Source organism: Thalassophryne amazonica, chromosome 16 (genome assembly GCF_902500255.1).
Source record: "Thalassophryne amazonica chromosome 16, fThaAma1.1, whole genome shotgun sequence".
In the NCBI taxonomy this organism is placed as follows: Eukaryota; Metazoa; Chordata; class Actinopteri; order Batrachoidiformes; family Batrachoididae; genus Thalassophryne; species Thalassophryne amazonica.
This window is the reverse complement of record NC_047118.1, coordinates 83,819,999-83,881,569: the sequence shown is the minus strand read 5'-3', so window position 1 is coordinate 83,881,569 and position 61,571 is coordinate 83,819,999. Positions and strand designations below refer to the sequence as shown.

The 61,571-nt window shown below is 42.0% G+C and overlaps 1 protein-coding gene across 1 annotated transcript; it reads right to left on the bottom strand.

Moving 5' to 3' along the window:
* Positions 1 to 1,806: 1,806 nt before the first annotated feature.
* arl6ip1 (ADP-ribosylation factor-like 6 interacting protein 1) lies at positions 1,807 to 36,231 on the bottom strand. The gene is made up of 6 exons (XM_034191290.1): positions 36,023 to 36,231; positions 25,169 to 25,302; positions 24,479 to 24,598; positions 21,639 to 21,756; positions 19,180 to 19,264; positions 1,807 to 2,014 (listed from the first exon to the last, which is right to left on the bottom strand). Exons 1-6 carry the CDS (start codon positions 36,056 to 36,058, stop codon positions 1,896 to 1,898), a joined length of 612 nt encoding a protein of 203 aa, XP_034047181.1. The 5' UTR covers positions 36,059 to 36,231; the 3' UTR covers positions 1,807 to 1,895.
* Between the last annotated feature and the right edge of the window lie 25,340 nt (positions 36,232 to 61,571).

The following is a 61,571-nucleotide window of genomic DNA, read 5'->3' as shown; positions in this document are numbered from 1 at the left end:
GTGAAGGACAACAGGAAGAAAATTGTAGCTGTGCACCAGGCTGGGTAGAGTGAGTCTACAATAGTCAAGCAGGTTGGTGTGAATAAATCAACTGTGGGAGCAATTGTAAGAAAATGGAAGACATACAAGACCATTGATAATCTCCCTCAATCTGGGGCTCTACGCAAGATCTCATCCCATGGGGTCAAAATGATCATGAGAACAGTGAACAGAAATCCCAGAACTACACAGAGGGACCTGCTGAATGACCTGCAGAGAGCTGGGACCAAAGTAACAAAGGCTACACACTACGCAGAGAGGGACTCAAATCCTGCAGTGCCAGGCGTGTCCCCCTGCTTAAGCCAGTACGTGTCCAGGCCCGTCTGAAGTTTGCCAGAGAGCACATGGATGATCCAGAAGAGGAATGGAAGTATATCATGTGGTGATGAAACCAGAATAGAACTTTTTTAGTAGAAACTCAACTTATCATGTTTGGAGGAAGAAGAATGCCGAGTTGCATTTCAAGAACACCATACCTACTGTGAAGCCAGTCTCCAGACCTCAACCCCATAAAAAATTTGTTGAGGGAGTTGAAAGTCTGTGTTGCTCAGCGACAGCCCCAAAACATCACTGCTCCAGAGGAGATCTGCATGGAGGAATGGGCCAAAATACCAGTTACAGTGTGTGCAAACCTGGTGAAGACTTACAGGAAATGTTTGACCTCTGTCATTGCCAACAAAGATTATGTTACAAAGTATTGAGTTGAACTTTTGTTATTGACCAAATACTTATTTTCCACCATAATTTACAAATAAATTCTTTAAAAATCCTACAATGTGATTTCCTGGATTTTTTTCTCATTTCATCTCTCACATTTGAAGTGTACATATGATGAAAATTACAGACCTCTCTCATCTAAGTAGAACTTGCACAATCAGGGACTGACTAAGTACTTTTTTGCCCCACTGTACATACACACACACATATACACATATATACATACACACACATATATAGCGCAGATGGTGGACATGTTGGAAAAAGGCTGCCATTTAGAATTTTCATGTGGCTAAAATTTTTCCCTTAAGGAGGTTTCAGTTATCTGCTCCACTATCCTGCGAAACGTCCCGATAAGCAACACAAGTCATGCAAACCCTGCCATGAAATAACTTAAAGGACATTGGGGAATAAAAGAGTTTAAAAATCACTTTATTCATTTCTGTAAATGTCCTCAGCAAAAAATGTCAAACATGCTATGTAAGAGGGGAAGTAATTATAAAAAAAAAAAAAAAAAAAAAAAAAAAAAAATAGAAAAATGGCTCAAAACATGAAAAAGCCCATAAAACAGAGGAAGCTGTGAAGCTGACTGACAGGGTACACAGACACAGCTTACACTTCAGGATTACATGGAAAGAACAGCTAGCAGCAGTACAGCAGTCACACGTTTAATCCAGTTCCATTTTTTGCATCGTTTAAATATCACCAAAATAGAAAAACCAAAGGCGGCCAAATTTAAACAGCGACACAGGCATTGTGCAGTAATGCTACAAAACTCTGCTCAGTAGTAACTTTAAGATTAAAGGAGGAGGAGCTTGAAAAGCATTACTGTCATCTTACAGCACACTTCGGCTAAAAGAAGTGAGGCGTCTGAGTCCGGACAGAGGTCAGTGACACAATTACCTGAATGTGCAAATGCAGGGGCTAAAAGTAGAAAAAAAAAAGAGAAAAAAATAAATCATTAAGTGGTTGAAACCTTGAGGCGTGGGAGTTAGAAATTAAACTCAGTGTGGTGGTGGCATTTCACTCTGCAGTAGAAAGCTTTTTGTTCCTCATTTTTGCTCTCCTCACTTCTAACAACTTCCTTCCACCTTCTCACTACACGGTTGACATTTCAGATGTGCCCTTCACTCACAGGTCTATTCATTCTTCTTCTCCTTTTGTTTGAGCAGCTTGTTGATCTCCCTCTTGGCCATCGTGGCATATTTGGTGATGACACCATGTTGGTTGAGTCCGGGCAGAAGCAACAAGAAGTTCACTGCAGAGACACAAACCAAAAACAGAGGAAGAGTCAACATGCAGCAACGTAGCAACTCACAGCAGCTGTGCATGGCAACACCTTCCACTAGGGGGCCCTGTTCCACCCCCCAGCACAGGATGAAGCAGCACAAACAATGAAACTGGAATATAAGTATTCACCATCGTCAGTACTCAGACTGACCAGATCATATTTTGGGGCATATCCACAAAAAAAGAAAGAAAGCCAGAATATATAAAAGCAGGGGTTTTCAAAGTGCGGGAGAGTGAGCCCCCCCTCACCCCCACATTCACAATTTCATCATCATGTGTTTCTTTTGATTCTTTTACACACCTTAAACACATTTTAAAAGTATTTGTGCATTTTTAAGGAACTGTCTATGCATTTACACATTTTAAACATTTTAAAGAACTTTCTATTCTATTTTTATCTTTTGTCATATTTTAAACAGTTTTTTTTATTTAAACATCGCTGAGTGTTTTTAAATGTCCGGCATAACTAACATTTTAACATAAATAATTCAAACAGGGTTGGGTATTGATAAGATTTTATCAATATCTATTCTTTATCGATTCCCTTATCAATGCCTCCTGTGAATTTTCTGTGTACTAAAAGTAGGATTTACAGGTTTTCTATGTCAACAACATTTTATCAAGTCTCAAAGTAAATAAATATGAAATTGGTCACTGGATCCTTGATCTCTGGACATAAATAAAAAACAAAATCTGTAGTTTTTGTCAAAAGCACTTCCTTTCAGACATTAATGGCATGAATGTCACTTCATACCTCTGAGCTGAGCTCTTGCAGCCGGCTGTGCTGCACAACATCAATGTCATTCATAAAGAGCAGAGGACGTCTCATTTCGGGAGGAAAAAAAAGTTTTAGTCTGTTGTAGTTTGTTATCTGTGTTACAACGTTAGGGTTTGAAGTTATTAACTCTGGCCGGACTCTAACTTGACTCTGCAGAGAACATTTGGAGCAACAAGACAAGAGTCCCAGTTAGTGACTTTAATCTGCACAAGTGACTCATGATTGACATTTTTAAATGACTTTGAGAGGGGATAAGAAGTGGACTTGTCACTTCTGAAAAGCAGCGAAGCAATGAACCAACGAAGCAGCGGGTCAGAGCACTGCTTCACTGCTTCAAGCCCAGCCGCTGCAGGGTCTGCAATCAACGTAGAGAAATGATCATCCCTGATCATCTCGGACCAGGTCACCTCAGGAAGGTGTTTTTAGTTAATCAACTGATGGCTTAACAATGGAACCGACATTCGGTTCATTATGTGCAGTTAAGAAGAGAAGCAAATGGAAAATATGGAGTACTTTGGGTCCTGAGGACCAGGATTTGGAAGCACTGCATAATGTCACCCCAGGATTTATGAACCAGTGGAGGAGAAGGTCTGCACTTTATTTCAATAAAATTTGCAACCACTGCCTAATTATGGAATCTTTCAATGACACTAAGGCAGACACTGTTCAAATAAACTGGAACAGAAATTTAAAATCAAACTGGTGTGGGAGACTTCCGGTGTCATGGCGTAGGGACAGGACATGCTTGGTGTTCGCTCTCCTGCTTTTATAGTATTTTACCACCCTAAACTTGAAATCAGAGCATTAAATCTGATTGTCAAACTCGCAGAAGGTGGGTTAAAAAGAGAAGTGAGGCAAAGAAGACCTGAAAATGTCTAAATCACGGGACAGACACGCCTCGTCATCGAAGACCAGCAGCGCCGCAGAACAAGCTAATAGCGCTAGCTCATCGATAATTAATGCAACTGGGAACGACTTAGTGCCATTGAGTCGCTCAAAACTGACCTGAAACAGGACAACGACAGAGTGAGAAAAGATATCAACATCTTATAGCAAGAACTGAGTGGCAAAGGTCTGTCAGAAAGAGTGGAGGAAGCGACACTGGATCTGACCCAAGCTTTGACCGAGAGTTTGAAGTGACAAAGGCGGCTTCAAGACAAACTGACCGAATTGGAGTCGAGATCTTGCAGAAACATCAGGATCTTTGGAGTAGACGAGCGGGAATGTCTGAAATCAATGGTGCAATTTATCTCAGATTTTATAAAGCGAGAGTTACAGTTATCAACAGACCTGGATCTAAAAATACAGCATGCGCACCGCATCCCTGCAAAGCATCCCAGCGCCTTCCCAAGACCCATTATAGTTAACTCCCAGGAATTCACCACTAAAGAAATGATCCTCAAAGAAGCATGGAAAAAGAGAATCCAGTCAAACGGCACAAGTGTCTTTTATGATCACGATTACGCATTGGAGACGGTTCAAAAGCGCAAGCAGTACCAGCATGTAAAGAAAGTGCTGAAGGAGCGGGGAATATGCTTTCAAACTCCGTACACAAGCATACGCATCCACTGGGACGACGGTGTGCGAACATACAGCACGGCGCGAGAAGCCGGGTTTGAGGTGGAGGTTACCGCCGCAAGTAAAGACGACGACGCGCAATTCTGACTTCAAAAGCTCCAGGGGTGGCAGCGTGTGGGGCAGAGCTCAAAAGAAGATGCGTCAGCAGCAGCGCGAAGAGCAAAGGACAAGCTGAAGGAGTTCCAAAGAAACGACGAGGAACGAGATTTATAAGAGGCTATTTTCCCCAAATAGATAAACATATAAACTTGGCAGCCCCCTCAAACTACGGAATTGGAGAGAAGACACCAGGAGATGGCGCTATAACGTTGGACATTCAGGTTGGAGATGTTTATGTCAGTCAAACCTTGTATAGGGCCCTCCCCCTTTGGGGATATCAGCTCTGGACCTTCCAACGGGGTCGTGGTGGAACAGACACATAATCCACCGGATGGAAGTCAGAAGTATTTTTTCTGTTTAAATAATTATGTTCTTGTTGTTCTTGTTCTAAGGTTTAGTTTTAATGTGGGGCTTGTTACTTAGATATACAGCATATATGACTGGTGGGAGTGAACTAAAAATAGTTTCAATTAACATAAATGGCCTTGGTAATCCAATTAAGAGGAGCAGGTTATTAACAAACATAAGAAGGTAAAAAGCTCAGGTGATTTTCCTCCAAGAAACCCACCTGTCAAAAGCAGAACATGAGAAATTCAAAAAGATGGGCTACAAAAATTCATTTTTTTGCTCCTATAAAAATAACAGAAGGAGTAATTACTCTTGTAACTAATTCTGTAAATTTTGAATTGCTGGAGGAAGACTGTGATAAAGATGGGAGATATGTGATGGTCAAAGGAAAGATTGATAATGTCATTGTCTCTTTAGTTAATGTATCTGCACCTCCAGAGGGAGATCAGAATTTTTTTCAATTATTATATGACAAGATCACTACAAAGACTGAGGGTATACTAATAGGTGGAGGGGATTGGAATACTGTCCTAAATCATGCCAAGGACTCAACCAGCACTAAAATATATAAAAACAACAGAACAAAAGATCTTAAAAAGTTAATAGAGGAGGCGGCTCTTATAGACGTGTGGAGAGATCTTCACCCCCAAGACAAAGACTATACTCATTACTCAGCAGCCCACAAGGTGCACTCCCAGATTGACTTTTTTTTAATGAACACCATTGATAGACACAGAGTTAAAGACTGTAGAATAGGAGTAGCAGATATATCAGATCACAATTCTATACATTTAACTATCCATTTAAAGAAACAAAATAGGACATTATGGAAGATGAACACATCCTCAGTAATGAAAAGGTTGTACTAGAAATTAAAAAAAGAAATTCAAGACTGCATTGCAGATAAAGATGACCAAATAGAGCCCATAATAATAATATGGGACACTGTCAAAGCAGTTATGCGAGGCAATTTGATTTCAAGAACAGCTCATATCAACAAAATGAAAATGCTTAATCAGACCAAATTAGAAGAAAAATTGAGGGAATACAAAAAAAAAAACACTTCGACAAAAGTGAAGCCTTGAGCTAATGCTTAAAAGATATAAGATACCAACTGTCAAATCTGGCGAAAGAAGAAATAGGGAAAAAATTAAAATTCATTAATCAAACCTTTTACAAATCAGGCCCAAAAGCGACAAGATTATTGGCAAAATGTTTAAGATCTCAACAAATGAGAAATGCGATCTACAAGATCCACATACTAGAGAAATTAATAGTGAACCAGAAAAAATTAAAAACATCTTTCAAATCTATTATAAATCTCTGTATGAATCTCTGTAGGGAGTGATGGTTATCCCAACGAATGGTACAAAGTTTTTAAAGACGATTTAACCCCCTTAATGTTAGACTCATTTAATTGGACACTTAAACATGCAAAAATGTCCTCCATCATGGAGAGAGACAGTCATATCAGTTATACTAAAAGAAGGGAAAAATAAGGAATTCTGTTTGTCATATCGCCCAATTTCCATATTGAATGTAGACTATAAATTATTCACCTCCATAATAGCAAGAAGAATAGTGACTTTCCTTCCTGACTTAATAGACGAAGACCAGACAGGATTTATAAAAGGAAGGCAAACACAAGACAACATTCGACGTACCCTGCACATAATTCAGGAGGCCAAAAAAAATATACCATTAGCCTTAGTAAGCCTTGATGCTGAAAAGGCGTTTGATAGAGTATGTTGGAGATTCTTATTTGCAGTCTTGAAAAGATTTGGATTCTGTAACAATATCATTAAGTGCATACAAGCCCTATATTATAAACCAATGGAAAGAATTAAAATAAATGGTGACTTGACAGAGATTTGAGCTTTTTAGAGGCACTAGACAGGGTTGTTGTTTAACCCCTGCTCTCTTTGCCTTGTTTATTGAGCCCTTAGCCAAACGCATATGACAAACAACCCAACTGAAAGGAGTAACGGTATCCAAAGAAGAGCAAAGACTAAGTCTCTTTGCAGACGACATAATAGTATACCTCCGAAGCACTGATCAAACATTTCTCAACCTGATAAAAACCTTAAAAGATTATGGAAGAAAATCAGGTTATAAATTAAATATTACTAAGACTCAGGTTCTCTGTATCAATTACAGACCAGTTGAACATATCAGACAAAAATATAAACTTAATTGGGATTCAGAACAAATCAAATACTTAGGGATTTATCTGACCAGAGAAATTATTTGAGGCTAACTATGATAAAATAAATGAGGTAATATACAGAGACCTGACAAAATGGACAAACTTAAATTTGGACTTTAGTTCCAGAATTGAGGTAATTAAAATGAATGTTTTGCCCCGTCTATTATATCTTCATCTCTTTACCAATCCAAATACCAGATACACAATTTGTAAAATGGGACAAACAAGTGAGCAGTTTTATTTAGAAGGGAGCAAAACCTAGGGTGAGGTATAAAACACTCCAACTGGGTAAAAACAAAGGAGGACTCGCCCTTCCAAATTTTAAAGAATATTTTTTAGCAGCCCAATTAAGATATATTGTTTTTTGGTGTTCTCCAGAATACTATTCTAAATGGAAAAGCATTGAAACTAATTATGACACATGCAAACCTCAATCAAGACTGGGTGACAAAGTCAGCCCACAGAAAAGAATCAAATAATTGAATTCTCTATTAAGATTTGGTGGGACACAAACAAACTCAAATTAGGAGGAGACTGTAAATTATTGACATGGCCTTCTCTTTCTCCCAACTTCAGAAGTGGCCAACTGGATTGTACATTTAAAAGGTGGATTGACAGGGGAATCACAGCCGTGACCACACTAACCAAAGGAAGAGTTTTTAAACCTTTTGCCCCATTAAAAAGGGAATTTGCCCTAGATGACACTGACCTGTTTAGATACTTTCAATTAAGACATTTTTATAACTCCGAAATTAGGCCTCATCTTTCACAAGAAAGCAGTGAACTAATTGAGATGATAACTGGTGCATATAGAACATTGCCTTCAAAAATTGTTTCCAAATTGCACAAATGTTTGCAAAACTCCAATGGGACTGACTCAATATATATTAAAAAAAGTGGGAATCTGAATTACAACTCAATTTGTCAGGATGATTGGCATTCTATCTGCCTTTTCCAGCATACTACAACCACCTCTAGACAATGGAGAGAATTCGGCTGGAAAAACATAAGATATTTTATCTCACCACACATCAAAAGTAAGCAGCTCAAATCTCAACAGTGCTGGAGACTTTGTGGTAGTATGAGTGCCAGTCATTCTCATATTTTGGACATGTCCTATTGTCAGACCTTTTTGGGAATCCATAGATAAAGAAATGGAGGATATACTTGGCTACAAGATTCCTAATGACTTTCAAAGTATGTACTTGGGTTTAACCCCTGAGAAGGTTTTACGGGCAGAAGATATTTACCTTTACAAAGCGATGCTGACTGCAAGCAAGAAAACCATCACAAAGAACTGGCTGAGAAACATCACTTTAACATTGACGCAATGGAAAGAGATTATGGAGGAAATTTATGAGATGGAAAGAATTACTCACCATTCAAGGCTGCAAGTACCAATGTTTAATCAAAGGTGGAAGAAATGGTTAACCTATAAGACTCATGTATAAAACCGCATGCTTCCGCATGACTCTCTACAAGAGTCAAGACAGAAGTCAGACTACCAGAGCAAGAATTGTAGCTGAGGAAGCTTCTGTGATTTGAAGCGAAACGTCCTCACGTCAAGCAACCCAGTACAGTCGAAGATTCAAGCTTCTCTACTTCCGACCATAATGTAATCCCACTGTTGCCCCCCCCTTCCTTTTTTTTCCCCCCCTTTCTTCTAATGGGTGTGTGAATGTTTTCTATCTGTTCTTATTGTTCTTGAAAACTGTATAAATAAAAATTAATCAAACTGGTGTGAGACACACAGTAACCAGCAGAGCGAGACATAAAAGACCATACAGGTGGCAGATTGGAAGATTTGCAGTAAATTGTGTAGTGCAGCCATTTCCAAACTTAAGACTGCTAAAACTCATTTTGAAATCTAAAATACAGTCAGATTGGCTCCAAATGAGGGCAACAGGCAGTTGCATGCCGTGTGCCACTTGATGGGTGTTCCCGGCCATCTTGTGGTTAATAGGCGCTACTGATTATAAAAGATGGGGAAACCAGATAACTAACACTGAACTTTTACTTCATATTCGACTGCTTAAAGAAACCAAAGTTCAATTGATTTGTTACAGTCCAAAGTACTTCACAGTGATGTTCCTGTATCGCTAGTTAGCACGATAACATCTCTGCAAGTGTTTTTAGATTTAGGAGTGTTTATTTACCACCAGCTTTCACAAAACAGAGAAGATGGCAAACAGATTTATACAGAAATAGAGCTGTTTCTGGGTGTATTCTGCCATCTTGGATTAATTTTGTCTGAGCGAGCAAGAAAGGAACATCATGATGCCTTCACTTGGACTGGCAGTCACGGTGTTGCATCACTCAGGTTTTTCATAAAACAGATTTCTATTTTGGACCTGCCTAGCCGGCAGGTCACACTTGTCCCTCGTCACAACCAATGATTGAAAATGAGCAGCAGGTCGTCCCTTCACATCTGTTGCTTGCAACTAATGTGACCAAGTAGTAAAAATCTTTTCGACCCATCCAAACCTTGAATCTCCATGCTGCATTAAGCCACTTGAACATAGTCTTTAAATCACTCCACAAATGCCCTAAACTGCATGAACCCAAGTTCTCCTGCCTGCTTCAAATCAAACTATAGCATTCCTATTTTTAAGTAATTCAAACAGAGTAGCTGAGATGTTCTGCATTCTCACACCATCTGAAGAACACGTGGAGGTCAACTACAAGTCTGACCTATTAAACATGAAGGCACACTGTGCTGTGACTATCAAGCAGCTATTTTTAAATAAATTATTTGAAGCATCGTGACAGATTTATTAAGTGCTGGGAACCTGAGAGGAGTTGGTAGAGAACGTTCCCTTCAAGAGGACACAGATTCCAGATTAAGACGACAATGTTTTCACTAACTGTTTCTATGCCCTGAATTTCTGCTCAGAACAGTTCTGGACATGCACTGGTTCCACCACTCCTACTGATATAAAGTCACTTTTGGTCATGATTTCAGTTTTTTCTGCATCACATAGGAATTTGGAGAAACATTCAAATTTATTGTGTCAAACTGCATGATACTATTATTGACACTACATTAGTTCAACTCACTCAGCTAAATCCTTACATTAAAGGACATATCTTTGGTAACACCCCTATTCCACCGGACGCTGTTGTATTACTTTTACTCACGATCTAAAAAAGTGCAAAAAGGCAAGGGCGCAGTGCGAGGCCCACAGGGCTGGGGGTGTGGGGGGCAGCTTTAGGCCCCCAGAAGCCAACGGTTTCTAGATAAGCTCAGATGCATTCTGAGCATCCAGAACAGTAATTTTAATGTTTTGAGAAGACCATAAAGTGGACACCATTTGACTTATGCAATTTGAAACTGTGGATATAAGTACTTTATTCTGAGAATAGCCAGCATTGATTTTATTAACATCCTGGGGTAAATAAGGTATCACCACATGTGTAGAATTCAAAAAGAATGATAGGTTGAGTTTTCATAAAAAAAAAACAACTGCAATGTGGACAAATGTATTCATAAATATGAAAGAACAGGCTCTTAATAATTATTAACTATTGCATACTGTATTTTTTTCCTCAAGATTTGTTTTTGCATAAGTTTGAAAAAACAACAGATCATAAGTTTAGGATAAATTACTTATGAATTTAATTTTCGAAGTGGCACTAATGACAACACATACTGAACATAATTTTGCTTGCATAGACTGATTTTGGAGATCAAGCAATAATTGCAGATGGGCTTTCTGAGGTCCCAGGTAGCTTTTCTGATTTCCTTTTCTAACTTTAAGAATTTAGTAAATTAGCATATGGTCCATTGATACTTATGTGTAGACACTAGTCCCTAGAGGCAACTATTTTTGGTTTCAAATCTGGGCAAATGCAGTCCCAGAAAATTCCGATTGTGACAAACAAGAAACAGGTGTTGTAAACAAGTCAATGCTGCTAAAAATACAAACTTGCAGAAAAAAAGATACTATTCTGACATGGTTTGCACATAAGACTGGCATAGCATACACAGATATATGTCAGAAGGTGGGGGGGGACATATCATATTCTGTCCCACCTGGTTGAAAAGGTGGGGGGGAATATGTCCCCCCTATCCCCCACCTAATTGTGCCCATGCAAAAAGGGGATGAAACTGCTTACTGCAGCTTGCCTCCTACAGGATGGCTTAAAAAGTGCAGACCTGGCAACCTGCCTGAAACAGAGAGGAAGGAGCTGTTCCCTTGACATGCCATAGGTATTAAAGGCACTGCGCTGTGGTGGTTTGAATCATATTTATCTAATAGATTACAATTTGTTCATGTAAATGGGGAATCTTCTTCACAGACTAAGGTTAATTATGGAGTTCCAGAAGGTTCTGTGCTAGGACCAATTTTATTCACTTTATACATGTTTCCCTTAGGCAGTATTATTAGACAGCATTGCTTAAATTTTCATTGTTACGCAGATGACACCCAGCTTCATCTATCCATGAAGCCAGAGGACACACACCAATTAGCTAAACTGCAGGATTGTCTTACAGACAAAGACATGGACGACCTCTAATTTCCTGCTTTTAAACTCAGATAAAACTGAAGTTATTGTACTTGGCCCCACAAATCTTAGAAACATGGTGTCTAACCAGATCCTTACTCTGGATGGCATTACTCTGACCTCTAGTAATACTGTGAGAAATCTTGGAGTCATTTTGATCAGGATATGTAATTCAATGCGCATATTAAACAAATATGTAGGACTGCTTTTTTTGCATTTGCGCAATATCTCTAAACTTAGAAAGGTCTTGTCTCAAAGTGATGCTGAAAAACTAATTCATGCATTTATTTCCTCTAGGCTGGACTATTGTAATTCATTATTATCAGGTTGTCCTAAAAGTTCCCTGAAAAGCCTTCAGTTAATTCAAAATGCTACAGCTAGAGTGCTAACGGGGACTAGAAGGAGAGAGCATATCTCACCCATATTGGCCTCTCTTCATTGGCTTCCTGTTAATTCTAGAATTTAAAATTCTTCTTCTTATAAGGTTTTGAATAGTCAGGTCCCATCTTATCTTAGGGACCTCATAGTACCATATCACCCCAATAGAGCGCTTCGCTCTCAGACTGCAGGCTTACTTGTAGTTCCTAGGGTTTGTAAGAGTAGAATGGGAGGCAGAGCCTTCAGCTTTCAGGCTCCTCTCCTGTGGAACCAGCTCCCAATTCAGATCAGGGAGACAGACACCCTCTCTACTTTTAAGATTAGGCTTAAAACTTTCCTTTTTGCTAAAGCTTATAGTTAGGGCTGGATCAGGTGACCCTGAACCATCCCTTAGTTATGCTGCTATAGACGTAGACTGCTGGGGGGTTCCCATGATGCACTGTTTCTTTCTCTTTTTGCTCTGTATGCACCACTCTGCACTTAATCATTAGTGATTGATCTCTGCTCCCCTCCACAGCATGTCTTTTTCCTGGTTCTCTCCCTCAGCCCCAACCAGTCCCAGCAGAAGACTGCCCCTCCCTGAGCCTGGTTCTGCTGGAGGTTTCTTCCTGTTAAAAGGGAGTTTTTCCTTCCCACTGTTGCCAAGTGCTTGCTCACAGGGGGTCGTTTTGACCGTTAGGGTTTTTCCGTAATTATTGTATGGCCTTGCCTTACAATATAAAGCACCTTGGGGCAACTGTTTGTTGTGATTTGGCACTATATAAATAAAATTGATTTGATCACAACAACAAACGCTGCTCCTGCTTCAAATTTTGTTTCAAGCTGTACTCACTAAAACTACCCCTTTTAAAGGCATTGGAACAAGACTGAAGTTGTTAAGACTATGAACACCTGTAAGTTTCCACACTCGCAACAATTTGATGAATCAGGATGAAATTTTTGAACAGCTTAAAAATTTCACTCTAATTTCAAATCTTGTGCCAATGATGACTGTAACTACTATGTATACCAAGTCTGTTCAAGACTGACAAAGATGGATCAAGAAGTTACTGTGCTGCTTCAAAACGTGCCCGGATTTGCCATTTAGGATGAAACGGGAAGGATTGGCGCTCTGCAGAATAGGCCCATTAATGACATCAAATGAGCGGATTTAATCAAAATAAATAATGAATTATGAAAGGATTTTTTTTTTTGTTTTGGTGCCGTGTGCCCTGAGATATTAATCAATAAACATGGGGAATTTGGTCTGATTTCATCTGCTGCATGAAAAGCTCAGAATGTGTCATCCTCTGAGAATATTTACTTCTGCAGGGTTCCTCCATTCACAGCTAGTTAGGCTTGTGTTTTGAAGTGGACAGGAAGAAAGGATTTGTTTACATTTGGAATTAGGTGTTTCTATGCAGTTTTATGTGGAAGATGTTGAAATGGTGAACAGGCGTTTTGTGGGTGGGTGCATCCCGCAAATCACAATGAGAGGATGAACATCCGAGTATGAAAAATCCAGTTTACAGCCAGCAGAACTAACCTGTTTACACGGGTGCTGGTGAGAATTTATTTATTTTTGACTGAAGCATTTTTGGTGTTGGATGATTGTGCTTCCTGTAAGGGGGGGGGGGGGTCTAGAAAAAAAAAATAGTGTATTTTGGTGCATTGTGGTAGATTCTTGACACACAATTCTTACTTCGAGAAATCAGTGTTCTCAGTTATCAATTTTCTGGAGAATATCTTAATCACTTGACTGTAAAATCAGGTTTTAATAAATAATAGTAAACTGAATCAAATATGAATGTCAATTTTTCCACACTCTTCTATTCTCTTAAAACTTCACCATATGCAGTGACTATTATTGCACCACAGTAGAAGGATTTTAATGTCAAAATTCACTTCAAATGTATTTAGGGCTCATTATTTTTGTCCTTTTTCCCCTCAAACAACCAACAAGCTGCTTGGGTGGGCAACTGTTATTTTCACATGGGGTTGTGCTGATTTTTTTCCTCTCGGTTTGGACTTGAGAAACATTGCTTTGATAGTAATTAAGCATATTTTTTGAGCTACGTGATCTTTTTCAATACATTTAAAAACATTTGACTAAAATGTTAATAGTCGTTACCATTTTAATGTGTTTCAATGACTTTCCTCAACCATCCTGATAACAGAGTTCTGTGGAAATTGTGATGGATGGAAAAACACGTGACAATTTCCCACGTAGACAACGCAACGGTGTATCATTTATTTCACAGATTTAAAACTCACTGTCTTCAAAACCAGCTCAGCACTGCAGAGCTGAAATTGTTTATGTGAAATTTCACCCGCAAGAATGGGTTTGTGCGTGGCCAGATTCCCACCGTCTCACACTAAAACATTGCGAGATGATGGCACTCGTATAGCAGCTCTGTGAGAGCAGTGTAGGAATAATTTATTACACGGAAATAACGGAATCTGAATTTTTATTTGGACTGGAATCAGTTGTATGACTGCAGACTAGCACCCATGTCTTTACCTCCTTGTCAGAGTGAAAAGTTAAGTGACCGGACACAAGACTGAAAAAGAATTTTCAGCCGAAGAAATGTAGTCAGATAGGTAAATACAGTTGTTAACGGCATTATCAGTTAGACGGATTAAAAGCAATGAATTAAAATATTTCATTTCTGTTGTTTGAAGCAATTAACACAAAAAGGGTTGCATGTGCAAGTTATGGACAACGGAACAAGAAGAGAAAATCTATGATGCAGGCGCCAAAATGAACTGCAAGTGTGCGTAGGAATATTCACAAAAGTGAATAAACCAAGAAAAAAAAAAAAAAAAGAAAAAAAAAAGAAAACAGGTCTTTCACTTATGAAAAGGCAAAAAAATGTTCATGTTTAAGACAATTCAATTTATCGGCGATGGTTGGTCAAGTGGTAGATGGCAGCTGCACCGACTGTGGAATTCTCAGCCAATAAAGACAGATACTAATAAATAAATAAATCGCAGTGATTCGTACATTTGTTTGATTTTTTTATTTAACTGCAGACAGCATGAACCGTCGCCACTGATACATCATGTTCTGTACGGTGAACGTAATGCCACTTGTTAATATACATCCATTCCTGCATTTAAGGCCTACAACACATTCTAAAAAATTAAAAAGTTAGGACAGAGGTTTTTTAGGAATGATGAGGTTTAAATAAATCAAATAAATTCAAAAGATGGATGGCTATAATCATTCATTTTCAATATGGGGGGGCATCCCTGCAGTAAACAGGCAAGAGGTGTTTGTTAAACTTACTCTAATAAATGAAAACAAAACAAATGAGACGGGAAGGTTTTCATTTTTCCATTCAGTTGCATAATAATGGTGGACATATGTACACAGGAAATTTTGCTGAGTAAAATTTATTCTGCTGGGAGAGCATTTGACCCCAGTCTAAACAGAGTAAAATACACTATCACAGGTGAATCAGCTCGACAGTTGTCACAGACTGAACGGTCCACCCTGCCTCCACTGTGCATGTGTCATGCTGGAGCCCAGCCACCTGTGTGACAGAGTCTCTCCACCCAAAGCGATCAAATGGATTAATGGGATTATTAACCATCAGATGACAAGTTAAAACCTCTTGAATCATTCTAAAGGCAGATTTAAGCAGAAACGAGGCCGTTTTAAGCAGAAACAAGGCTTTAAACGGTGAAGCATTGAAATGTCCGATGCATAGTGAACAAATCAGCTAACAGCTTGTGCAGCCGCACCACTCTGATCGCTTCCTCCGTCTGTTATTAAGGAATAATGCTGAATTTATGCGGACAGGATTGTTGTACAAAAGCTTCAGATATCTGTCGCTAAGATAGATGATGACTGGAGTGAAGTCTGAAGCAGAAACGAGGTGATTATCAGTGAACCGCAGCTGATGACGTAAGCACAGTGAAGGCAGGACTGACAAAGGACCGTTCAGTCTGTGACACCATCTGTTCAATTCAAGTGGTTTTACTCTAAGAGTTGATTTTACACTTCCTGTGTACAGGGTGAGCACAAAAACACTCGTGTCAAGTAGTTACAATATCAAAAATTAGTGGAATATGGCCTGTGCCAATTCAACATGCAGATCCACCTTGGATTTGCTGTGGCGACCCCAAGTGCAAACAAGGGAGCAGCCGAAGGGACTTACATTTAGTGGAATAAGTTTACAAATACAGTGACTGCATATACATCAATCAATCAATCAATCAATTTTTTTATATAGCGCCAAATCACAACAAACAGTTGCCCCAAGGCGCTTTATATTGTAAGGCAAGGCCATACAATAATTATGTAAAACCCCAACGGTCAAAATGACCCCCTGTGAGCAAGCACTTGGCTACAGTGGGAAGGAAAAACTCCCTTTTAACAGGAAGAAACCTCCAGCAGAACCAGGCTCAGGGAGGGGCAGTCTTCTGCTGGGACTGGTTGGGGCTGAGGGAGAGAACAAAGAAAAAGACATGCTGTGGAGGGGAGCAGAGATCAATCACTAATGATTAAATGCAGAGTGGTGCATACAGAGCAAAAAGAGAAAGAAACAGTGCATCATGGGAACCCCCCAGCAGTCTACGTCTATAGCAGCATAACTAAGGGATGGTTCAGGGTCACCTGATCCAGCCCTAACTATAAGCTTTAGCAAAAAGGAAAGTTTTAAGCCTAATCTTAAAAGTAGAGAGGGTGTCTGTCTCCCTGATCTGAATTGGGAGCTGGTTCCACAGGAGAGGAGCCTGAAAGCTGAAGGCTCTGCCTCCCATTCTACTCTTACAAACCCTAGGAACTACAAGTAAGCCTGCAGTCTGAGAGCGAAGCGCTCTATTGGTGTGATATGGTACTACGAGGTCCCTAAGATAAGATGGGACCTGATTATTCAAAACCTTATAAGTAAGAAGAAGAATTTTAAATTCTATTCTAGAATTAACAGGAAGCCAATGAAGAGAGGCCAATATGGGTGAGATATGCTCTCTCCTTCTAGTCCTCGTCAGTACTCTAGCTGCAGCATTTTGAATTAACTGAAGGCTTTTTAGGGAACTTTTAGGACAACCTGATAATAATGAATTACAATAGTCCAGCCTAGAGGAAATAAATGCATGAATTAGTTTTTCAGCATCACTCTGAGACAAGACCTTTCTGATTTTAGAGATATTGCGTAAATGCAAAAAAGCAGTCCTACATATTTGTTTAATATGCGCTTTGAATGACATATCCTGATCAAAAATGACTCCAAGATTTCTCACAGTATTACTAGAGGTCAGGGTAATGCCATCCAGAGTAAGGATCTGGTTAGACACCATGTTTCTAAGATTTGTGGGGCCAAGTACAATAACTTCAGTTTTATCTGAGTTTAAAAGCAGGAAATTAGAGGTCATCCATGTCTTTATGTCTGTAAGACAATCCTGCAGTTTAGCTAATTGGTGTGTGTCCTCTGGCTTCATGGATAGATAAAGCTGGGTATCATCTGCGTAACAATGAAAATTTAAGCAATACCGTCTAATAATACTGCCTAAGGGAAGCATGTATAAAGTGAATAAAATTGGTCCTAGCACAGAACCTTGTGGAACTCCATAATTAACTTTAGTCTGTGAAGAAGATTCCCCATTTACATGAACAAATTGTAATCTATTAGACAAATATGATTCAAACCACCGCAGCGCAGTGCCTTTAATACCTATGGCATGCTCTAATCTCTGTAATAAAATTTTATGGTCAACAGTATCAAAAGCAGCACTGAGGTCTAACAGAACAAGCACAGAGATGAGTCCACTGTCCGAGGCCATAAGAAGATCATTTGTAACCTTCACTAATGCTGTTTCTGTACTATGATGAATTCTAAAACCTGACTGAAACTCTTCAAATAGACCATTCCTCTGCAGATGATCAGTTAGCTGTTTACAACTACCCTTTCAAGAATTTTTGAGAGAAAAGGAAGGTTGGAGATTGGCCTATAATTAGCTAAGATAGCTGGGTCAAGTGATGGCTTTTTAAGTAATGGTTTAATTACTGCCACCTTAAAAGCCTGTGGTACATAGCCAACTAACAAAGATAGATTGATCATATTTAAGATCGAAGCATTAAATAATGGTAGGGCTTCCTTGAGCAGCCTGGTAGGAATGGGGTCTAATAAACATGTTGATGGTTTGGATGAAGTAACTAATGAAAATAACTCAGACAGAACAATCGGAGAGAAAGAGTCTAACCAAATACCGGCATCACTGAAAGCAGCCAAAGATAACGATACGTCTTTGGGATGGTTATGAGTAATTTTTTCTCTAATAGTTAAAATTTTGTTAGCAAAGAAAGTCATGAAGTCATTACTAGTTAAAGTTAATGGAATACTCAGCTCAATAGAACTCTGACTCTTTGTCAGCCTGGCTACAGTGCTGAAAAGAAACCTGGGGTTGTTCTTATTTTCTTCAATTAGTGATGAGTAGAAAGATGTCCTAGCTTTACGGAGGGCTTTTTTATAGAGCAACAGACTCTATAAAGCAATATACATTAACTCAAAACTTTCTTTTCTTGCTCCCAGAATTTCTGTGGAGCCCTCGATCACACAGGATATGCTGCCGAGACCATTACTCGGCAAATATCCATGCACGCTGGCTCACTGTCAGAGTGCACCAACATTGTTCAAGTCTTGTATTTATTTTTTTGTTGTACCTAACAAGGAAACTATCCACTATGAAAAAGCTGATATTAATTTGATAAATGCTTTAGGGCAGCACAGTCTCATTTGAACCCTGCATGTTATCGCAGGATTAGACCACTTATGGGGACAGCCACTCCCGTTGCGCAATATATACACAACATCACATGGATAAATGGTGTACTGTGGAGAATGGAAGATGAGGCAAATGCAAGAGGTCGTGTCGGTAAGTATTAGCCTACACAACTAACCAGACTAGCTGTGGTCTCTCGCCTGCACAACTGCCTCAACATGCTTGAGCTCCGGGTCATAAACAAACCGCAACACGTCCACTTTCCACCGCATCGTCACTTTTTCTTTGCATTTTGACTTTGTTTGCATGTAATTTGCCCAACATCTCAGAGAAAGTGCCGTGTTTCTGTCCCTGGAAGTAGAGAAATTACGTCATATGCTTAATATTTTACCTCTTTAGCGCACGCCCTCAAATGAGACTGCACTGCCCAATTAGCCCAAAAAAATGCCATAGTGGGAAATGACTTGCACCATCACAAGCAGGTTTAAAATAAATGAAGTGCAGTACAAATCCTGTGTCAATGCAGCAAACTTACCAATCAGGTAGGTGAGCAACAGATTGTGCACCTGCTGTCCAATCCAGGCCACTGCTAGCAGACTGCTGATCACTGAGGCAAAGTACTGTGGATTCAGATCACAATGTTCAGGTACTGGATGTCCTCGCTGCATGCAGGGAGTCATTAAATGGTATGAAAGAATCTACTGCAACAGAACTCATTGCTTTTTTAAAGAAATAAAAAAAGCTTCTGAATTCCCTTTGAATCATCCAGCAATGTTAATGAGTTAATGAACGTGACTTTACAAACACGCAGATCCTCAGGCATTAGTGTTGTGGTTAAAAAAAAAAAAAGCTTCTGAATGTCCGTTTACGGTCACAGACCTTCCCTTTAAGGCTGCAAGGACTGCCACCAATATGGAGACAGAGACAAAAATTTGTCAGATTAGAAATAGATATTTTGATCAATGAACTGGAAGCAAAATACTAATTTTTTTTTAACTGACAAGAGGAAAAAACTGAACTGATGAAAGCTACAGTAAATACTGCATTACCTTTGAGCTGAACAGTTCATTAATCTAAAATTAAAACACGGCATAAAATCTATAAAATAAAAAGTATAATCCACAATGAGGAGTGCAACAAGGGGAAGGCAGAGCAACTCTTCACTCTGTGGACAAGCATGTTGGCAGTGGAATAAGAGAGATCTCAGTGTTCCCTTTTATGTTAACTGGTTTAAGGAAAACATGCGTTGCATCAGGAAAAACTGGTGTGAAGGTTTTTGCTAAGCAGGGGTCTCCCTACGCAATGGTACATCATGTTATACATCAGCACCATCATGCAGATTTTCAAATTCAGGGAGTTGACCGTTTTCCTGGGTAATATTTTTTTTCACGTTGATACGAGTTTCAGAGCTTTCCAGGACCATAAGCATCGGTGATTGTGAAATCTCAGTCAGTGGAAGAGCTGCACGTGCATGTGAATGCAGCCTGTTAAAAACTTAGCTGTGGAGTTTAGCTTTTCCACAAAACGGCACTGATAAACTTACTGTACAGCCTGTTGACCATCAAATTCAACAAGAATCAGTCTGATAAAGGTGTTTTTTTTTTTTTGACTAGTCAGACTTGATTCACAGAAAGTGGAAATGAGATCTCAGATGCATTCTGATTACTGCACATTTTGAAGTTAAACTTATCTTACATTAGAAAACTTTATTTAGACAAAAAAAAAACAATGAAAAGTAATGTGTACATGTAGTAATGGTAGACTCATTCATTCCTTCAGCAAATGTATGTTTCTGATGTGAATAAGAAATATATTTCTTAAACTATAAAGAAATATGAAACAGCACTGTTCTATTTTCTTTGATTACTTGGTTAAAAAACTATTTAAAAATCTTATTTAAAGTTGAGACTTTTCTTGTAGTTATGGCAATAATAAAAAACTGAAAATAAATAAACTGTGTAGCTTTATTTGGTAAACATAAAAACAGGTCAACGGTGATTGATTCCGCATCCAGCAGCTCAAAGCTAATTTATGAGGTCTGCGAGAAAAATAACGTACCTTTTTATTTTTTTCAAAAACTAGATGGATTTGAATCACGTGCGATTACATCAGCCAACCTTGAACCCTCGTGCGCATGCGTGAGTTTTTTCACGCCTGTCGGTTACGTCATTCGCCTGTGGGCAGGCTTTGAGTGAGGAGTGGTCCACCCCCCTCGTCGGAATTCCTTTGTCTGACTTCTTCCTGAGAGACTGGCGCTTTGCTTTATCAAAATGTTTTCAAAAACTGTGAGGCAGATCGAAGTGGACACCATTCGAGAAATTCAGCAAAGTTTTCGGTGAAAATTTTAACGGCTGATGAGAGATTATGGAGTCTTACTGTCGCTTTTAGGACTTCCCACGGAGCGGGACGTCGCGCCGAGCTCTGAGGCGCCGTCATCAGCCTGTTTCAAGCTGAAAACCTCCAAATTTAAGCCTCTGTTGACCCAGGATGTCGTGAGAGAACAGAGAAGTTTCAGAAGAGCTCGGGATCAGCAGTTTTTCCGGACATTCCACTGTTAAAGGAGATTTTGTAATGAAAGACGTGCAGACGGATTGGCGAGTCGGCAGGCAGCCGCTCATGGCCCGGCGCCACAGGAAAAACACCTCCATGTTGATAACCATTTGTAAAAACCAGGCAGCTTTTGATGGCTTTCAGTAGAGTGCGTATCTGAGAAATTGTTTAACAGCTGGACATGTTCCAACTTGTCCTTAAGGCTTCCAACAGAGTAAAAACCCTGATTTCCGTTAAATTCCGGAAAACTTTCATCACTATAGATGCATTCCTGTTTGTTCACAACACTGATAAATGAAGATCCTTGTTTGCATAACCTGGAACCAATACTGAGTTCTGCTTCTCCACCCCCGACAGTGATCTCAGAGTCATGCCTGTGTAATGGCCACCCTTTAGTGTCACACTGTTTTATATACACATTTGCACTTATGCAACTGAATTCACCATTTTGGGCTTCTCTTCCTTGAGGGTATAGAGACGCTTCCACCAGCCCACGACGCGGCGCTTAGTCTTCACCAGGTTGCAGCAGATTTCATGGAAACGCTGCTGCTGTTCAGTCATCCTGTGTTAAAAAATAAATAAATAATAATGAACTTATTAAATCACAGAGTAAGCTCTTAGTAGCACAACTATGTTATGCATTTGCTAAGGCAAATTGTTATGCAATGCCAAGGTCCCGAAACATGTCGAGTAAAATGCACATTCAACTTCAACACATTTGATGAGACTGTGAGACAGTTCTGTGTGTTTTTCCCACATCACCAGAGTGAACCAAATTATGTAACAACTCTTTCACACCAGAAAAAAAAAAAAAAAAAACCAAGCAGAGAGAGTGAGCAGGTTTTTTGAGATTGTTAAATGACTTACTTTATGACAATTCAGGATGCCTGATTTGATAAAATGTTATATTGTGACTGTTGTGGGAGACACTGACATTGTGACTTTCAATTCAACCCAATGGATTACATGCACCGAGGCATTGTGACATACTTCCAATTTAAAATAATCCTGCATGGTCATTTCCGGCCGAGCTCTTACGAACAGTGTTTATGCTACTTCAGCATGAGATTATGCAGGAAAATATTTTAAAGGGAACACTGGAACAAAGGGAACAAAAATGGAAAGAAATACTGAGCACTGCTGGCTGGCTTTGTTCAGCTTCATCCACATTTAACAGAATAGTAAATGGCTTTCTGAACATGGTCAAACAGCCTCTTAGCGGTTCAGTGTGGCCTCTCTCTCCCTGGTAAAACAGCTCGTAAGCAGCAGCGCGGAGCTTCTGTCCCAGGTATAACATTGTAAGTGAGAGCACCGAGGTAGTGTTCCTAATTCAAACAGCCTGTTAGCAACTGCCAGAAGTTAACAGCCCACATTACACAGCAGATTTTATTTACACACACAGTATGTGAACATATTTAAATCCTTTAATTTGCCTGCTGGGACTTCAGTCTTGTTGCGACTCCAATGAACATGGTGATGTTAAATTCTGGGAGCTCTTGCAAGCAGCCAGTGTTGAACCGGTCCAACTTTACCACTGTTGGACCAGAAACAATGAAGCTGTATTAAGTACAATGCAGAAGTGATTGTTCAAGTAGCTCATCAAATGCCATTTACATTCAACATCTAACCCTCCCAGGAAGTAATGTCCTTGTTCCAATTAACTCATAGAAGAAGTCAGCATAAAGACAAATAATACATGGATATTTAGATGCCATCTGATAGAAATATCAGTTTTATTTTGTGAAGTGCAGATGCTGCAAGAGTTCAGTCATTTGCAGGAGACTGGTTCAATGATGTAGATGGGTTTGTTGGAGAAATTCTCCAGAATTAACAGACCAAACACTGCAATTTTCTGACCACTCTCTTAACCAAAACTTGAATTAGTGCAAATCGTGAATTATCTGCAAACCGTTAATTGCAAAACGTGAATACTGAAAAAAAATCTCACAAAATGTGAATGCAGGTCTCGCCAAACGTGAGTATCATTCATGCTAATGTTGTTGTCGTCGTCTATGTGGCTGCTCCCGGTGTTGTTCGGGGGGGGGTTGTTTTTTATGTGGGGGTCACTACAGCCTGAGGTGATCCGAGCAGCTCTCAATGGTGTCAAGCGCCCGGTCCCATTAGGTTGTGTGCTTCAGTCACCTCGCTTTCTGATTGGCTACACGTCACATTAGACAGGCTGCGTGCTCGTTTGTGCTCGGGACACATCCCATACGCTGGGATATCAGGCCAAGACAATCCAACATGTTAAATATTCACGATTTGAGGTCTGAGCGGTCCAGATGTTCTTCCCAGCAGACTACAACGCTCTTAACACACCACACACAGCAGGAACATCTGATAAGATTATCTTTAGAGCCATCACGATAGTCGGGTCGTCATTTAGATCGTTGGAAGGTGAAGACCGGGTTAGAAAGCGGCATAATTATCTTGTCGTGTGAACCAAGCAATGATGCTTATTTCAGAAAACATTGCTACCACGGCACAGGCATACTAAAGGTCAGGTTCTGCTGACTCAAGATTATTCTTCAAAGGAGACTGGGTCACGACAGACAGAAGGTCAACAGACTGTGCCAACTGCAGCTTGTAACTCTATTCTGGTCGGGGTGTCCAGTTCTCACCATCAGCCACCCACAGCTGACTGAGGTGGCCGTCTTAGTGCTGTGGAAGCTTGAAGTTTCCTGTAATGGCTATTAGACTAATAACTACAGGTGAGCATTCAGACTGACAGCACTACAAAAGAGACCCAACAGAAAACTGACAATTTACAAAAGGAAAAAAAAAAACCAAAAAAAAAACACAAGCCGTATATTACAAGAACATTTACTTGTTCTCACTGAATTTACCTTGAATATTTTTTAACTGCAAACATTGTCTTGTGATCATTCCGTCGTGGTGTTGATTAAAATACTGGCGTGCCTCTCCAAACAATGCAAACTATTTGAAAATTTCAACAAACCTCATGTGATAATCACATATGTAATTTGCCAGTCAGTGTTAATTAGTGATCGTAACTTTTCTTTTTGATAAAAGCAATGAAAAGCTATTTGACTGTGCAGTGCTAATGCCTCCTATACTACTACCCACATCATCTGGTATGGACTCTGAGTGCCCCCGCCACCCTCTTTGGATCTGCACTGATGTCCTATACAGCCTTTCTGGAGATGAACCGAGGGAAATCTGTGGTAGCTGCAGAAAACGTAATCCCTGTGTTTTTACACCTGTTCCAAGAGCACGCTTTACGAGTTATACTAGAATAGAAATGAAAACCTGGTGGTTCTCACCACTTATTGGAGCCAAAGACTCGTGGAGCAAGGGTGGGCACCAGGTAATCAGCCAGGCAGAGCAGCATGACAGTGCAGGACAGCCCAGTCAGGACTGACGGGTCCAAGTAGTAAATCAACCTAGAGATGAGAAACAGAGCAGCCAGTCAGGACAAACGCGCTTCACTCCCACTGCTCAGACTAGAGCCAAGTTCATGTTTAACCATGCACAGACTGCTATCTGCCATCATCAGTTAAGTGATGACTGTAAATGAAGTTGTGGGGACAGATGTCTGCACTTGCTTGACATGCAAACAATAAAAGAAAGCCTCTTACTGAGACAAACACTAAGGGTGTGTGTTTCTGAACATAAAAAGGAATGTAGCAAATTTGCATTAAAAAATAAAAACTGGAACCTAGCATGAAACCGTCATTACTGATATCAAATTACTCCAATGAAGCCACAGAGAATTCCACAATCTAACCTCACTAAACAATCAATAAAGACAGTTTGGCAACTGCTCATGATATTTCAAATTCTAGGGATATTTAGATACAAATTTTGAACTCAACTTCCCAATATTTGGAATATTTCACAGTGTATAGCAATTGAGTATCTGAAATGTTCTGTTATTTTTGGTCAGAACAGCTACACATCTGATGTGTCTGGATGTGTGGACGTATGGGGATGGACACAGTAGAAAGCCTCACAAGAAGAGCACAGTGGTGGCGGCTATTAGGACACCAGGAAACCAAGGCTTCTCCCAGCGCAGGACACGGTCTCCAGCCAGGATGACCTCACCCCAGCCCTGCAGCTGCTCCTCCAGCTGGGCCGTTTCCAGAGCCTGCAAACAAATATCAGAATTATTAAACAAGCAGTCAAATCACCTCAAACCATTAAAAAAAAACATTTCTAGAATATTTGCATATTTGGGAGTGAGCTACAGTTGCCCCACAGCTTTTGCAAAATGAAACATGTCCCTCTCTGAAAACAAAAGCCTGAATTCCTCAAAGGGAACTGCAGCATTAGGTGGCACAGTGGGTGGGTGGTTAGCACTGTTGCCTCACAGCAAGAAGGTCATGGGATCGCTTCCCGCTCTTTCTGTGTGGAGTCTGCATGTTCTCCCCATGTTTGCGTGGGTTCCCTCCAGGTGCTCCGGCTTCCTCCCACATCCAAAGACATGCAGGTTAGGTGGATTCAAAACTTTAAAACTGACCGTAGGCATGTGTGAAAATGCTTGTTTGTCTGTCTTATATGTGGCCCTGGGACAGGCTGGCATCCTGTCCATGGTGTACCCCGCCTCACGCCCTATGACTGCTGGGATAGGCTCCCCCTGCCCCCGTGACCCTTAAATGGAATAAGCAGGTACAGAAAATGGATGGATGGATGGAACTTAGCTCTTCAGATAACTCTGAAAACCATTAGCGGACCAATTATCTTCCGATTAAATTCTGATCCGATAATTTTTACATGGCTAACATATTTTTGCAGGCATAGTGAATAAAGCTTTAACAGTTAAAAACATCTGTGAAGTCTGATATCAAAGATGTTAGTACCTACCTGTAGTAGACATACAGTTCTATCTCTGCAGTCAGAGGAGAACTGGTCACAAAAGAAAAAGAAACTGAGAAAAAAAAAGATAATTTCTCTTGACACCATACTAACTTGCTGGCAATATCATCCAAGTCATCTGAGGCATTCAGTTTCAACTTATGGTTAAAATTTTAACCAAACTAATTTCAGACAAGTTATTTAAATTAACGTCACACCTAAAGTTTTATAAAGTGAAAATATCAGCTACAGTGGGGCAAAAAAGTATTTAGTCAGGCACTGATTGTGCAAGTTCTCCTACTTAGAAAGATGAGAAAGGTCTGTAAATTTTCGTCATAGGTACACTTCAACTGTGAGAGACAAGATGAGAAAAAAAATTCCAGGAACTCACATTGTAGGATTTTTAAAGAATTTATTTGTAAATTATGGTGGAAAATAAATTTCGTCAATAACAAACAAGCAAGATTTCTGGCTCTCACAGACCTGTAACTTCTTTAAAAAGCTCTTCTGTCCTCCACCTGTTAGAACTCATCTGTATAAAAGACACCTATCCACAGCCTCAAACAGTCAGACTCCAAACTCAACCATGGCCAAGACCCAAGAGCTGTTGAAGGACACCAGGAAGAAAATTGTAGATGTGCACCAGGCTGGAAAGAGTGAAACTACAATAGTCAAGCAGGTTGGTGTGAATAAATCAACTGTGGGAGCAACTGTAAGAAAATGGAAGACATACAAGACCATTGATAATCTCCCTCAATCTGGGGCTCCATGCAAGTTGTCATCCAGTGGGGTCAAAAGGATCATGAGAATGGTGAGCAAAAATCCCAGAAATACACAGAGGGACCTGATGAATGACCTGCAGAGAGCTGGGACCAAAGTAACAAAGGCTACACACTACACAGAGAGGGACTCAAATCCTGCAGTGCCAGGCGTGTCCCCCTGCTTAAGCCAGTACATGTCCAGACCCGTCTGAAGTTTGCCAGAGAACATATGGATGATCCAGAAGAGGATTGCGAGAATACCATGTGGTCAGATAAAACCAAAATAGAACATTTTGGTAAAACTCAACTCCTCGTGTTTGGAGGAAAAAGAATGCTGAGTTGCATTCCAAGAACACCATATCTACTGTAAAGCATGGGGGTGGAAACATCATGCTTTGGTGCTGTTTTCCTGCAAAGGGGACAGGACGACTGATCCGTGTTAAGGGAAGAATAAACGTGGCCATGTATCATCAGGTTTTAAGCCAAAACTCCTTCCATCAGTGAGAGCATTGAAAATGCAACATGGCTGGGTCTTTCAGCATGACAATGATCCCAAACACACCACTCAGGCAACAAAGGAGTGGCTCCGTAAAAAGCATTTCAAGGTCCTGGAATGGCCGAGCCAGTCTCCAGACCTCAACCCCACAGAAAATTTGTTGAGGAGTTGAAAGTCCATGTTGCCCAGCGACAGCCCCAAAACATCACTGCTCTAGAGGAGATCTGCATGGAGGAATGGGCCAAAATACCAGCTACAGTGTGTGTAAACCTGGTGAAGACTTACAGGAAACCTTTGACCTCTGTCATTGCCAACAAAGATTATGTTACAAAGCACTGAGTTGAACTTTTGTTATTGACCAAATACTTATTTTCCACCATAATTTACAAATAAATTATTTTAAAATCCTACAATGTGATTTCCTGGATCTTTTCTGATTTTGTCTCTCACAGATGAAGTGTACCTATGTTGAAAATTACAGACCTCTCTCATCTTTCTAAATAGGAGAACTTGCACAATCAGGGCCTGACTAAATACTTTTTTGCCCCACTGTATATGTTTTAGTTTTAAAGTACTGCACTAATTTTGAAGATTTTAGTGTGGACATGCAGGTTTTAGTGTCGGCAGTGCATTATGGTTAAAAGTTCACGACGCTCTGATCAGGCTCCACACGGACAACAGCATTAAACCCTTTGTATATTGCACCTAAAACTCTTGTGAATATATTCTCTGGGTTTACAGACTGTTATTGTGTTTGTTTGCTTCTCCATTATTTCCAGTTGGAATCACTGTGAGCTGCAATTGCTTCCTGTTTGCTCTTTAACATCCTGCTTGTCATACACCTTTTGTCCTCTTTGTTCCAGAGTAATATATATCAGATGTCTGAAATTCTGTTTGCTTTTATTAAATTCCATGTAGATTAAACGTAGCAGACACAAATTATTTATTTGGAATATCTGTTTTAGCAGGTCTCACGGTCTCTACTGCCATCTCCTGGACAGTAGTGTTCATGGCAGTATTCACCCTAAGTATTGAGATATCCCATATTTTGCAAAACCACATTTATATGTAAACACCAACACACGTCACACTAACGTGTTGGTTTTTATACAGAACGACTGACTCAACCAATCAGTGTTAGCAGAGGCTCATTTTACCCATAATCCCTTTGGCATCTGTATGTGTTTGTTACAAAACTTCAGAATTAGTGCATTCTTTAAATTAAAAGATGTGTTATACTTTTACTTTGTACAAATGACAGAATTGTCATTAATGCAGCTACTCATCCGGATTGATTTATAAATCAAAACCATAAGTCAAAACTGCTTTATTTTCCAAGACCTCTGCCTCACGGCAGGACTGCTGTATGCTGTTAAGGAATATAGCTATATATATGTTATAGCTTCCGATAAATTTTTGGGTGGTTTATTGGTTTAGCTTTATAAAAGATAACTTTTCAGTTAGCCGATTAGCTGTTATCAACGCTAACTTTTTGGTTAGCTGCGCCCACCACTGAGTAGTGTTGAGTTCACTCTTTGTGGAATGCATTTATTTTTTGGCAACCGGGAATCCCCCTCATTTGAGACACAGTTGAAATCTCCCATGCAACCTCATTTTCAAACGGCATTTCTGTGACGAGAAGTTAGAAAATTCAGTGATTGAAATTTTATGTCCAAAAAGTCTAAGAAATTCACCTTTAAAGTGAGCAAGATCGCTTTTCATATAGAACATTTAATTCATGAATCATCTATCTATGCACCACTCTGCATTTAATCATTAGTGATCGATCTCTGCTCCCCTCCACAGCATGTCTTTTTCCTGGTTCTCTCCCTCAGCCCCAACCAGTCCCAGCAGAAGAATGCCCCTCCCTGAGCCTGGTTCTGCTGGAGGTTTCTTCCTGTTAAAAGGGAGTTTTTCCCTTCCCACTGTAGCCAAGTGCTTGCTCACAGGGGGTCGTTTTGACCGTTGGGGTTTTACATAATTATTGTATGGCCTTGCAATATAAAGCGCCTTGGGGCAACTGTTTGTTGTGATTTGGCGCTATATAAAAAAATTGATTGATTGATCTACCTTTCCATGAGGTTTGGTGGTGATCAAAGCCTTTGTATGCATATTTTTCTGATCCTCCAAAACCGATGTTGAGTCGGTAAGATGGCGGACATGGCGAAACGGCCTGTTTTTTAGCTTGGAAACTACTGTCATTAAACAGTGTTTAAACAGCGGATCATTGAAAATCACACATTTAAATGAAATAATTAAGTTTGACAGAGTACCATCACTTTGAAATAAAAATTATGAGAAACTGGTCACAGCCTTCTGTTTTTCTTCATATTTGACATAGAACAAATGTTTAAACACCATTTTGAAGGTATCTTTAAGCTCTTTCCAACTACACCATTTCTGTTACAATTCCTTTAACTTCAATTTTTATTTATTTGTCACGTACCTACAGAGGGTGCTGGGGTAATGCCCGAGCTAGAGAGCCTTGATTATAGAGAGAGGCGTCAACTCAGAACATGGCGCCATTTTGGTTCCAACTGCACTGAACTACTGAATGAACCTTTAATGTTTTTAACATTTTTTTTAAATCATTTAACCACATACAGCAACACATCCAGATACAGGTGCTATCAAAATAAATATAAAAATAGTTAAGGTATCACATTTACAATGTCTGATTTATTTAATTAAGTTAAAGCCTGATTTATGCAGCTGCTGCTCTGTAACACCATCTCAAGCAATGAGGTGCGTGACGGTTTTAAAATTCTTCGTTTATGGATTATGCTTTATTCTGGACTAATCTGACCCTCAACAAGCTTTTCTTTCTACAATCATCACCTCCAAATAAAAGGTAATCTGTACATTTTCATCTTTTTACCAACTTCGTACTATAAATGTGTGGACTTTTCTGATCCATTTGCAATCAGTGTGTGCACTGTAAAAACTGTTGTAATATGATGGGAGACAAAGGAATAAAAACAGAAAAGTATCAAATAACAGCCTTTTGTGACTGATTTAACAGGCTTCAGGTCTCAACATGGTTTAAAAAATAAATGGTCAGACTTTGAATCACAGAAATAACTCCGGCCCCACATGCAATGAGTTTAATGGATTGTAATCGGACAGGACATTTTATCTAATGTGAGCGAAAAATCCACTGTACAAAATCCATTATATTACATAGAAAACAATGCAAAAACTTTGGGACTTTTTTAATCCGGTGACTGCGAATATCTGGTTGATATGATAATGGTTTAGTTGCATTTTACTGTACATTTGACTGAACAAATTTACCTCTCAAAGCATTCAATCAATCAATCAATTTTTTTATATAGCGCCAAATCACAACAAACAGTTGCCCCAAGGCGCTTTATATAGTAAGGCAAGGCCATACAATAATTATGTAAAACCCCAACGGTCAAAACGACTCCCTGTGAGCAAGCACTTGGCTACAATGGGAAGGAAAAACTCCCTTTTAACAGGAAGAAACCCCCAGCAGAACCAGGCCCAGGGAGGGGCAGTCTTCTGCTGGGACTGGTTGGGGCTGAGGGAGAGAACCAGGAAAAAGACATGCTGTGGAGGGGAGCAGAGATCGATCACTAATGATTAAATGCAGAGTGGTGCATACAGAGCAAAAAGAGAAAGAAACAGTGCATCATGGGAACCCCCAGCAGTCTACGTCTATAGCAGCATAACTAAGGGATGGTTCAGGGTCACCTGATCCAGCCCTAACTATAAGCCTTAGCGAAAAGGAAAGTTTTAAGCCTAATCTTAAAAGTAGAGAGGGTGTCTGTCTCCCTGATCTGAATTGGGAGCTGGTTCCACAGGAGAGGAGCCTGAAAGCTGAAGGCTCTGCCTCCCATTCTACTCTTACAAACCCTAGGAACTACAAGTAAGCCTGCAGTCTGAGAGCGAAGCGCTCTATTGGGGGTGATATGGTACTACGAGGTCCCTAAGATAAGATGGGACCTGATTATTCAAAACCTTACAAGTAAGAAGAAGAATTTTAAATTCTATTCTAGAATTAACAGGAAGCCAATGAAGAGAGGCCAATATGGGTGAGATATGCTCTCTCCTTCTAGTCCCCGTCAGTACTCTAGCTGCAGCATTTTGAATTAACTGAAGGCTTTTTAGGGAACTTTTAGGACAACCTGATAATAATGAATTACAATAGTCCAGCCTAGAGGAAATAAATGCATGAATTAGTTTTTCAGCATCACTCTGAGACAAGACCTTTCTGATTTTAGAGATATTGCGTAAATGCAGAAAAGCAGTCCTACATATTTGTTTAATATGCGCTTTGAATGACATATCCTGATCAAAAATGACTCCAAGATTTCTCACAGTATTACTAGAGGTCAGGGTAATGCTATCCAGAGTAAGGATCTGGTTAGACACCATGTTTCTAAGATTTGTGGGGCCAAGTACAATAACTTCAGTTTTATCTGGAGTTTAAAAGCAGGAAATTAGAGGTCATCCATGTCTTTATGTCTGTAAGACAATCCTGCAGTTTAGCTAATTGGTGTGTGTCCTCTGGCTTCATGGATAGATAAAGCTGGGTATCATCTGCGTAACAATGAAAATTTAAGCAATACCGTCTAATAATACTGCCTAAGGAAAGCATGTATAAAGTGAATAAAATTGGTCCTAGCACAGAACCTTGTGGAACTCCATAATTAACTTTAGTCTGTGAAGAAGATTCCCCATTTACATGAACAAATTGTAATCTATTAGACAAATATGATTCAAACCACCGCAGCGCAGTGCCTTTAATACCTATGGCATGCTCTAATCTCTGTAATAAAATTTTATGGTCAACAGTATCAAAAGCAGCACTGAGGTCTAACAGAACAAGCACAGAGATGAGTCCACTGTCCAAGGCCATAAGAAGATCATTTGTAACCTTCACTAATGCTGTTTCTGTACTATGATGAATTCTAAAACCTGACTGAAACTCTTCAAATAGACCATTCCTCTGCAGATGATCAGTTAGCTGTTTTACAACTACCCTTTCAAGAATTTTTGAGGATGATGTCGGCTTCCATCCCACACAGCTGACTTTATTTCCCAAATTTTTCTTCTGTTTGGATCTTAATGGAATCTGTACATCTTGAAGCCCTTCCTGTGTCTATTGTGCATCCAAATGCACAACAACCCGTCATTTTCAGTGAATAATTAAAAAAAGATGGATTTGCATGCAGATAAATTAACAGCAAATGCTATTTTGAACCCAAGATGGCACTATGAGTCACGTGACCGATTTTTTTTCGACTCGTCATGTCGCCACTCTCTCTAATCAAGGCACTCTAACCCAGCCTTGAAAATATGAGTACGGCTACTTAGAAATAGCCACTTTGTATTGTTATTACTCTCTTGAACATTTTGGAGCCGTTTCATGGCTACCTGCCTAGTTTTTGATTGACTGTTAGCAGTAATATTGTCTTTTTTTTTTTTACCATTACTTATTCTTTTCTGGAACACAACAGAAAAGTTTGTGTTTTTAATTATCAGCAATTTATTTTATGTACATGTAATGTACTGACAAAGTAATTTGTTTTAAACTGTCAGTTTTAATCCTGATTTCTGAGTACACGTCAAATGCAGCATATCTACAATTAGGGTTCATTAAGTTAGTTGTGATGGGAAATGCATGTATAAGAAACTTAATACTGAGCAGTGCGTGAGACGGCAAAGCCGCCAAGCGTAGCGCGAATGATGACAGACAAGCACGAATGTGTTAGTAGTCCATCCAGCTCAGTTTTCATGACCGCAAACCGGAAGTACACTTTCGTCACTGCAAACAGGAAGTACACAAAAAGCATGATGGAAGATACCAAGGTGTATGATGGGAGAACTTTTCCCGCCAACACGGAGAAAGGGCATTACGTTGTCACGCCGAATACCAGTGAAAGGTTGGCATAGGAATACACTGAGCGAGCCGGATTACCGCCGTAACTGTATAGCTTTGATCAACAAAGTAGTTCAGAAAAGAATCTGTGCCAAAATCTGACTTTCATCTTCTTCTTCACGTTTAATGGTGGTTGACAACCAGCTTATACAGAGCATTACCGCCACCAGCTGGACTGGAGGGTAAATCAGGAGGATAACGTCCACAAAATAAAATGATGAAAAAAAAAATAGGTAGTAGACTTATACCCTGTGCAGTAATCCTGTATTCTTCAGATAGTTGTAAAAATAATTGAAGCAGATGAAATCTGACTATCTAATGCATCAGCTTCTGAAAAAGAGCTCAGCGGTAATTAGTCATTTGTACTTAAAATTTGTGAATTAGGCATAAATATATATTGTTGTGACATTGATTACAAAAGAAAGAATCAAATTTCTATTATATATATATATATACGAGGGCTGTCAATAAAGTAACAGTCCTTTTTATTTTTTTCAAAAACTATATGGATTTCATTCATATGTTTTTACGTCAGACATGCTTGAACCCTCGTGCGCATGCGTGAGTTTTTCCACGCCTGTCGGTGACGTCATTCGCCTGTGAGCACTCCTTGTGGGAGGAGTCGTCCAGACCCTCGTCGGAATTCCTTTGTCTGAGAAGTTGCTGAGAGACTGGCGCGTTGTTTGATCAAAATTTTTTCTAAACCTGTGAGACACATCGAAGTGGACATGGTTCGAAAAATTAAGCTGGTTTTCAGTGAAAATTTTAACAGCTGATGAGAGATTTTGAGGTGATTCTGTCGCTTTAAGGACTTTTCACGGTGCGAGACGTCACTCAGCGCTCTCAGGCGGCGTCATCAGCCTGTTCAAGCTGAAAACCTCCACATTTCAGGCTCTGTTGATCCAGGACGTCGCGAGAGAACAGAGAAGTTTCAGAAGAAGTCGGTTTCAGCATTTTATCCGGATATTCCACTGTTAAAGGAGATTTTTTTAATGAAAGACGTGCGGACGGATCCGCGCGTCGGGACGCAGCCGACGCGGTGCGGCGGCACAGGAAAAACACCTCCGTGTTGATAACCATTTGTAAAATCCAGGCGGCTTTTGATGGCTTTCAGTGGAGTGAGTATATGAGAAATTGTTTAACAGGCAGGACATGTTCCAACTTGTCCTTAAGGCTTTCAACAGAGGTGTTTTTCCTGTGGCGGAGCGCCGCGGCGGCTGCGTCCCGACGCGCGGACCCGTCCGCACGTCTTTCATTAAAAAAATCTCCTTTAACAGTGGAATATCCGGATAAAATGCTGAAACCGACTTCTTCTGAAACTTCTCTGTTCTCTCACGACGTCCTGGATCAATAGAGCTTGAAATGTGGAGGTTTTCAGCTTGAACAGGCTGATGACGCCGCCTGAGAGCGCTGCGCGACGTCTCGCACCGTGAAAAGTCCTTAAAGCGACAGTATCACCTCAAAATCTCTCATCAGCCGTTAAAATTTTCACTGAAAACCAGCTTAATTTTTCGAACCGTGTCCACTTCGATGTGTCTCACAGGTTTAGAAAAAATTTTGATCAAACAACGCTCCAGTCTCTCAGCAACTTCTCAGACAAAGGAATTCCGACGAGGGGCTGGACGACTCCTCCCACAAGGAGTGCTCACAGGCGAATGACGTCACCGACAGGCGTGGAAAAACTCACGCATGCGCACGAGGGTTCAAGCATGTCTGACGTAAAAACATATGAATGAAATCCATATAGTTTTTGAAAAAAATAAAAAGGACCGTAACTTTATTGACAGCCCTCGTATATAGTATGAACTGTTAATAATTTGTTGCTTATTTATAATGGCAGGTACTATAAAGAACATTTTAAAAATAGAAATACTGTGAACTGGGCAGCATGGTGGCTTAGTGGTTAGCACTGTTGCCTCACAACCAGAAGGTCATGGGTTCAATTCCCACCTGTGACCTTTCTGTGTGGAGTTTGCATGTTCTCACTGTGTTTGCGTGGGTTTCCTCGAGGTGCTCCCACGTCCAAAGACATGCGGGTTAGGGGGATTGGGATCTTTAAATTGTGAGTGCGAGTGGGTGTGGCTGCATTTGTTTGTGGCCCTGTGATAGACTGGTGTCCTGTCCTCTATGACTGCTGGGATAGGCTCCAACCCCCGCAACCCTTAATTGGACTAAGCGGTTGAAGATGAGTGTGTAAATACTGTGAATTGTTACTAATTTGTTGCTTATTTATAATTAGGAGGTCCTGTAAAGAAGTGTACATATGATAAGTATCTACTTTCGTTTAATTTAAATGTTGTTTCATGATAGTCATTAAATATCTCAGCATATTTACAAATGCAATTTAATACATGTTATAATAAGTCAGGAGAATAAATATCTTTAGTTGTGTAAACATGACTTTTTTAATGAAATCATCAACTGAAGAAAATTAAAATAATACTGCCCAATTGAATCTTCAATTTTTACAGTATTTCAATCAAACAACTTCAATATTTTTCCATAGAGAAATCCGCTGCTCGTTCAAAGGCTTTACCTTCATTATATTATTACTAACTCATGGGGGGGGGGCGAACAGCAGTGAACTGCTTTTAGCATACGGGTTAGCCTGCTAGTTAGCTAACTAACTGCGGTCAAACCTTGACAAACAGCAATATGCAACAAGGTCAGATACAAAATATAGCCACCTATGGAGTGGTTTTAACGTGAGAAGTTCCCAACAGCTACATTAATCCACAAAGGCCACAGAACTCTGCTGCGACACCGTCAAAAGCTTAGCAGCAGTGTCTGCTAACGTCAGAAAACACACCCACCCTGACCGAGCACTTTTACCACAGCGCATACTTACCAGCATATTTGCGCTCTTGTTGTCCCCGTTGGCCATCCTTTTCACAACAGTATAACTTAGGTTTACAACTTGGTTGATTTATTCTACAGAACCCGCAAAGCAGCTGCTTCCCGAGCTTCTGCGTCAGCGGCTCTGCTTTCTAGCCACTTCCACTGGATGACTCGCTGAAGCCGCTAGTCGCCATGTTGCTCCTCCCTTTCCTGCGCTGATCCCTTCTTCTGTTTTGTTCAATGTCGGCTGGCAAATAACTTCTAGGTTTACTACCGCCACCTTCTGGATGGAAGTGTGAATCACAGCAGTTGCTTCACATTCTGAAAATGGAAGGCCTCCGAGGGCTGACGCATGCCCTGCACCTTGTATACAAGTCGAGGAGAATGCGCTGGTGCTGCACTTCCCTGCATCTGTGACACTAGATTCCACCCACATCTCTAAAATAGCTATTTATTTGCCCCAGCCAAGAGAAATGGTGGCATGGCCTTGACCTTCTCCAGCTGCTGGGGTCTTTAACACTCAGGCACCTGTGTGCTAGATCATACACAGAGAAACGGGCCACATGGCCAAAATGTCGAAGCTGACGCTCCCTCACAATGCAAGTGATACTCCTCATCTTAGTCTGTCCGAGTAACCACTCGTTTGATAAAAGTCATTCCAGCAGTACCCAAAGATCCTCTGAAGACACGTAGTACCAAAGAGATCCAGTAGTTGCTGAAGGATAAATTGTGCTTCTTTCTCTATTCAGAATCGGTTTACTGTTTTATCCTTTATTGAGCTAAGAATATATCGTGTTGTTTGAGTGTGTTCAAATGTTTTGAAGTGATCACTGCCAGCCCACTGTTCAGGGTTCCTCCTTGCTGTCAGTTTGCTGGGACACCAGATTGCTGGTTGGAAGCTCACAGCTCCTGGGACCCTCAGAACGTCTGGGTATGTTTTTGTTTATCTCACTCATTCTGTAAAACTTAAATTCTGTCCAAATTTGTGACATTTAAATCCTGTTCAATAAATCTCTGAGTGGTGGACTAGCCCTCAGAGTAATTGTGTTGAAATTTAAATGACTGGTTAATACCTTCTTTCAAATCAATGGACACGCGTGGGATAAGAGGCAGGGGGAGGAGAGGTCACAGGAGACCCCTGAAATATCCCAATATTGCCTTACGTCACTGGTTACGGCCCAAGTCTCACAACTGTATAGCAAGACATGCAGCACCAGAACCTGAAAGACTTGGACCTGCATTCACCAAACACTTCAGTCTAGCATCCTCATGACTCCATTAACTCTCAGTCTCAAAGACCAAGGACCCAGAGACATACACAACAATATAAATGTACATATGTCAGTAATGGTGTTTTTGACTATGTCACTGATTTTGGCTTCCCTTCATTGGCTTCATGTCTCTGTGAGGTCTGATTTTAAGGTTTTGTACCAACTTATCAAATCATTGACAGATTAACGCCTCCCTACCTACCCGACCTAATTAAACCCTACGTACCTACAAACCCTACGCCTGTGTTCTGCGTTTTCAGGATGTTTCCCTAATTTGTGTCCCAAAGTTATAAAAAAGTCAGCAGGCCACAGAGCCTTCTCTTACTGTGTGCCTGTCTTGTGGAATGATCTTCCTGCTGAGATAAACAGTCAGATTGTGGGGAGACATTCAAGTCCAGACTGAAGACACATCTATTCTCCGTCTCATACTACTAGCATACACCATAGTATGGTATGTAGTATGGTGTAGTATGGAATAGCTGCCAGCGATCACTAAGCTCTCAGGTTCCCCTGTTGATTTACTGCTGGTGAGCTAATGCTTCAGGTGCTGTTATTTCCAGCAAACTGATTCGCTCCACCTCCCAGACAAAGCAAGAGGAAGTGTGCAGCTTAAGTGCACGCGCACACACACACACAAACAACAATGAAAACAACATCCTGCTTTGACACTTCTGTTGTGTGGGCCGCCAGAAGAGGAGGTACTGCTGGCCCACCACCAGAGGGCGCCCTGCCTGAAGTGCAGGCTTCAGGCACGAGAGGGCGCTGCTGCCCCACAAGAGCGGCCGGGGTGACAGCTGTCACTCATCGGCTATGACAGCTGTCACCAATCATCTGCTCCTCACCCCTAATAAAAGCAGGACGACACCTCCACCACGTCGCTGAGATATCGTTCTACCAAGGAGGTAATGTTCTCAGCCTGTGTTATCACTACTAACGTTGTTTAGTGAATACGTTGTTGCAGCTGTTTTCCTGAGGAACTGGCGTATGCCGCGACTGCTTCGCTCTGCATCCCGCCAGTTAAGTGGTTGACAGTAGCTACACGAGTGTGGATGAGAGGTGGAGGTGGAATAACCATCATACTTGTTACGGGGTGTACACACACCCACACCTGACTGTTTTTGCTCTTCGCCAGCAGTACCAGATCCGACACGCGGAGACGGTGGCCACCTGGGGACTCGGAACTTGGCGGCTCCAGTATTCTCCTGGTTTGGTGGCGGAGGAAATCGTGTGGTTCCGGTTCTTCTCCAGACGGACGTCTCCTATCTTCGAGCCTGCCCACACGGCACCTTGATTGATTGAGTCTGTATTCGTTCTATAATCTGCTGTGTGTAGTTGTGGCATTCACAACAGTAAAGTGTTCATATTTGACTTCTTCTATTGTCCGTTCATTTGCGCCCCCTGTTGTGGGTCCGTGTCACTACACTTTCACAACAGGATATCTCGGCCAGCGTCATGGACTCCGAGGGGCGTCACCCAGCAGTTGAACAGCCAATGGGAGAGCAGGGTGCACAGGCGTCTGCAGGAGGCATGATTGGTGAGTTGCAGCACATCCTCACCGCCTTTACCGAGCAAAACATCCTCCTGAACCGCAGGGTGGAGGCTCTCTCCGCACAGGTGGCAGCGAGCGCTCAGGGCGCTGCTGCAGCCACTCCTCCTGCCGACCCTGTGCAGGATATAAACGTTCCACTGGTCGTTCAATGACCCCTCCCACCATCCCCTGAAGCATACATAAGCCCCCCAGAGCCGTACGGAGGTTGTGTGGAGACGTGTGCGGACTTTCTTATGCAGTGTTCGCTCGTCTTTGCACAACGTCCCATCATGTACGTGTCTGATGCTAGGAAAATAGCTTATGTGATTAATTTGCTTCGAGGAGAGGCACACGCTTGGGCTACGGCGCTTTGGGAGCAAAATTCACGGCTCCTTCATACGTACACTGGGTTTGTGAGGGAGTTCAAAACCGTGTTTGACCACCCTAACAGGGGAGAGACCGCTTCAACTGTGCTGTTGTCAATGAGACAGGGACGCCGGAGTGCAGCCGCTTATGCAGTCGACTTCCGCATTGCGGCTGCGAGGTCCGGCTGGAATAACGTTGCGCTCCGCGCCGCCTTCATAAACGGACTGTCGTCGGTCCTGAAGGAGCACCTGGTGGCTAAGGACAAACCGCAGGAATTAGATGGGCTTATCGACCTCGTTATACGGTTAGACAATCGGTTGGAGGAACGCCGTCGGGAACGAGACGAGGGGCGTGGCCGGGCACGCGCCGTCCCTCTTCCTTCCGGGTCCAAAAAAGGTCCGCCCATCCCACGCTCCACGGCCTCTACACTCCGTGTGGCTACAGCTCCCCCTGCTGATGAAGCTATGGACACGAGCAGGGCCACATTCAGCCACCGAATAGACAGAGGAGGCTCGCCCGCGGGGCGTGCTTTGTCTGCGGCTCAATTGAGCATCAATTGAGAGACTGCCCCGAGCGGTTAAACACCAACGCCCGCCCCTAGAAACTGGGCTTAGGGTGGGCCAAGACATTCACATGGGACACACACATATTTCCACACGACTCCCAGTTACAATCCTTAGCGGGGATTTAACCGTTGAGGCCCCAGCACTGGTAGACACAGGGTCAGAAGGGAATCTGCTAGACAGCAGATGGGCCAGGGAGGTAGGGCTCCCTCTGGTGGCGCTTCCTTCGCCATTGCAGGTGCGAGCACTGGATGGCACCCTTCTCCCTTTAATCACACACAAGACACTACCAGTAACTCTGGTGGTGTCAGGGAATCATCGGGAGGAGATAGAGTTTTTTGTGACTCCCTCTACCTCCCGTGTGATTCTGGGGTTCCCATGGATGTTAAAACACAATCCCCGGATTGATTGGCCGTCCGGGGTGGTGGTTCAGTGGAGCGAGACCTGCCATCGGGTGTGTTTAGGATCCTCGGTTCCTCCCGGTTCCCAGGCTAAGGAGCAGGTCAAAGTCCCTCCCAATCTGTCAGCGGTGCCGGTTGAGTACCACGATCTTGCTGACGTTTTCAGCAAGGATCTGGCACTCACCCTTCCCCCGCACCGTCCGTACGATTGTGCCATCGATTTGATTCCAGGCGTGGAGTTCCCGTCCAGCAGGCTGTACAACCTCTCACGACCTGAGCGCGAATCGATGGAGACCTACATCCGGGACTCCTTAGCTGCCGGGCTGATCCGGAACTCCACCTCCGCGATGGGAGCAGGTTTCTTTTTTGTGGGCAAGAAAGATGGCGGTCTTCGTCCATGCATTGATTATCGGGGGCTGAACGAGATCACGGTTCGCAACCGATACCCGTTGCCTTTGTTAGATTCGGTGTTCACCCCCCCTGCATGGAGCCAAAATATTCACAAAGCTGGATCTTAGGAACGCATATCACCTGGTTCGGGTCCGGAAGGGAGACGAGTGGAAGACGGCATTCAACAGCCCGTTAGGTCATTTTGAGTACCTGGTCATGCCGTTCGGCCTCACTAACGCCCCCGCGACGTTCCAAGCTTTGGTAAATGACGTCTTGCGGGACTTCCTGCACCGATTCGTCTTCGTATATCTGGACGATATACTCATTTTTTCTCCAGACCCTGAGACTCATGGCCGACATGTACGTCAGGTCCTGCAGCGGTTGTTGGAGAACCGGCTGTTTGTGAAGGGCGAGAAGTGTGAGTTTCACCGCACCTCTTTGTCCTTCCTGGGGTTTATCATCTCCTCCAACTCCGTCGCCCCGGATCCGGCCAAGGTCGCGGCGGTGAGAGACTGGCCCCAACCTACGAGCCGTAGGAAGCTGCAACAGTTCCTCGGCTTTGCAAATTTTTACAGGAGGTTCATTAAGGGCTATAGTCAGGTAGTTAGCCCCCTGACAGCCCTGACCTCACCAAAGATTCCCTTCACCTGCTCGGATCGTTGCGATGCCGTGTTCAGGGAGTTGAAACGGTGCTTCCCGTCTTGGTGCAGCCCGATCCCAGTCGCCAGTTTGTGGTTGAAGTGGACGCCTCTGACTCAGGGATAGGAGCCGTGCTATCCCAGAGCGGAGAGAATGATAAGGTTCTTCACCTGTGTGCCTTTTTTTCCCGCAGGTTGACCCCAGCAGAACGGAACTATGACGTGGGCAATTGAGAACTCCTTGCGGTGAAAGAGGCTCTTGAGGAGTGGAGACATCTGTTGGAGGGAGCGTCAGTGCCATTCATGGTTTTTACTGACCACCGGAACCTGGAGTATATCTGGACCGCCAGGCAGCTGAACCCCAGGCAAGCCCGCTGGTCACTGTTCTTCGGCCGTTTTGACTTCCAGATCACCTACCGTCCCGGGACCAAGAACCAGAGGTCGGATGCCTTGTCCCGGGTGCATGAAAATGAAGTCAAAACCAAGCTGTCGGATCCACCGGAGCCCATCGTACCGGAGTCCGCTAACGTGGCCACCCTTACCTGGGACGTGGAGAAGACCGTCCGGGAGGCCCTGGCATGGAGCCCGGACCCTGGAACAGGGCCAAAGAACAAACTTTACATCCCACCAGAGGCCAGGGCTGCCGTCCTGGACTTCTGTCACGGTTCCAAGCTCTCCTGCCACCCAGGGGTGCGAAGGACCATGGCAGTGGTCTGGCAGCGCTTCTGGTGGGCGTCCCTGGAGGCTGACGTCCGGGAATACATCCAGGCCTGCACCACCTGTGCCAGGGGCAAGGTGGACCACCAAAAAGCACAGGGACTCCTTCAGCCGCTTCCTGTGCCTCATCGCCCCTGGTCCCACATCGGTCTGGATTTCGTCACGGGCCTCCCACCGTCCCGGGGGTACACCACCATCCTCACGATAGTGGACCGGTTCTCCAAGGCGGCCCACTTCGTGGCCCTCCCGAAGCTCCCGTCGGCCCAGGAGGCAGCGGACCTCCTGGTCCACCATGTCGTACGTGTGCATGGGATACCAACAGACATTGTCTCAGATCATGGTCCCCAGTTTTCCTCGCAGGTTTGGAGGAGTTTCTGCCGGGAGCTGGGGGCCACCGTGAGCCTCTCGTCTGGGTATCACCCTCAGACCAACGGACAGGCAGAACGGGCTAACCAAGAGCTGGAACAGGCCCTGCGCTGTACGACATCTGCACACCCGACGGCTTGGAGTGAACACCTGGCCTGGATCAAGTATGCGCATAACAGCCAAGTGTCCTCTGCCACCGGCCTCTCCCCATTCGAGGTGTGTCTGGGGTACCAGCCCCCTTTGTTTCCTGTGGTGGAGGGAGAGGTCGGTGTGCCCTCGGTCCAGGCCCACCTGCGGAGATGCCGTCGGGTGTGGCGCACCGCCCGTTCGGCCTTGTTGAGGGCCCGGAAGAGGGCGAAGACCCATGCAGACCGCCGACGGTCCCTGGCCCCCACATATCAGCCCAGGCAGGAGGTGTGGCTATCTACGAGGGACATCCCCCTCCAGGTCGATTCCCCCAAACTCAAGGACCGGTACATTGGACCCTATAAGATCCTCAAGATCCTCAGTCCCGCCGCAGTGAGGCTCCGACTCCCGGCTTCACTGCGGATCCATCCGGTGTTTCACGTGTCGAGACTCAAACCACATCACACCTCACCCCTCTGTACACCCGGCCCGGCGCCGCCTCCTGCCCGTATCATCGACGGGGAGCCGGCTTGGACAGTGCGTCGAATGGGCCGGGGTTTCCAGTATTTGGTGGACTGGGAGGGGTATGGACCCAAAGAACGCTCCTAGGTGAAGAGGAGCTTCATCCTGGACCCGGCCCTTCTGGCCGATTTTTACCGTCGCCACCCGGACAAGCCTGGTCGGGAGCCAGGAGGCGCCCGTTGAGGGGGGGGGGTCCTGTTTGTGGGCCGCCAGAAGAGGAGGTACTGCTGACCCACCACCAGAGGGCGCCCTGCCTGAAGTGCGGGCTTCAGGCACGAGAGGGCGCTGCTGCCCCACAAGAGCGGCCGGGGTGACAGCTGTCACTCATCAGCTATGACAGCTGTCACCAATCATCTGCTCCTCACCCCTAATAAAAGCAGGACGACACCTCCACCACGTCGCCGAGATATCGTTCTACCAAGGAGGTAACGTTCTCAGCCTGAGTGTTATCACTACTAACGTTGTTTCAGTGAATACGTTGTTGCAGCTGTTTTCCTGAGGAACCAGCGTATGCCGCGACTGCTTCGCTCTGCATCCCACCAGTTAAGTGGTTGACAGTAGCTACACGAGTGTGGATGAGAGGTGGAGGTGGAATAACCACCATACTTACGGGGTGTACACACACCCACACCTGACTGTTTTTGCTCTTCGCCAGCAGTACCAGATCCGACACGCGGAGACGGTGGCCACCTGGGGACTCGGAACTTGGCGGCTCCAGTATTCTCCTGGTTCGGTGGGGGAGGAAATCGTGTGGTTCCGGTTCTTCTCCAGACGGACGTCTCCTATCGTCGAGCCTGCCCACACGACACCTTGATTGATTGATTCTGTATTCGTTCTATAATCTGCTGTGTGTAGTTGTGGCATTCACAACAGTAAAGTGTTCATATTTGACTTCTTCTATTGTCCGTTCATTTGCGCCCCCTGTTGTGGGTCCGTGTCACTACACTTTCACAACAACTTCACTGGCATATTGGGTAATTACGTGCGTTGGTAAGGTTTGGTAATCTTCATACAGTATATGTTCCATATACTGTTTGTATATTATATACTTATTCCTAGCTTTTCTTACATTCTATTTTTTTCCTAGCTATTAATAATTTTTTGTACTTTTCTGATATTACGATAACTACATATAATAATAGTGCTATAATATATTTTTACCCTGTCCCTCATACTTAAGTTACTATATATGATAGCTACTTTTAATATAGGGCGGTCACTAGCCCTAAATACCGAGGTGATGGACTCTTGCCCTAGTCCCTTAAACAAGGGTTTAAATATCATGATGGCTACGTATAAGAGGGGGCGGTCACTAGCCTGGCAAACCAAGGTGATGGACTCATACCCTACTCTCTTAAACAAGGGTTTAAATATCATGATGGCTACGTATAAGAGGGGGCGGTCACTAGCCCGGCAAACCAAGGTGATGGACTCATACCCTACTCCCTTAAACAAGGGTTTAAATACCATGATGGCTATGTATAAGAGGGGGCGGTCACTAGCCCGGCAAACCAAGGTGATGGACTCATACCCTAGTCCCTTAAATAAGGGTATACCTCTTATTTCCAATTTGTCCTGTAATTCTTTCTTTCTTTCTTTTCTTTTTAATATTTATTTCATTCATTTAAAAGAAAAACAGAAAAGCAAAAAACAAAAGCACCACAATACCAGAATGAAAAGGAGCAGAAAGAAGAACAAGTCTTATGATTTCTGCCCCTTTTAACAATACAATCTTTCAATATACAGCATCATAGTCAACATTATTTAACAGATTGCATTTCTTTAACTTGTCACATACCACTGACCCATTTCATAATTATGACCATTAATTAATAGATTACATCACTGACAGGTTATATTTAAACTTAAGACACTCCAAACATTATTAACAGTTTACTTTTTTTTTTTTTTGACTTTCTTGCAGCCCACTGACTTACTTCATAGTTTCATACTTACTTAATACATCTAATTTAATATGTTTTTTAAATAATTTAAGTGACCTTAATTCTTTAATTTCTTTATTAAGATTGTTCCATAATTTGACACCATTTACTGCAATACTCCTTTCCTTTACTTTGGTTCTAAATCTTGGTTTTTTAAAGACTTCTATTCCTTTCAATTTATAACTACTTACTCTTTTTTCAAACATATTTTGAATGTTTGTTGGTAAAGTATTTTTATTAACTTGGTACATCGTTTGTAATATTTTCAAATCAACTAAATCATGAAATTTAAGTACCCTATACTTAATAAACAATGGATTAGATGGATCTCTAAAACCACTGTTACTAATCACTTTTAAAGCTCTTTTCTGCAAAATAAATAAAGGTTGTATATAGGTTGTATATGTTGATCCCCAGATTTCTACACAGTAAGTTAAATATGGGACAATCAATGAATTGTACAATGTTAATAAACCATAACTATTTAATGAATATTTTACTTTATGCAAAACAGCAATGGCTTTCGCTATTTTTCCTTTTATGTAATTTATGTGTGACTTCCATGTAAGATCTTCATCAATCATGACTCCTAAAAATTTCATTTCTTTTACCCTTTGTATATCCATTCCATCTATTTGTAATGACACATTATTTTCTTTCGCTCTATCATTAAACAATATGAAATTTGTCTTATTAATATTTAGTGACAATCTGTTTATATCAAACCAATGTTTAACTTTTTCCAACTCTGTATTTATCACTTGTGCTACTTCCTGTATATCTGATCCAGAGTAAAACAGCGTTGTATCATCAGCAAATAAAATGCTGCCAAGCACATTGGATACATTCACAAAATCATTGATATACAAAATAAACAGTTTGGGTCCAAGTACCGATCCTTGTGGTACTCCATAAATAATGTTACACAATTCTGATTTGGTATTATTTATCTGAACAAACTGTTTTCTATTTTCTAAGTAGCTTTTTACCCACTGATGTGCAACACCTCTTATTCCATATTGTTGTAACTTGTGGAGCAATCTTGAGTGGTCTATAACATCAAAAGCCTTTTTCAGGTCAATAAAAATACTTACAAAATAATCCTTATTATCTATTGTTGTTGATATTTTCTCTATTAGTTCCATAATTGCCATAGCTGTCGAATGTTTTGTTCTGAATCCATACTGAGCATTATTTAAAATATGATGTTTCTCAATAAATTTATCCAATCTTGTTACAAAAACTTTTTCCATAATTTTAGAAAACTGTGGAAGCAATGATACTGGCCTGTAATTAGAAAAATTATGTTTGTCTCCATTTTTATATAATGGGACTACCTTAGCAATTTTCATTTCATCTGGAAAAACCCCAGTTGACAGAGACAGATTACAAATATAAGTAAATGGTTCAATAACAATTTCTATTATACTTTTTACAGTCATCATGTCTAAATCTTCATGGTCAGTTGATCTTTTGCTTACACAGTTTTTTACAATATTTCTTATTTCATCTTTTTCCACATTGTCCAGGAAAATACTATTGACCGTATTTACCAATGTACATAATTTATCTTCTATTATTGGTTTATTTCCCACCAGACTTGACCCTACATTTGAAAAATAATCATTAAACCCATTTGCAACTTCTTTTATATCATATATCTCTTTATTTTCCTTAACAAAGTAATTTGGAATAGTTTCTTTCGTTCCATCACTATCAATCACACTTTTTATAATTCCCCATGTTACCCTCATATTATCTTTACTCTTATTTAGTTTTTCACTGTAATAATCTTTTTTTTGTTTCCTAATTATTGTTAATAGTTTATTTTTATATTTTTTGTATTTATGTTCTGATTCCTTTGTTTGCAATTTTAAAAAGCACCTGTATAAATAGTTTTTCTTTGCACAAGCATTTTTTATTCCCTTTGTCAGCCATGGTTTATTTACTCTTTTCTTACTAATTTCAATTAATTTACAATTTTTATTGTATGATTTCATCAATATTTTCATAAATGAGTTATATGCTACATTAACATCACTGACATAAACTTCTTCCCAGTTTTGATTTTTAAGGTCATATTTTAATGCCTCTAAGGCTTTTACTGACTTATCTCTTTTAAAGTTTATATCAGTTTTTTTGTTGTACCTATTTTTATATTTAAATATTGAAAAAATTGGTAAATGGTCGCTAATATCTGTCATGAAGATCCCATTCTTGATAATTTCATCTGTTCTGTTTGTAAATATATTATCAATTACCGTTGCACTTTGCGATGTAATTCTGGTTGGTTTTGTTATCAAGGGGAATAACCCCAAACTATACATTGTATTCACAAAATCACTTAATCTTTGGCAGCTGGAGCTTTCTATGTTAATATTAAAGTCCCCACACATAAAAAGCGTTTTGTTTTTAATTTGATGGAATAATTCAATTATTTTATCTGTAAATTTCACAACACAAGAATCTGGTGCTCTGTATACACAACTAATTAAAATATTCTTAGATGTTTCATGTACAAGTTCCACTGTTACAATTTCTATGACATCATTCATAATTGTCATTTCTTCAACAATTGTACACATCAGATCTGTTTTTGTATACAGAGCAATACCACCGCCTTTTTTATATCTTCTGTTTACAAAATACAGCTCATATCCCTCCATTTGAACTTCATCCATGAGATCATCTTTAAGCCAAGATTCAGTGATTGCAACAATACTAAATCTATTTTTAAACTGATTTAAATAATCTTTTATTTGTGACATTTTACAATACAAGCTTCGACTGTTTATATGTATGAGTGACAGGGTATCTTCTGCAATTTTTTCACTATTCAGCTGTTCTACCGTATAATACTCACAACCAATCGTTTTTAAGTCAAATATACTTTCATCAATATTAGTGTCTATGTCATATATTTTATCCTCTGTTTCCATGTTTGATCTGATTTTTTGTTGGTCCAATTACCAACAGATGTTATGACGTTACATCCCCAAACCCTACCTTGGTAGGAAGGGATGTGATTGATGCTATACAGGACACTAGAGTTGGTAAATGTGGTAGTTGTAAAAGTAAAACTTGCAAATACATAGTAGAAGGAAATAGCTATTTCCAAGGTTATCAGTCGTTGAGCTATCTGTCAGCTCCCCATGCTTACCATGTTCACCTGATTTTTCAGAAACCTGTTAGGTCTAGTCCTTTGTCTCCTGTTAGTGTCTCCACCACCTCGATTATGGACAGGTCCCTGGCGTACAAGTTCAATCATCTCCTTGGTCAGGCTTGTCAAGTTCTGGTTGAATAGGAGAGATATGACCCTGAGGAAAGCTTGTGGGTCTCAGGCAGAAATATCTTTGATCTCTCCCTTTACTTAGGTTTGAACCAGATGTACATGGACATTGCTGGGATGTCTGCCCAGGAAACATAAAACGTATCCAAAATGTTTTCCTTTGGGATTACAAAGGTTTTGCTACAAAATGCATTTTGAAAATGTTTTGAAACCATTAAAGAATAGAGTCTCTAAAACATCAGAACAAAGTATTTCAGAATGTTGCAGTAAGATGTTCTATGTATGTTTTCTGAAGGTCACAACAGAATGTTTTAGGACATTTGACAGATTTTTCCCAGATGATTTGAAACAGTTATATTGTTTCATATCAGGTCAGAGCTGTATTTATTTAATAAAAATCTATGTCATGAAGTAAAAATGAACAATTTATTAATTTCCATATATTTGGTCATATTGTCACTGGCATCTAGGACAGAATCATCTTTGTACAGAAACACAGCTTCTGCTGATTGGGTAACTGCATCCTGACTGGCTGCACCCTGATTATCTGACCACATCTGTTACACAATTTTAAACTTAAGGCATCACTGCAAAGCTCTCTCTTATATCCCCGTCACACATACTCCGATTGAAGCCGAATGGCGTCAGAATGACACATCTGTCCACATTCGGTAAGTACTGAGATGCGTTCTGAAGACGGACGGACGACAGTCTCTGTGCAGTCTACATATTTGTGCCTCGTGCACATGCTTAGCGGCTCATTCAGCCGTTATGAACACACACACACTGAGTGATCATTTCAGCGCGCACACGCACGTGACACCAGTAGGGCTGGGATGGGGAGGACGAGCACAGATGTGATTGCTTTTTTTCTGAACTGGCTGCCTCTACTGGTGGTTGGCTCTCACTATGGTATTGTATCACTTCCTGTTCCTGAGCACAGCGGTGTTTTGCTGTATCTGTTAGCTGTTTAATCTGCGCAGTTAGACTGATCTACTTAACTAGATAACGATTTGTTTCACAGTGTAATCTTCACGTGCCTTAACTAAAGCACTCCCTCTGCTGAATCACCTCTAAATTATTTACACATTATTCACTTTGTGTGTTTTTAGGAATCCGCTAGCTTAGCGCAGCTACTAGCTCTTAGCCGGTTTAGCATGGCGGCTTCTCCTGTCTCTCCCGCACTTTTCTGCTCTGGGTGTGAAATGTTTAGTTATTCGTCGGCCTCCTTTAGCAGTAATGGTACTTGTAATAAGTGTAGCCTATTCATAGCTTTGGAGGCCAGGCTGGGCGAATTGGAGACTCGGATCCGCACCTTGGAAAATCCTACAGCTAGCCAGGCCCCTGTAGTCGGTGCGGACCAAGGTAGCTTAGCCCCCGTTAGTTCCCCTCCAGCAGATCCCGAGCAGCCGGGAAAGCAGGCCGACTGGGTGACTGTGAGGAGGAAACGTAGTCCTAAACAGAAGCCCCATGTACACCGCCAACCCGTTCACATCTCTAACCGTTTTTCCCCACTCGGCGACACACCCGCCGAGGAACAAACTCTGGTTATTGGCGACTCTGTTTTGAGAAATGTGAAGTTAGCGACACCAGCAACCATAGTCAATTGTCTTCCGGGGGCCAGAGCAGGCGACATTGAAGGAAATTTGAAACTGCTGGCTAAGGCTAAGCGTAAATTTGGTAAGATTGTAATTCACGCCGGCAGTAATGACACCCAGTTACGCCAATCGGAGGTCACTACAATTAATATTGAATCGGTGTGTAACTTTGCAAAAACAATGTCGGACTCTGTAGTTTTCTCTGGGCCCCTCCCCAATCGGACCGGGAGTGACATGTTTAGCCACATGTTCTACTTGAATTGCTGGCTGTCTGAGTGGTGTCCAAAAAATGAGGTGGGCTTCATAGATAATTGGCAAAGCTTCTGGGGAAAACCTGGTCTTGTTAGGAGAGATGGCATCCATCCCACTTTGGATGGAGCAGCTCTCATTTCTAGAAATCTGGCCAATTTTCTTAAATCCTCCAAACCATGACTATCCAGGGTTGGGACCAGGAAGCAGAGTTGTAGTCTTACACACCTCTCTGCAGCTTCTCTCCCCCTGCCATCCCCTCATTACCCCATCCCCGTAGAGACGGTGCCTGCTCCCAGACCACCAATAACCAGCAAAAATCTATTTAAGCATAAAAATTCAAAAAGAAAAAATAATATAGCACCTTCAACTGCACCACAGACTAAAACAGTTAAATGTGGTCTATTAAACATTAGGTCTCTCTCTTCTAAGTCCCTATTAGTAAATGATATAATAATTGATCAACATATTGATTTATTCTGCCTTACAGAAACCTGGTTACAGCAGGATGAATATGTTAGTTTAAATGAGTCAACACTCCCGAGTTACATTAACTGCCAGAACGCTCGTAGCACAGGCCGAGGTGGAGGATTAGCAGCAATCTTCCACTCCAGCTTATTAATTATTCAAAAACCCAGACAGAGCTTTAATTCATTTGAAAGCTTGACTCTTAGTCTTGTCCATCCAAATTGGAAGTCCCAAAAAATAGTTTTATTTGTTGTTATCTATCATCCACCTGGTCGTTACTGTGAGTTTCTCTCTGAATTTTCGGACCTTTTGTCTGACTTAGTGCTTAGCTCAGATAAGATAATTATAGTGGGCGATTTTAACATCCACACAGATGCTGAAAATGTCAGCCTCAACACTGCATTTAATCTATTGTTAGACTCGATTGGCTTTGCTCAAAATGTAAATGAGTCCACCCACCACTTTAATCATATCTTAGATCTTGTTCTGACTTATGGTATGGAAATTGAAGACTTAACAGTATTCCCTGAAAACCCCCTTCTGACTGATCATTTCTTAATAACATTTACATTTACTCTGATGGACTACCCAGCAGTGGGGAATAAGTTTCATTACAGTAGAAGTCTTTCAGAAAGCGCTGTAACTAGGTTTAAGGATATGATTCCTTCTTTATGTTCTCCAATGCCATATACCAACACAGGGCAGAGTAGCTACCTAAACTCTGTGAGTGAGATAGATTATCTCGTCAATAGTTTTATATCCTCATTGAGGACAACTTTGGATGCTGTAGCTCCTCTGAAAAAGAGAGCCTTAAATCAGAAGTGCCTGACTCTGTGGTATAACTCACAAACTCGCAGCTTAAAGCAGATAACCCGTACGTTGGAGAGGAAATGGCGTCTCACTAATTTACAAGATCTTCACTTAGCCTGGAAAAAGAGTCTGTTGCTCTATAAAAAAAAGCCCTCCGTAAAGCTAGGACATCTTACTACTCATCATTAATTGAAGAAAATAAGAACAACCCCAGGTTTCTTTTCAGCACTGTAGCCAGGCTGACAAAGAGTCAGAGCTCTATTGAGCCGAGTATTCCTTTAACTTTAACTAGTAATGACTTCATGACTTTCTTTGCTAATAAAATTTTAACTATTAGAGAAAAAATTATTAGAGAAAAATTACTCATAACCATCCCAAAGACATATCATTCTCTTTGGCTGCTTGCAGTGATGCCGGTATTTGGTTAGACTCTTTCTCTCTGATTGTTCTGTCTGAGTTACTTTCATTAGTTACTTCCTCCAAACCATCAACATGTCTATTAGACCCCATTCCTACCAGGCTGCTCAAGGAAGCCCTACCATTAATTAATGCGTCAATCTTAAATATGATCAATCTATCTTTATTATTTGGCTATGTACCACAGGCTTTTAAGGTGGCAGTAATTAAACCATTACTTAAAAAGCCATCACTTGACCCAGCTATCTTAGCTAATTATAGGCCAATCTCCAATCTTCCTTTTCTCTCAAAAATTCTTGAAAGGGTAGTTGTAAAACAGCTAACTGATCATCTGCAGAGGAATGGTCTATTTGAAGAGTTTCAGTCAGGGTTTAGATTTCATCCGTTGGCGGTGAGGGCCGTGTGGGATCCGGCTCGGTTCTGGAAGGGCGTCTCCTATCCTCAAGCCTGCCCACACGTCACTCAATGTATAATAGACTGTAGTTCCAAACCTGTTATAGTCTGTATTCCGTTGTGCACAATTTACAACATTAAATTGTTACTGTTTGGCTTATCCATTGCCCGTTCATTTGCGCCCCCTGTTGTGGGTCCGTGTTCCTACACTTTCACAACACTCTCTACTTTTAAGATTAGGCTTAAAACTTTCCTTTTTGCTAAAGCTTATAGTTAGGGCTGGATCAGGTGACCCTGAACCATCCCTTAGTTATGCTGCTATAGACTTAGACTGCTGGGGGGTTCCCATGATGCACTGAGTGTTTCTTTCTCTTTTTGCTCTGTATGCACCACTCTGCATTTAATCATTAGTGATTGATCTCTGCTCCCCTCCACAACATGTCTTTTTCCTGGTTCTCTCCCTCAGCCCCAACCAGTCCCAGTAGAAGACTGCCCCTCCCTGAGCCTGGTTCTGCTGGAGGTTTCTTCCTGTTAAAAGGGAGTTTTTCCTTCCCACTGTCACCAAGTGCTTGCTCACAGGGGGTTGTTTTGATCGTTGGGGTTTTTCCGTAATTATTGTATGGCTTTGCCTTACAATATAAAGTGCCTTGGGGCAACTGTTTGTTGTAATTTGATGCTATATAAATAAAATTTATTTGATTTGATTTGATTTTGCAGGAGTGAGTGAATGACCGCACCGATACCGGCTTGGACACATACGGCATGAGTCCAGTCCATACGTTGGTTGTACTCTGATGCCCAGTACCATCAGGTCCTGTGCAAAGGAAGGACACAGCTTTGCCTCCCAGTCCATCCCATGTTTGCCATCCAGATGTTTGGACATCGGGCAGTCTTCAGCACCTTCTATGGCCTTCTGACAGCAGTCTGTGTCCTCTACTTGTTGTTTGCATATGCTTTGGATGCGATTGTGCAGGTGTGTATTAGGTAGTCTGGATGGGATCCGCGCACAGTCTACGCACCTCTTTCCCTCCCAACTGCGTCCGGATTATGGCCATTTTTGCTGTGTTGGGCTTGTTCCTGCACAATTTGACTCCTGAGGGAGCCACTTGTTGCAGCCACGAACTCAGGCGGACACTGCAAATGTTTACTTGTGTTTATTTTTGACACTCACAGCTGTTCCATTAGTTCCTCCAACTTTTACTGCAGTGCATTTCGCTGGCTGCAGCAGTTTTTCTGATACGGTGCTTCAAAATTCCTCCTCTCTCAGCCTCTCCGCTCACCCCGTCTTCTTCTGTTACCGTTTTCCTCACATTACCTGGGTAAATGCGCCACCTTGTGGTGCAACCACAAGACAAGATCCACTCAAAGTCCAAAATATAACACTGCAGGTATAACACAGGATAAACAACAAAAGAATAAACAAGATAAACAATGTCCAAGTTAAAGAATCCTAATTATGTAGGGGGGTCTCTTCTCACCAAAGTTACGTGACAATCTTAACCAGGATCACAGAAATAACATTTAACCTTGACCCCTCACACTCTCCCCCACTTCAAAAATGTCATCCCGACATTTCAGTTACACCCTTTACCTTAATCGACGAAGTCATGGATAATTGTAAATAAAAATAGGGCATATCAGTCTAAACTTTGCTTACGAGAAACTCAGACTACTGAGTACCGCAGTTAAGTATACTCCTGATAATATCAGTCTATATGCCCAAAAATTAGTGTACTACACTCATTACAATAACCATGAATTTGTACCACCCACATCAAACACACTTATTTGGCCAGCAGTCCTTGGTGTTCTCTTTGTACAAAAACCAACCAAACCACACTTAGGTGTAATAGTCTTAAATAGTAGACTAGGTTTTTTTTTTTAATTATTATTTATTTATTTTACCAAGGCCGCCAGTAACCTCTAACAGCCATCTCCTTGTTTGTTATGGTTCTCTCTGAAAATCTTGGCTGGCCAAGAGTATCATACGTCAGTATTCTGGGTTGCTTCTTCTGTCTCCATGGATACCGAGGACTCCGCTTTGCCCCTCCAACTTCATCACCTGAGCTGCCAGAATCTCCTGTCACTCCATTGTCAGCGCTCTCTTGTGACACTGGAGATAGGACCTGGTCCTCCCACTCCGCAGCAGGGTGGAAAGGCTCCTGCAGATCTGGGAGAGCACCCTTACCCTGGGGATAGAACTCCTGAACGGTAGGGTTGAGTGCAGATGACCCTGGGGATCCAGCCGAAGACCAAGAGAGGGTTACAGCATGGAAGTCGTCATCCGAGTCATCCCCCACACCATCCCCTGAAACATCTCTTTTGTTTCAGGGTTTCTTTTGGTTTTGTCCCTTTTCTTTGTATCAGCTGCAGTTGGGGCATGACTTTCATGAGCCACTACTGGAAGGAACTCACAAGGGAACAGCATGTTTTGGTGCAGTATTCTTGTTCTGCCTTTGCTGTTTTCAGGCTCCAGCTCAAACACTGGACTGTTCTCCCCTCTTTGACTTTTGATTACATAAATGATGTCTTCCCAGTAGGAGCGGATTTTTCCTGGTCCCCCTTTATCAACATTTTTTACAAGAACATGGCTGCCCACTTTCAGCACAGGACCCCACACTCTTCTGTCATACTGTCGTTTCCCTCTGTGAGCTGACTTCAAAGCATTTTTGGATGCAACATTGTAAGCTTCAGTCATCCTTTGTCCCCACTTTTCCACATAATCCTTATAAGGACCTGAATAGTCCTGATTCTTCATACCAAACAGAAGGTCAACTGACAGTCTAGGTTGTCTGCCAAAAAAAAAAGGAAAAAAGGCAAGTAGCCTGCAGCTTTATTAGCAGTACAGTTATAGGCATGAAGGACATTGGGGAGGTTATTTTTCCAGTCACTTTTCTGCTCCTCTGTGAGAGTTCGTACCATGGAGAGAAGTGTCTTGTTGAATCTCTCTGTCTGCCCATTTCCCTGGGGATGGAATGGGGTTGTGTGAGATCCACAAACACCCTACAGGGCTTTTAGATAATACAGCAGTCTATTCTCAAACTCCCTCCCTTGATCATGGTGCAGTTTTTTTCTGGAAAACCAAACTTTAGGAAGAAATCATTGAATAGTTTGTCCGCCACTGTTTTCACTGATTTGTTTGTAGTCGCATACAATTGGGCAAAACGGGTGTAATGGTCCATAACCACAAGAATGTACTCATAACCCCCTCTGCATTCCTCCAAGTGCAGGAAGTCAACAGAGACGAGCTGGAATGGGTGAGTGGTTTCAACGCTCATCATGGGTACACAGGTCTGTCTGTTAGGTTTTTTCTCTTGAGGCACTCACACACATTGGTCACAAAGTGCTCTATGTCTCTTTGCATTTTTGGCCAAAAGAAACAATCTCTTATCAAGTTTAATGTCCTTTCTGTGCCCATGTGGCCCATTTTCTTATGCAGTTCCTCATAAACAAGGGGGCGATACACCTCTGGAAGCACAAGCTGACTTCTTATGTGAATGTTTCTGTACATTGTCCCATCTGGCCTAACCTCTAGCTTGCTCCACTCTCTAGCCAGGGCTTTTACCTCACAGCTCTCACCTTTCAGTTCCCTTGCACCTGGTCTTACATTTCTCATTAATAAGCCATAGATTTTACCTATCACTGGGTCTTGTTAAGCTGTTTTGGTCTCATCCCTCCCTATTGGCTGAACTGTGTCAAGCAGATGCACTCGCAGCTGTTCCATTAGCTACTCCAACTTTTACTGCAGTGCATTTCTCTGGCTGCAGCAGTTTTTCTGATACGGTGCTTCAAAATCCCTCCTCTCTCAGCCTCTCCGCTCACCCCGTCTTCTTCTGTTACTGTTTTCCTCACATTACCTGAGTAAATGCACCACCTCATGGTGTAACCACAAGACACGATCCACTCAAAGTCCAAAATATAACACTGCAGGTATAACACAGGATATACAACAAAAGAATAAACAAGATAAACAATGTCCAAGTTAAAGAATCCTAATTATGTAGGGGGGTCTCTTCTGACCAAAGTTACGTGAGAATCTTAACCAGGATCACAGAAATAACATTTAACCTTGACCCCTCACACACTCCTTCTACCAGTGATGTCACAAAAAGGAAATAGCTACAAGGTGTTGCATTTGCCAAAAAAAAAAAAAAGCAGCCAGGTACGTACAGTTTAAAGTTAATTCATTATTGTCATTAAATTAAGCAAAAGAAACGACGTTAGTAGATCAATGCGATGATTCTGGACTATGATTTCTTCTTCCTCCTCTGGCTGCTGCAGATCAGTGATGAGGGCGGATGATTCTGTGCTGAAGATTCCCGATGATTCGAAGTTTTTGGATGTGACTCTTTACTGCTGATTCAGATTGGGCCGGAATTTAAACACGCGCCCACCACACATGCGCAAGCCACACGTGTGGTGTATAAATACTTGGACTGGATTTCCTCAGGACCATTGGTGGGGTGCTGGACCTGGGTAAGGGCTCTCTCATCCTCCCAGGGGGGTCAGTGTGTACAGTTAACATCCCCCCAGTTAGTGTTTCTGGAACTAATGTTTGTTCACCTTTTGCCTTGAGTCCAGGCACTGAACCCCAACACCATCACCAGCCTCACCCCACCCCCACCCCACTGCTCAACATCTCCTCCAAGTATCCTACAGGGGACACAGAGAGACATTTGGGATAACCTAACAGCAGCCAGGGAGCTTGTGGTAGGTCTTACTAGAAGACATTTTTGCCCTCAGTCAAAGTGAAGTAGGTCCAACACACTTGTGCAGCATGAAATAGATGCTGGTGATGCCCACCCAATTGGAGCATGGCCCAACACCACCTCCCTTTGGCACACCAGGAGTGGCAAACAGAGAGCTCAATGAGATGTTGAGGGCAGGCATCAATAAACCTTCCAAAAGCCCATGGGCCTCAGCTGTCATCATGGTGCCAAAGAAGAGGAGCCCCAGGATGCATTTCTGTGTGGACTACAACCCCTGGCAAAAATTATGGAATCACCGGCCTGGGAGGATGTTCATTCAGTTGTTTAATTTTGTAGAAAAAAAGCAGATCACAGACATGACACAAAACTAAAGTCATTTCAAATGGCAACTTTCTGGCTTTAAGAAACACTATAAGAAATCAAGAAAAAAAGATTGTGGCAGTCAGTAACGGTTACTTTTTTAGACCAAGCAGAGGAAAAAAATATGGACTCACTCAATTCTGAGGAATAAATTATGGAATCACCCTGTAAAGTTTCATCCCCAAAACTAACACCTGCATCAAATCACATTTGCTTGTTAGTCTGCATCTAAAAAGGAGTGAACACACCTTGGAGAGCTGTTGCACCAAGTGGACTGACATGAATCATGGCTCCAACACGAGAGATGTCAACTGAAACAAAGGAGAGGATTATCAAACTCTTAAAAGAGGGTAAATCATCACGCAATTTTGCAAAAGATGTTGGTTGTTCACAGTCAGCTGTGTCTAAACTCTAGACCAAATACAAACAACATGGGAAGGTTGTTAAAGGCAAACATACTGGTAGACCAAGGAAGACATCAAAGCGTCAAGACAGAAAACTTAAAGCAATATGTCTAAAAAATCGAAAATGCACAACAAAACAAATGAGGAACGAATGGGAGGAAACTGGAGTCAACGTCTGTGACCGAACTGTAAGAAACCACCTAAAGGAAATGGGATTTACATACAGAAAACCTAAACGAAATGTTATGTGTTGACGCGGGTTGAGGAGCAGACCTGCGTCAGACAGGACCCAGCGCTAAAAATAACCAGAAAGCGGTTCCAAACAGAAACTATTTATTATACACCTGTGCTTAAAAGTGTAAAAACATAAAAACAACGTCCCTCTGGTGGAGTGATCCGCGGCTCGCTCTCCAGCGCCCGCAAGGATTAAAGCCGGCGCTCCTGGACTTCCTACCACCGCCAAACACCCCCCAGGTGGACACGACAAACTGATTCTCTGTGAAGCAAAGAGACGGTGAGGTAAGTCAACAGATACAACTATATCTTCCAATAAACACACGCTGTCAGCAACACACTCAGGTCAGTGTCCTTTTTTACTTTATGCAAATGAGCAGCTTCTCACAACAAGTGGAGGATCACTTATCCTTCACGCCACAGCAGTGAGAAGCAAACTGCGCAATTCTCTTCACAATTCCAGTATACTGTGTAACAAAACACCAAGTTACTATCAACAATTACTCAAACACTTAATTACCTTTCGTGTGTGCTGACAGCATGTGTCCTCACCCCTCCCTGCTTCACGGGCTCGATGTGTCAAAACCCAGGCGCGGTCCTCAGCGTCTCACAAACGAACGTCACAAGGTCGAGTTCCCGGCAGTTCTGCTTGAATCACACATGACTTAAATGCAGAACGCCATACAATTATCTGCTTCAGCTGCAAGTCGTCCAGGTTGCACGTGAGCACCAATCACAGGTGCTTTCCATGATGTTGATGAGGGTGAAGACTCTTCAGCCAGCACCTTCTTCACAGACAAATCAGCCCTCATGCCACCTGGAGAGCAAAGAAAAGAAAAGAACACCAAAACATCCAGCTACGCCCCCCCCCAACACACAACACGAAAGCCATCATTAACACCTAAACAGAAAAAAACAAGGTTACAATGGGCTAAAGAAAAGCAATCGTGGACTGTGGATGACTGGATGAAAGTCATATTCAGTGATGAATCTCGAATCTGCATTGGGCAAGGTGATGATGCTGGAACTTTTGTTTGGTGCCGTTCCAATGAGATTTATAAAGATGACTGCCTGAAGAGAACATGTAAATTTCCACAGTCATTGATGATATGGGGCTGCATGTCAGGTAAAGGCACTGAGGAGATGGCTGTCATTACATCATCAATAAATGCACAAGTTTACGTTGATATTTTGGACACTTTTCTGATGTTTGAGAATGATGAAATCATTTTTCAAGAAGATAATGCATCTTGCCATAGAGCAAAAACTGTGAAAACATTCCTTGCAAAAAGACACATAGAGTCAATTTCATGACATAGGGTCAATGTCAACGAGCAGATGTGATTTGATGCAGGTGTTAGTTTTGGGGATGGAAATTTACAGGGTGATTCCATAATTCATTCCTCAGAATTGAGTGAGTCCATATTTTTTTCCTCTGCTTGGTCTAAAAAAGTAACCGTTACTGACTGCCACAATCTTTTTTTCTTTATTTCTTATAGTGTTCTTATAGTATTTTTGCCAGGGGTTGTATAAGCCGCAGAACAAAGTCGCTATGACAGACTCTTACCCCCTGCCCAGAATTGATGAGTATTGGACCTGGTGTCTGACTCCACCTGGTTCCCCACAGTAGACTTCCACAGTGGATACTGGCAAGTCCCACTCTCCTCAGAATCCAAGCCCGCATTCTGCATGCACAGATGTTTGTGGCAGTTAAAGGACTGTGCTTTCAGTTGGGCAGAGGAATGTCAGTGTGCCCTTGACACCCTCCAGTCTGCGCTTACTGAGTCTCCAATTCTGGTTCCCCCCTGACCCCACCCTCCCCTGCATCCTAGAAAGAAAAGTTTGTTGGGGGTCAGATTAATCCATAATAAAGCATAATCCAGTGATGGAGAACTTTAAAACTGTCACGCACGTCACTTTCACATTCATACATTCATCTTCTACCGCTTAGTCCAATTAAAGGTCGCGGGGGGCTGGAGCCTATCCCAGTAGCCATAGAGCGCGAGGCGGGGTACACCCAGGACAGGACGCCAGTCTGTCGCCACAAACAAACACAGACACACCCACACACACCTACGGACAATTTAAAGATTCTAATCCACCTAACCCACATGTCTTTGGATGTGGGAGGAAACCGGAGCACCCGGAGGAAACCCACACACACACACACACAGGGAGAACATGCAAACTCCACACAGAAAGGCCACGGGAATTGAACCCACGACCTTCTCCCTGTGAGGCAACAGTGCTAACCACTAAGCCACCGTGCTGCCCAGGATTTAAATTAATTAAATAAGCCATCATAAATTGTAAATTTATGTAAATTTGATAGCTTAACTATTTTTATATTTATTTTGATAGCACCTGTACCTGGAGGTGTTGCTGCAGCTGCATGTGGTTAAATGATTTTAAAAAATGTTGAAAACATTAAAGGTTCATTCAGTAGTTCAGCACAGTTGAACCCAAAATGGCGCCATGTTCTGAGTTGATGCTATTCTCCAGTCAAGGCACTCTAGCAAGATCACTGCAGAAGTGGTGTGCTCAAATGTTTACATACACTGGCAGAATTTATTTATTTATTTATTTTTGGTGATTTCACTGATTAACATCACTTTGAGCAGATGGGATGAGTTCTTCAATGAAATCCCCTGGTGAAGTTGGTGGGTACAAAGAAAACCTGCACCCTGTTGGCCCTTTCTGGAATCAGTTTGATGCCTATGTCTTAGAGGAAACAGAGTTAATGCAAGATGCTGTGTCCTCACCAGCATATCATATTCCAACCCCTGTGTCCAATGCTGTACCACTGTGGGGGGGGGGGTCTTTCAGATGGTATTGGACCCTGATTAGGACATTCTAGGCCCCACTATTGGCCATCTCCAGGCCAGAGTAGCTGAGGTAGCAGAAGCTGATGTTGTGGTGGATGTGGCGACGTTGGGGTGGATGTGGCGACATTGAGGGGGAGGCACAGGTGTCTGAACTGGGGGCCCAGCGTGTGCACAGTCACATTTCCATTTTCCTGGCTGACCCCAGTACTGAGAAACATTTGAATTAGGATTGTACAGTCATCTCATCTTTCCTCCTCGTCCCTGTCCTCTAGGTGGAAATCTACGAATGGGCAGCATGCGTGATGGAGTATCCATGTTGAAGTGGAGCCGCTCCCAGTATCAGCGGGCGGTGGGTGTGAATGTGTGTGATATTTGACTTCCTCTGCTGCATGCAACACATCTGCACTAGCAGTTTGTATTTGCTTGTTAATTTTCTGGGCCTGATGTGTTAAATTTTCTACCTCAGCCTGTGCATTCACTGCTGTCCTGGCTGAAAATGTGGCTGAGGACTCCGCTGAAGAGGGACAGGTTAACACACGTCCTCCTGTCAGTTCCACTACAGGAGCTTGGAGGAAAGAATTATGCAGGGATTGTACATACGGGGGAGGGGCCTCAGTCAGGGAAGGGTGGAGTCTGTTAGTTGGGGTGTCATTGGGGCCATCAGTGACGTTGTTTTAGGGACGTCCACATTTTTGTCAGTCTTGTCATTTGTCTCAGTCAGGTACATCCTGTGTAACAGGCAATTCAGCCTGTACTGGAGGCGGTGCCACTGCAGACACCATCCTCATTTCCGTCAGTGTCGCAGAGCCTTGTCCGTCTGTAGCCTTTTTGTTCTTGCACAGTTGTCCCCACAGTCATGCTCCACCTATTTCCCACTTTACCCTGACCTCCTAACATTGTTTCTGTTCCCTGTCCATAATTACCTGTCTCTGACTTCCTCTATGACCTCGGTCCTCATCTCCTCCAATAAAT

Bases quoted from the DNA above. Each gene is read 5' to 3' on its own strand.
- arl6ip1 (XM_034191290.1), bottom strand. From the start codon at position 36,058: ATGGCCAACGGGGACAACAAGAGCGCAAATATGCTG. The intron at 24,599-25,168 runs GTGAGGCTTTCT...TCTCATCTCTAG, and splicing joins GCCACCACTGTGCTCTTCTT to GTTGATTTACTACTTGGACC. The intron at 2,015-19,179 runs GTAAGTTTGCTG...GTGTCTCTGCAG, and splicing joins GTTGCTCACCTACCTGATTG to TGAACTTCTTGTTGCTTCTG.